The sequence below is a fragment of the Pseudophryne corroboree genome, chromosome 3 (genome assembly GCF_028390025.1).
Source record: "Pseudophryne corroboree isolate aPseCor3 chromosome 3, aPseCor3.hap2, whole genome shotgun sequence".
NCBI classification, from domain to species: domain Eukaryota; kingdom Metazoa; phylum Chordata; class Amphibia; order Anura; family Myobatrachidae; genus Pseudophryne; species Pseudophryne corroboree.
In genome coordinates, this window is record NC_086446.1 from 599,742,346 (window position 1) to 599,814,434 (window position 72,089).

Here is a 72,089-nt window from a genome sequence, read left to right on the forward strand (position 1 = left end):
TTCAAGTATTTAGGAATTAATTTAGAAGTAAGAAATTGAACTTGTTTGCTCATAAATTTGAATTCTTGACTGAGGCCTAGGCAAGCCTCACATCCAAATGGCCCCACAGCTTTTAAATTTGCCTTAAATAGAGGTAGGGAATTCAATGGCAACAAGAAGTAGACTCAATATGAGACTCAACAGAGCAGTTGTCAGGTGTCTTTATCATGCTCAGTCATGCTCGCACACACAAGCCCGCGTCCCACCAGTTTCTCTCTTGATGGCTGGCTGAATGATGCACAATCATTTGCATGTGCTATACCTCCAACACACATCCAAAAGAATACTGCCTGCCTTCCTGGCACCGTGCTTTTCTTTGCACAAAGCAATCAATCAGAGAGTGTGACATTATTTAATGGAAAGTGCTCTGGCTGTGTGGAACCTTCCGCAATGGAAAGCTGTAGAATCTCGATGCCTTAATCCAGCAGCTAGCTGTTCCTGACACTGTTGGTGGCAGGAAGGGCTGTCGGGTGTCTGTTCTGTATGCTTGTTCTGTGATGTCAGGATTTGCTGGTCGTATTCTATGTTATATATGATGTCTGGATTTTCTGGTGGTGCTCCGTTTTCCGAATAATTTTAGTATCTGCTGGTGGTATACTGTGTTTCGTATGTTGTCAAGATTTGGTGGTGGTGTTCCGTGTTTCATAAGATGTCAGGAATTGCTGGTGGTGTTCAGTGCTCCATATAATGTCAGAATTTGCTGGTGTTTTTCAGTGTTCCGTATGATGTCAGAATTTGCTGGTTGTGTTCCATGTTCTGTGTTCCGCATGATGTCAGGATTTGCTGGCGGTCTTCTGTGTTCTGTATGATGTCAGGATTTGCTGGTGGTGTTCCGTGTTCTGTGTTCCGTATGATGTCAGGAATTGCTGGTGGTGTTCCGTGTGGTGTCACAATCTGCTGAGGCTTTGCTTGGGGTTAGAGCCTGCATTTTCTTACTGACAGCCACTTGACGGAGACACACACCAGGAATTTCAGTGTATCAGAGATTCTTCCTACATTTCCAGCAGACGCTATACAACCTCTTGCAGCCGTTATGGACACACAAAAAAACCTACAGAAATGGGACTACAGTAGAGATGAGCGGGTTCGGTTTCTCGGAAACCGAACCCCCCCGAACTTCACCATTTTTACACGAGTCCGAGGCAGGTTCGAACCTTCCCGCCTTGCTCGGCTAACCCGAGCGCCCCCGAACGTCATCATCCCGCTGTTGGATTCTCGCGAGATTCGGATTCTATATAAGCAGACGCGTGTCGCCGCCATTTTCACTCGTGCATTGGAGATGATAGGGAGAGGACGTGGCTGGCGTTGAAGTTGATTGCTTTATTGCTTAATTGTGGGGAGGACTGGGGAGCAGCTGTTAGGAGGAGTACAGTGCAGAGTTTTGCTGATAAGTGACCACCAGTTTTTATCCGTTCTCTGCCTGAAAAAAACGCTCCATACCATATCTGTGCTCAGTGTGCTGCATAATATATCTGTGCTCACACTGCTTAATTGTGGAGACTGGGGAGCAGCTGTATTATATAGCAGGAGTACAGTGCAGAGTTTTGCTGACAGTGACCACCAGTATACGTTGTCTGCCTGAAAAACACTCCATATCTGTGCTCAGTGTGCTGCTTTATTGTGGGGACTGGGGACCACCAGTATAATTAATATTATATAGGAGGAGTACAGTGCAGAGTTTTGCTGACCAGTGACCACCAGTATACTATATATAGCAGTACGGTAACGGAAGGCCACTGCTGTACCTACCTCTGTGTCGTCATTCATTAAGTATACTATCCATCTACATTCTATACCTGTGGTGCGCCTCTTTTTTTCTTTGCATCATGTGCTGTTTGGGGACAATTTTTTTGAAGTGCCATCCTGTCTTGATTGACACTGCAGTGCCACTCCTAGATGGGCCAGGTGTTTGTGTCGGCCACTTGTGTAATTAGCTTAGTCACACAGCGATCTTGGTGCGCCTCTTTTTTTCTTTGCATCATGTGCTGTTTGGGGACAATTTTTTTGAAGTGCCATCCTGTCTTGATTGACACTGCAGTGCCACTCCTAGATGGGCCAGGTGTTTGTGTCGGCCAATTGTGTCGCTTAGCTTAGTCACACAGCGACCTTGGTGCGCCTCTTTTTTTCTTTGCATCATGTGCTGTTTTGGGACAATTTTTTTGAAGTGCCATCCTGTCTTGACACTGCAGTGCCACTCCTAGATGGGCCAGGTGTTTGTGTCGGCCACTTGTGTCGCTTAGCTTAGCCATCCAGCGACCTCGGTGCAAATTGTAGGACTAAAAATAATATTGTGAGGTGTGAGGTGTTCAGAATAGACTGGAAATGAGTGGAAATTATGGTAATTGAGGTTAATAATACTATGGGATCAAAATGACCCCCAAATTCTTTGATTTAAGCTGTTTTTTAGGGTTTTTTGAAAAAAACACCAGAATCCAAAACACACCCGAATCCGCCAAAAATTTTTCGGTGAGGTTTTGCCAAAACGCGTCCGAATCCAAAACACGGCCGCGGAACCGAATCCAAAACCAAAACACAAAACCCGAAAAATGTCTGGTGCACATCACTAGACTACAGTCAGTCAAGTATTTAGGAATTGATTTAGAAGTAAGAAAATTAGTTTGCTCATAAATTTGAATTCTTGATTGAGGCCTATGTAAGCCTCACATCCTGCACAGCGTCTGTTCACCGCGGGTTGGCATTCTACAGTTCTACGAATTTACCTGATAAAAATGTATTCTCATAAGAGATGGAGTCTTTACGTTGGACTGGCTGGCTGGCTGAATGATGCACAATCATTTGCATGTGTTATACCTCCAACACACATCCAAAAGAATACTGCCTGCCTTCCTGGCACCGTGTTTTTCTTTGCACAAATCTTTATATGATACTATCTATTTCATTTTTTTTATATGTTTCATGCTTTAAGACTCATTGTTGAATGTGTATATTTGCCTGTCTCTAAACTGGAATCCAACTTACAATTCATGACACCGAATCTGTTTCTATTTACCTATTCGATTACTCACTATATAGTATGCTATTTTTTGCCTTGTTGAACTGTAACCTACCGTTCTTTATTTTCCTCTTTAAAAAACGTCATTAAATATATGTTTTAAAAAAAAGTTAAAGCAATTAGGGAATACAATGTTGTGACAATGTAACCCTATTTTCAAAACCGCACACAATCAGTTTGGCATTGAAAGAGATTTGCAAATGCACAGGTAAAACACATGGGAAAAATGGATTCAGGAGCCAGTCAATTTTTGAGGACAGAAAAGAAAAGGTGCACCGGTCTTGGAGGTACTGGAGGTATGCACCTGCATACCTGACTGCCTGCCAGACCCTCCTCCTGCTGTAACTAGATTTTACACACCTACTGTAGGTCATCCTCCTGCTGCTCTATCTACATTTATCCGCAGCGGCGAAAAGCAGGCAGTCATGCTCGCACACACAAGCCCGCGTCCCACCAGTTTCTCTCTTGATGGCTGGCTGGCTGAATGATGCACAATCATTTGCATGTGTTATACCTCCAACACACATCCAAAAGATGGCTGCCTGCCTTCCTGGCACCGTGTTTTTCTTTGCACAAAGCAATCAATCAAAGAATGTGACATTCTTTAATGGAAAGTGCTCTGGCTGTGTGGAACCTTCCGCAATGGAAAGCTGTAGAATCTCGATTCCTTAATCCAGCAGCTAACTGTTCCTGTCACTGTTGGTGGCAGGAAGGGCTCTGGGGTGTCTGTTCTGTGATGCTTGTTCTGTGATGTCTGGATTTGCTGGTGGTGTTCCGTGTGATGTCTGGATTTGCTGGTGGTGCTCCATATGATGTCAGGATTTGCTAATGGTGTTCCGTATAATGTCAGTATTTGCTGGTGGTATTCCGTGTTTTGTATGATGTCAAGATTTGCTGGTAGTGTTCCTTGTTCCATATGATGTCAGGATTTGCTGGTGGTGTTCTGTGTTCCGTATGATGTCAGGATATGCTGGTGGTGTTCTGTGTTCCGTATGATGTAAGGATTTGCTGGTGGTGTTCCGTATGATGTCAGGAATTGCTGGTGGTGTTCCGTGTGATATCACAATCTGCTGGGGCTTTGCTTGGGGTTAGAGCCTACATTTTCTTATTGACAGCCACATGACATAGACACACACGAGGAATTGCAGTGTATCAGAGATCCTTCCTACCTCTCCAGCAGATGCTTTACAACCTCCTGCAGCCTTTATAGAGACACAAAACATGTCCAAAACCAGTACTACAGTAAGTCAAGTGTTTAGGAATTCATTTAGAAGTAAGAAAATGAGTTTGTTTGCTCGTAAATTTGAATTGATGATTGAGGCCTAGGTAAGCCTCATATCCGAATGGCCCCACAGCTTTGAAATTTGCCTTAAATAGAGGTAGGGAATTCAATGGAGATAAGAAGTAGACTCAATATGAGACTCAACAGAGCAGTTCTCAGATGTCTTTATCAATTGTAGCATTTAAAAGTTAAAGCAATTAGGGAATACAATGTTGTGACAATGTAACCCTATTTGCAAAACAGCACACAATCAGTTAGGAAGTACAAGACATTTGCAAATGCACATGTAAAAGACATGGGAAAAATGGATTCAGGAGTCAGTCAATCAATGTTTGAGGACAGAAAAGAAAAGGTGCACCGGTCTTGGAGGTACTGGAGGTATGCACCTGCATACCTGACTGCCTGCCAGACCCTCCTGCTGCTGTAACTAGATTTCGCACACCTAGGTCATCCTACTGTTGCTCTATATACATTTAGCAGCAGCGGCAACAAGCAGGCAGGCACACTCGCACACACACCTGCGTCGCACCAGTTTCTCTCTTGATGGTTGGCTGGATGATGCACAATCATTTGCATGTGCTATGCCTTCAAAACACATACAAAAGATGGCTGCCTGCCTTCTTGATATTGTGTATTTCTTTGCACAATGCAATCAATCAGGCAGTGTGACATTCTTAAATGGAAGGTTCTCTGGCTGCGTGGAACCTTCCGCAATGGAATGCTGTAGAATACGGATTCCTTAATCCAGCAGCTAACTGTTCCTGTCACTGTTGGTGGCAGGAAGGGCTCTGGGGTGTCTGTTCTGTGATGCTTGTTCTGTGATGTCTGGATTTGCTGGTGGTGTTCCATTAGAGATGAGCGGGTTCGGTTTCTCTGAATCCGAACCCGCCAGAACTTCATGTTTTTTTTCACGGGTCCGAGCGACTCGGATCTTCCCGCCTTGCTCGGTTAACCCGAGCGCGCCCGAACGTCATCATGACGCTGTCGGATTCTCGCGAGGCTCGGATTCTATCGCGAGACTCGGATTCTATATAAGGAGCCGCGCGTCGCCGCCATTTTCACACGTGCATTGAGATTGATAGGGAGAGGACGTGGCTGGCGTCCTCTCCATTTAGATTATAAGAGACTGAGAGAGATTTACTGGAGCTGACTAGGAGGAGTACTGTTACTGTAGAAGTGTAGAGACTGAGTGGAGAGAGTTTACTAGTGAGGACAGTGCAGTTTACTTTATAATCCGTTCTCTGCCTGAAAAAAGCGATACACAGCACACAGTGACTCAGTCACATACCATATCTGTGTGCACTGCTCAGGCTCAGGCCAGTGTGCTGCATCATCTATTATCTATATATAATATTATATATATCTGTCTGACTGCTCAGCTCACACAGCTTATAATTGTGGGGGAGACTGGGGAGCACTACTGCAGTGCCAGTTATAGGTTATAGCAGGAGCCAGGAGTACATAATATATTATATAGTGAGTGACCACCAGACACACAGTGCAGTTTATTTAATATATCCGTTCTCTGCCTGAAAAAAGCGATACACACAGTGACTCAGTCAGTCACATACCATATCTGTGTGCACTGCTCAGGCTCAGGCCAGTGTGCTGCATCATCTATTATCTATATATAATATTATATATATCTGTCTGACTGCTCAGCTCACACAGCTTATAATTGTGGGGGAGACTGGGGAGCACTACTGCAGTGCCAGTTATAGGTTATAGCAGGAGCCAGGAGTACATAATATATTATATAGTGAGTGACCACCAGACACACAGTGCAGTTTATTTAATATATCCGTTCTCTGCCTGAAAAAAGCGATACACACAGTGACTCAGTCAGTCACATACCATATCTGTGTGCACTGCTCAGGCTCAGGCCAGTGTGCTGCATCATCTATTATCTATATATAATATTATATATATCTGTCTGACTGCTCAGCTCACACAGCTTATAATTGTGGGGGAGACTGGGGAGCACTACTGCAGTGCCAGTTATAGGTTATAGCAGGAGCCAGGAGTACATAATATATTATATAGTGAGTGACCACCAGACACACAGTGCAGTTTATTTAATATATCCGTTCTCTGCCTGAAAAAAGCGATACACACAGTGACTCAGTCAGTCACATACCATATCTGTGTGCACTGCTCAGGCTCAGGCCAGTGTGCTGCATCATCTATATATATTATATATCTGTCTGACTGCTCAGCTCACACAGCTTATAATTGTGGGGGAGACTGGGGAGCACTACTGCAGTGCCAGTTATAGGTTATAGCAGGAGCCAGGAGTACATATTATATTAAAATTAAACAGTGCACACTTTTGCTGCAGGAGTGCCACTGCCAGTGTGACTGACCAGTGACCTGACCACACTGACCACCAGTATAGTTAGTAGTATACTTATATTGTGATTGCCTGAAAAAGTTAAACACTCGTCGTGTGACTTCACTTGTGTGTTTTTTTTTTTTTTATTCTATAAAAATAAAACTCATTCTGCTGACAGACAGTGTCCAGCAGGTCCGTCATTATATAATATATAATATATACCTGTCCGGCTGCAGTAGTGATATATATATATTTTTTATATCATTTATCATCCAGTCGCAGCAGACACAGTACGGTAGTTCACGGCTGTGGCTACCTCTGTGTCTCTGCACTCGGCAGGCAGTCCGTCCATAATTGTAATACCACCTAACCGTGGATTTTTTTCATTCTTCTTTATACATACATAGTTACATAGACATCTTCTCTTTATCAACCAGTCTATATTAGCTGCAGACACAGTACAGTACGGTAGTTCACGGCTGTGGCTACCTCTGTGTCTGCACTCGGCAGGCAGTCCGTCCATAATTGTATACCACCTAACCGTGGATTTTTTTCAGTCTTCTTTATACATACATAGTTACATAGACATCTTCTCTTTATCAACCAGTCTATATTAGCTGCAGACACAGTACAGTACGGTAGTTCACGGCTGTGGCTACCTCTGTGTCTGCAGTCGGCAGGCAGTCCATAATTGTATACTAGTATCCATCTCCATTGTTTACCTGAGGTGCCTTTTAGTTGTGCCTATTAAAATATGGAGAACAAAAATGTTGAGGTTCCAAAATTAGGGAAAGATCAATATCCACTTCCACCTCGTGCTGAAGCTGCTGCCACTAGTCATGGCCAAGACGATGAAATGCCAGCAACGTCGTCTGCCAAGGCCGATGCCCAATGTCATAGTACAGAGCATGTCAAATCCAAAACACCAAATATCAGAAAAAAAAAGGACTCCAAAACCTAAAATAAAATTGTCGGAGGAGAAGCGTAAACTTGCCAATATGCCATTTACCACACGGAGTGGCAAGGAACGGCTGAGGCCCTGGCCTATGTTCATGGCTAGTGGTTCAGCTTCACATGAGGATGGAAGCACTCAGCCTCTCGCTAGAAAAATGAAAAGACTCAAGCTGGCAAAAGCAGCACAGCAAAGAACTGTGCATTCTTCGAAATCCCAAATCCACAAGGAGAGTCCAATTGTGTCGGTTGCGATGCCTGACCTTCCCAACACTGGACGTGAAGAGCATGCGCCTTCCACCATTTGCACGCCCCCTGCAAGTGCTGGAAGGAGCACCCGCAGTCCAGTTCCTGATAGTCAGATTGAAGATGTCAGTGTTGAAGTACACCAGGATGAGGAGGATATGGGTGTTGCTGGCGCTGGGGAGGAAATTGACCAGGAGGATTCTGATGGTGAGGTGGTTTGTTTAAGTCAGGCACCCGGGGAGACACCTGTTGTCCGTGGGAGGAATATGGCCGTTGACATGCCAGGTGAAAATACCAAAAAAATCAGCTCTTCGGTGTGGAGGTATTTCACCAGAAATGCGGACAACAGGTGTCAAGCCGTGTGTTCCCTTTGTCAAGCTGTAATAAGTAGGGGTAAGGACGTTAACCACCTCGGAACATCCTCCCTTATACGTCACCTGCAGCGCATTCATAATAAGTCAGTGACAAGTTCAAAAACTTTGGGTGACAGGGGAAGCAGTCCACTGACCAGTTTATCCCTTCCTCTTGTAACCAAGCTCATGCAAACCACCCCACCAACTCCCTCAGTGTCAATTTCCTCCTTCCCCAGGAATGCCAATAGTCCTGCAGGCCATGTCACTGGCAATTCTGACGAGTCCTCTCCTGCCTGGGATTCCTCCGATGCATCCTTGCGTGTAACGCCTACTGCTGCTGGCGCTGCTGTTGTTGCCGCTGGGAGTCGATGGTCATCCCAGAGGGGAAGTCGTAAGCCCACTTGTACTACTTCCAGTAAGCAATTGACTGTTCAACAGTCCTTTGCGAGGAAGATGAAATATCACAGCAGTCATCCTACTGCAAAGCGGATAACTGAGGCCTTGACAACTATGTTGGTGTTAGACGTGCGTCCGGTATCCGCCGTTAGTTCACAGGGAACTAGACAATTTATTGAGGCAGTGTGCCCCCGTTACCAAATACCATCTAGGTTCCACTTCTCTAGGCAGGCGATACCGAGAATGTACACGGACGTCAGAAAAAGACTCACCAGTGTCCTAAAAAATGCAGTTGTACCCAATGTCCACTTAACCACGGACATGTGGACAAGTGGAGCAGGGCAGGGTCAGGACTATATGACTGTGACAGCCCACTGGGTAGATGTATGGACTCCCGCCGCAAGAAAAGCAGCGGCGGCACCAGTAGCAGCATCTCGCAAACGCCAACTCTTTCCTAGGCAGGCTACGCTTTGTATCACCGCTTTCCAGAATACGCACACAGCTGAAAACCTCTTACGGCAACTGAGGAAGATCATCGCGGAATGGCTTACCCCAATTGGACTCTCCTGTGGATTTGTGGCATCGGACAACGCCAGCAATATTGTGTGTGCATTAAATATGGGCAAATTCCAGCACGTCCCATGTTTTGCACATACCTTGAATTTGGTGGTGCAGAATTTTTTCAAAAACGACAGGGGCGTGCAAGAGATGCTGTCGGTGGCCAGAAAAATTGCGGGACACTTTCGGCGTACAGGCACCACGTACAGAAGACTGGAGCACCACCAAAAACTACTGAACCTGCCATCATCTGAAGCAAGAAGTGGTAACGAGGTGGAATTCAACCCTCTATATGCTTCAGAGGTTGGAGGAGCAGCAAAAGGCCATTCAAGCCTATACAATTGAGCACGATATAGGAGGTGGAATGCACCTGTCTCAAGTGCAGTGGAGAATGATTTCAACGTTGTGCAAGGTTCTGATGCCCTTTGAACTTGCCACACGTGAAGTCAGTTCAGACACTGCCAGCCTGAGTCAGGTCATTCCCCTCATCAGGCTTTTGCAGAAGAAGCTGGAGGCATTGAAGAAGGAGCTAAAAGGGAGCGATTCCGCTAGGCATGTGGGACTTGTGGATGCAGCCCTTAATTCGCTTAACAAGGATTCACGGGTGGTCAATCTGTTGAAATCAGAGCACTACATTTTGGCCACCGTGCTCGATCCTAGATTTAAAGCCTACCTTGGATCTCTCTTTCCGGCAGACACAGGTCTGCTGGGGTTGAAAGACCTGCTGGTGACAAAATTGTCAAGTCAAGCGGAACGCGACCTGTCAACATCTCCTCCTTCACATTCTCCCGCAACTGGGGGTGCGAGGAAAAGGCTCAGAATTCCGAGCCCACCCGCTGGCGGTGATGCAGGGCAGTCTGGAGCGACTGCTGATGCTGACATCTGGTCCGGACTGAAGGACCTGACAACGATTACGGACATGTCGTCTACTGTCACTGCATATGATTCTCTCAACATTGATAGAATGGTGGAGGATTATATGAGTGACCGCATCCAAGTAGGCACGTCACACAGTCCGTACTTATACTGGCAGGAAAAAGAGGCAATTTGGAGGCCCTTGCACAAACTGGCTTTATTCTACCTAAGTTGCCCTCCCACAAGTGTGTACTCCGAAAGAGTGTTTAGTGCCGCCGCTCACCTTGTCAGCAATCGGCGTACGAGGTTACATCCAGAAAATGTGGAGAAGATGATGTTCATTAAAATGAATTATAATCAATTCCTCCGCGGAGACATTGACCAGCAGCAATTGCCTCCACAAAGTACACAGGGAGCTGAGATGGTGGATTCCAGTGGGGACGAATTGATAATCTGTGAGGAGGGGGATGTACACGGTGATATATCGGAGGGTGAAGATGAGGTGGACATCTTGCCTCTGTAGAGCCAGTTTGTGCAAGGAGAGATTAATTGCTTCTTTTTTTGGGGGGGTCCAAACCAACCCGTCATATCAGTCACAGTCGTGTGGCAGACCCTGTCACTGAAATGATGGGTTGGTTAAAGTGTGCATGTCCTGTTTTGTTTATACAACATAAGGGTGGGTGGGAGGGCCCAAGGACAATTCCATCTTGCACCTCTTTTTTCTTTTCTTTTTCTTTGCATCATGTGCTGATTGGGGAGGGTTTTTTGGAAGGGACATCCTGCGTGACACTGCAGTGCCACTCCTAGATGGGCCCGGTGTTTGTGTCGGCCACTAGGGTCGCTAATCTTACTCACACAGTCAGCTACCTCATTGCGCCTCTTTTTTTCTTTGCGTCATGTGCTGTTTGGGGAGGGTTTTTTGGAAGGGACATCCTGCGTGACACTGCAGTGCCACTCCTAGATGGGCCCGGTGTTTGTGTCGGCCACTAGGGTCGCTAATCTTACTCACACAGCTACCTCATTGCGCCTCTTTTTTTCTTTGCGTCATGTGCTGTTTGGGGAGGGTTTTTTGGAAGGGACATCCTGCGTGACACTGCAGTGCCACTCCTAGATGGGCCCGGTGTTTGTGTCGGCCACTAGGGTCGCTAATCTTACTCACACAGCTACCTCATTGCGCCTCTTTTTTTCTTTGCGTCATGTGCTGTTTGGGGAGGGTTTTTTGGAAGGGCCATCCTGCGTGACACTGCAGTGCCACTCCTAGATGGGCCCGGTGTTTGTGTCGGCCACTAGGGTCGCTAATCTTACTCACACAGCTACCTCATTGCGCCTCTTTTTTTCTTTGCGTCATGTGCTGTTTGGGGAGGGTTTTTTGGAAGGGACATCCTGCGTGACACTGCAGTGCCACTCCCAGATGGGCCCGGTGTTTGTGTCGGCCACTAGGGTCGCTAATCTTACTCACACAGCTACCTCATTGCGCCTCTTTTTTTCTTTGCGTCATGTGCTGTTTGGGGAGGGTTTTTTGGAAGGGCCATCCTGCGTGACACTGCAGTGACACTCCTAGATGGGCCCGGTGTTTGTGTCGGCCACTAGGGTCGCTAATCTTACTCACACAGCTACCTCATTGCGCCTCTTTTTTTCTTTGCGTCATGTGCTGTTTGGGGAGGGTTTTTTGGAAGGGACATCCTGCGTGACACTGCAGTGCCACTCCTAGATGGGCCCGGTGTTTGTGTCGGCCACTAGGGTCGCTTATCTTACTTACACAGCGACCTCGGTGCAAATTTTAGGACTAAAAATAATATTGTGAGGTGTGAGGTATTCAGAATAGACTGAAAATGAGTGTAAATTATGGTTTTTGAGGTTAATAATACTTTGGGATCAAAATGACCCCCAAATTCTATGATTTAAGCTGTTTTTTAGTGTTTTTTGAAAAAAACACCCGAATCCAAAACACACCCGAATCCGACAAAAAAAATTCGGTGAGGTTTTGCCAAAACGCGTTCGAACCCAAAACACGGCCGCGGAACCGAACCCAAAACCAAAACACAAAACCCGAAAAATTTCAGGCGCTCATCTCTAGTTATGGAGACACAAAACAACCTACAGAAATGGGACTACAGTCAGTCAAGTATTTAGGAATTCATTTAGAAGTAAGAAAATTAGTTTGCTCGTAAATTTGAATTCATGATTGAGGCCTATGTAAGCCTCACATCCTGCACAGCGTCTATTCACCGCGGGTAGGCATTCTACAGTTCTACGAATTTACCTGATAAAAATGTATTCTCATAAGAGATGGAGGGCAATATGCAATTGCGATCAAATTCATGAAAATGTCGAAAAACGGGGCATTTTCGACAAAATAAACATGTCGAATTGGATTCGTCAATGCAATACAGTACTTTTCGTCAAAATACCTGCCGTTTCAGATTCGACTTTTTGCAAATCGACATTTTCAAAATTCGACATGTCTGCAATGGTCAAAATGCGGCTTTTCGACAAAGTATATTCAATTGAAGAATGTCGATTCGACAACAGTGCTTTTCGACAGCAGTTACGTCAATTTTATTCCGCCTCACATTGCTGGCAGGATCTAATAAAAAAAACAATTAAAATGTATTTTTTTTTTGCTTTTTGGATTGCTAATAGTGATGTGCACCGGAAATTTTTTGGGTTTTGTGTTTTGGGTTCGGTCCGCGGCCGTGTTTTGGGTTCGGACGCGTTTTGGCAAAACCTCACCGAAATTTTTTTGGCGGATTCGGGTGTGTTTTGGATTCGGGTGTTTTTTTCAAAAAACCCTAAAAAACAGCTTAAATCATAGAATTTGGGGGTCATTTTGATCCCATAGTATTATTAACCTCAATAACCATAATTTCCACTCATTTTCAGTCTATTCTGAACACCTCACATCTCACAATATTATTTTTAGTCCTAAAATTTGCACCGAGGTCGCTGGATGGCTAAGCTAAGCGACCCAAGTGGCCGACACAAACACCTGGCCCATCTAGGAGTGGCACTGCAGTGTCAGACAGGATGGCCCTTCAAAAAAATTGTCCCCAAACAGCACATGATGCAAAGAAAAAAAGAGGCGCAATGAGGTAGCTGTGTGACTAAGCTAAGCGACCCAAGTGGCCGACACAAACACCTGGCCCATCTAGGAGTGGTACTGCAGTGTCAGACAGGTTGGCCCTTCAAAAAAATTGTCCCCAAACAGCACATGATGCAAAGAAAAAAAGAGGCGCAATGAGGTAGCTGTGTGACTAAGATAAGCGACCCAAGTGGCCGACACAAACATCTGGCCCATCTAGGAGTGGCACTGCAGTGTCACGCAGGATGGCCCTTCAAAAAAATACTCCCCAAACAGCACATGATGCAAAGAAAAATGAAAGAAAAAAGAGGTGCAAGATGGAATTGTCCTTGGGCCCTCCCACCCACCCTTATGTTGTATAAACAGGACATGCACACTTTAACGAACCCATCATTTCAGTGACAGGGTCTGCCACACGACTGTGACTGAAATGACTGGTTGGTTTGGGCCCCCACCAAAAAAGAAGCAATCCATCTCTCCTTGCACAAACTGGCTCTACAGAGGCTAGATGTCCACCTCCTCCTCATCGTCCGATTCCTCACCCCTTTCACTGTGTACATCCCCCTCCTCACAGATTATTAATTCGTCCCCACTGGAATCCACCATCTCAGGTCCCCGTGTACTTTCTGGAGGCAATTGCTGCTGGTGAATGTCTCCACGGAGGAATTGATTATAATTCATTTTAATGAACATCATCTTCTCCACATTTTCTGGAAGTAAACTCGTACGCCGATTGCTGACAAGGTGAGCGGCTGCACTAAACACTCTTTCGGAGTACACACTGGAGGGAGGGCAACTTAGGTAGAATAAAGCCAGTTTCTGCAAGGGCCTCCAAATTGCCTCTTTTTCCTGCCAGTATACGTACGGACTGTCTGACGTGCCTACTTGGATGCGGTCACTCATATAATCCTCCACCATTCTTTCAATGGCGAGAGAATCATATGCAGTGACAGTAGACGACATGTCAGTAATCGTTGGCAGGTCCTTCAGTCCGGACCAGATGTCAGCACTCGCTCCAGACTGCCCTGCATCACCGCCAGCGGGTGGGCTCGGAATTTTTAGCCTTTTCCTCGAACCCCCAATTGCAGGAGAATGTGAAGGAGGAGCTGTTGACGGGTCACGTTCCACTTGACTTGACAATTTTCTCACCAGCAGGTCTTTGAACCCCTGCAGACTTGTGTCTGCCGGAAAGAGAGATACAACGTAGGTTTTAAATCTAGGATCGAGCACGGTGGCCAAAATGTAGTGCTCTGATTTCAACAGATTGACTACCCGTGAATCCTGGTTAAGCGAATGAAGGGCTCCATCCACAAGTCCCACATGCCTAGCGGAATCGCTCTGTTTTAGCTCCTCCTTCAATGTCTCCAGCTTCTTCTGCAAAAGCCTGATGAGGGGAATGACCTGACTCAGGCTGGCAGTGTCTGAACTGACTTCACATGTGGCAAGTTCAAAGGGTTGCAGAACCTTGCACAACGTTGAAATCATTCTCCACTGCGCTTGAGACAGGTGCATTCCACCTCCTTTGCCTATATCGTGGCCAGATGTATAGGCTTGAATGGCCTTTTGCTGCTCCTCCATCCTCTGAAGCATATAGAGGGTTGAATTCCACCTCGTTACCACCTCCTGCTTCAGATGATGGCAGGGCAGGTTCAGGTATTTTTGGTGGTGCTCCAGTCTTCTGTACGCGGTGCCTGAACGCCGAAAGTGGCCCGCAATTCTTCGGGCCACCGACAGCATCTCTTGCATGCCCCTGTCGTTTTTTAAATAATTCTGCACCACCAAATTCAAGGTATGTGCAAAACATGGGACGTGCAGGAATTTGCCCAGATGTAATGCACGCACAATATTGCTGGCGTTGTCCGATGTCACAAATCCCCAGGAGAGTCCAATTGGGGTAAGCCATTCTGCGATGATCTTCCTCAATTGCCATAAGAGGTTTTCAGCTGTGTGCGTATTCTGGAAAGCGGTGATACAAAGCGTAGCCTGCCTAGGAACGATTTGGCGTTTGCGAGATGCTGCTACTGGTGCCGCCGCTGCTGTTCTTGCAGCGGGAGGCAATACATCTACCCAGTGGGCTGTCACAGTCATATAGTCCTGAGTCTGCCCTGCTCCACTTGTCCACATGTCCGTGGTTAAGTGGACATTGGGTACAACTGCATTTTTTAGGACACTGGTGAGTCTTTTTCTGAGGTCTGTGTACATTTTCGGTATCGCCTGTCTAGAGAAATGGAACCTAGATGGTATTTGGCACCGGGGACACAATACCTCAATCAAGTCTATAGTTGGCTCTGAATTAACGATGGATACCGGAACCACGTTTCTCACCGCCCAGGCTGCCAAGGCCTCAGTTATCTGCTTTGCAGCAGGATGACTGCTGTGATATTTCATCTTCCTCGCAAAGGACTGTTGGACAGTCAATTGCTTACTGGAAGTAGTACAAGTGGTCTTCCGACTTCCCCTCTGGGATGACGATCGACTCCCAGCAGCAACAACAGCAGCGCCAGCAGCAGTAGGTGTTACACTCAAGGATGCATCGGAGGAATCCCAGGCAGGAGAGGACTCGTCAGACTTGCCAGTGACATGGCCTGCAGGACTATTGGCTTTCCTGGGTAAGGAGGAAAATGACACTGAGGGAGTTGGTGGTGTGGTTTGCAGGAGCTTGGTTACAAGAGGAAGGGATTTACTGGTCAGTGGACTGCTTCCGCTGTCGCCCAAAGTTTTTGAACTTGTCACTGACTTATGATGAATGCGCTGCAGGTGACGTATAAGGGAGGATGTTCCGAGGTGGTTAACGTCCTTACCCCTACTTATTACAGCTTGACAAAGGCAACACACGGCTTGACACCTGTTGTCCGCATTTGTGTTGAAATAATTCCACACCGAAGAGCTGATTTTTTTTGTATTTTGACCAGGCATGTCAATGGCCATATTCCTCCCACGGACAACAGGCGTCTCCCCGGGTGCCTGACTTAAACAAACCACCTCACCATCAGAATCCTCCTTGTCAATTTCCTCCCCAGCGCCAGCAACACCCATATCCTCATCCTGGTGTACTTCAACAGTGACATCTTCAATTTGACTATCAGGAACTGGACTGCGGGTGCTCCTTCCAGCACTTGCAGGGGGCGTGCAAATGGTGGAAGGCGCAAGCTCTTCCCGTCCAGTGTTGGGAAGGTCAGGCAACCGACACAATTGGACTCTCCTTGGGGATTTGTGATTTCGAAGAACGCACAGTTCTTTGCTGTGCTTTTGCCAGCTTAAGTCTTTTCTTTTTTCTAGCGAGAGGATGAGTGCTTCCATCCTCATGTGAAGCTGAACCACTAGCCATGAACATAGGCCAGGGCCTCAGCCGTTCCTTGCCACTCCGTGTCGTAAATGGCATATTGGCAAGTTTACGCTTCTCCTCAGACGCTTTTAATTTTGATTTTTGGGTCATTTTACTGATCTTTTGTGTTTTGGATTTTACATGCTCTGTACTATTATATTGGGCATCGGCCTTGGCAGACGACGTTGATGGCATTTCATCGTCTCGGCCATGACTAGTGGCAGCAGCTTCAGCACGAGGTGGAAGTGGATCTTGATCTTTCCCTATTTTTTTAACCTCCACATTTTTGTTCTCCATATTTTAATGTGCACAACTAAAAGGCACCGCAGGTATACAATGTAGATGGATGGATAGTATACTTTATGGATGACGAGTGACGACACAGAGGTAGGTACAGCAGTGGCCTACCGTACTGCTATATACAGTATAATGGACCTGGTGGACACTGTCAGCAGACTGCGTTTATAGTATAAAGAAAAAAAGACACCACAGGTATACAATGTAGATGGATGGATAGTATACTTATGGACGACGAGTGACGACACAGGGGTAGGTACAGCAGTGGCCTATCGTACTGCTATATACAGTATAATGGACCTGGTGGACACTGTCAGCAGACTGCGTTTATAGTATAAAAAGAAAAGACACCACAGGTATACAATGTAGATGGATGGATAGTATACTTATGGACGACGAGTGACGACACAGAGGTAGGTACAGCAGTGGCCTACCGTACTGCTATATACAGTATAATGGACCTGGTGGACACTGTCAGCAGACTGCGTTTATAGTATAAAGAAAAAAAGACACCACAGGTATACAATGTAGATGGATGGATAGTATACTTATGGACGACGAGTGATGACACAGAGGTAGGTACAGCAGTGGCCTACCGTACTGCTATATACAGAATAATGGACCTGGTGGACACTGTCAGCAGACTGCGTTTATAGTATAAAAAAAAAAAAGACACCACATGTATACAATGTAGATGGATGGATATTATACTTATGGATGACGAGTGACGACACAGAGGTAGGTACAGCAGTGGCCTACCGTACTGCTATATACAGTATAATGGACCTGGTGGACACTGTCAGCAGACTGCGTTTATAGTATAAAGAAAAAAAGACACCACAGGTATACAATGTAGATGGATGGATAGTATACTTATGGACGACGAGTGACGACACAGAGGTAGGTACAGCAGTGGCCTACCGTACTGCTATATACAGTATAATGTACCTGGTGGACACTGTCAGCAGACTGCGTTTATAGTATAAAAAAAAAGACACCACAGGTATACAATGTAGATGGATGGATAGTATACTTATGGACGACGAGTGACGACACAGAGGTAGGTACAGCAGTGGCCTACCGTACTGCTATATACAGTATAATGTACCTGGTGGACACTGTCAGCAGACTGCGTTTATAGTATAAAAAAAAAGACACCACAGGTATACAATGTAGATGGATGGATAGTATACTTATGGACGACGAGTGACGACACAGAGGTAGGTACAGCAGTGGCCTACCGTACTGCTATATACAGTATAATGGACCTGGTGGACACTGTCAGCAGACTGCGTTTATAGTATAAAAATAAAAAAAAGACACCACAGGAGTATTTTTCAGGCAGACAAACGTATACTGGTGGTCACTGTCAGCAAAACTGTGCACTGTACTCCTGCTATAGCTGTTCCCCAGTCCCCACAATTAAGCAGTGTGAGCACTCAGCACAGATATATCATGCAGCACACTGAGCACAGATATGGTATGGAGCGTTTTTTTCAGGCAGAGAATGGATAAAAAACTGGTGGTCACTATTAGCAAAACTCTGCACTGTACTCCTCCTAACAGCTGCTCCCCAATCCTCCCCACAATAAGCTAAGCAATCAGATCAACTGTGTAGTATATAACTATATAAACGGAGAGGACGCCAGCCACGTCCTCTCCCTATCAATCTCAATGCACGTGTGAAAATGGCGGCGACGCGCGGCTGCTTATATAGAATCCGAATCTCGCGAGAATCCGACAGCGGGATGATGACGTTCGGGCGCGCTCGGGTTAACCGAGCCATACGGGAGAATCCGAGTATGGCTCGGACCCGTCTAAAAAGGGTGAAGTTCGGGGGGGTTCGGTTTCTCGGAAACCGAACCTGCTCATCACTAATTGCTAATAGCATATCTATTTATATTTGAAGGGATTATCTACTTGATTTGTCTTTTTTTGACTCACAAGTATTATTTAATTGATTTTTTAAAAGAATATTTTTTTCTTCACTCTGCTGAGGGAAATGTACCCATGATTTCAGTTTTACCCAGAATACACTTCTGCAAAGCCACTCCAGTATTGGACCAGTTTACCCCACTCTACCATGGACGTCCTACTTGTGATGTGGACCTGAACCACCGCCATGTTAGTCACTCTTTCAGGTGAGATGTATTGGCCAAAACTCCATCTTGTCTGAGTAACCTTTGTATATGCACAGTGTTGCTGGGACCTTTTGTTCTTTCCCAGGGTGGAGGAAACGCTCTCAAATTAGCTCCTCATTCTCTTCCACAGGTCTTGCGGAGTATCCTTCCCAAGGTGCAGGAACCAGCGTGGATGAAGTGACAGGACAGTACCCCTGCTGTACCTTGTGTTTGGATGACACAAATACCTGGAACCTCATACTATTCTCTTCCACAGGTCTTGCGGAGTATCCTTTCCAAGTTGCGTGGATGTGAAGGGACACGACTGTTCCCCTGATGTACCATGGGCGACCTACTTGTGATGTGGTCCTAGACCTCTGCCATGTAGCAGACACCCCCCCTCAGGTGAGATGTATTGCCCAAAACTCCCTCCTGTCGAAGTCACCCCAGCGTGTCCCAAGTGCAGCCCTCCGGCATTTGCAAAACTGCACATCCAATAATGCCCTGACAGCAATGCTTACGCTGTGTCAGGGCATGCCTGGATGTATAGTTTCTCAAGTGCCAGAGGGTTGCATTTGGGGCCGCTGTAACCTGCTTGTGTCAAAGTGTTGCTTGTACCTTTTCTTTTCCATAGAAGGGTGACACTATTACCAATACCTGGAACCTCATACTATTCTCTTCCACAGGTCTTGCGGAGTATCCTTCCCAAGTTGCTTAAATTATCATGGATGAAAAGGGACACGACAGTTCTCCTGCTGTACCATGGGAGACCTAACACAATACCACTGCATCTCATATATTACATTTTATTTACTAATAATTTAAAGAAAAACACGAAACTTCTCATTTTAAAAATTTATTTTAGAAATATAATTGTATGTTATTTTGGAATAAAAAATAAAATGTAATAAAACAAAAAAAGTAGTGTTTGTTCTTCTTTAAATTCTTTTCTTGTGTAGATATCTGAAAAAAAAAACATATTAAGTAAAGACACTAATGATGTCATGTTCATTCCTTTCCAAAGAACATTTGTGGAAACACACAATCCAGCATGACCCATTGCTGGGCTGTGTGGTTCCACAAGGGCAGGCGGTCCAAAGTGGAATAGTGGTGTCAGTGGTCAGCACTTTGACACGCTTGCACTTGTGGAACCACACAGCCCAGCATGACCCATTGCTGGGCTGTGTGGTTCCACAAGGGCAGGCGGTCCAAAGTGGAATAGTGGTGTCAGTGGTCAGCACTTTGACACGCCTGCACTTGTGGAACCACAGAGCCCAGCATGACCCATTGCTGGGCCGTGTGGTTCCACAAGGGCAGGTGGTCCAAAGTGGAATAGTGGTGTCAGTGGTCAGCACTTTGACATGCCTGCACTTGTGGAACCACACAGCCCAGCATGACCCATTGCTGGGCTGTGGGGTTCCACAAGGGCAGGCGGTCCAAAGTGGAATAGTGGTGTCAGTGGTCAGCACTTTGACACGCCTGCACTTGTGGAACCACACAGCCCAGCATGACCCATTGCTGGGCTGTGTGGTTCCACAAGGGCAGGCGGTCCAAAGTTTCTTGAATATATACATTGAAACATGGCTTTACTCACCTTGGTACGCACAACACGAACTACGCCGTCCACTTCAATTTTCCACCCAATCCTATGAATAAGCCAAAAATAAACACTAGTGAATAGTAAATTCACACAACAGTGAAAGACTATTGTACACCAATACAAAAAGGAGTTTTTTGGTTAAAAAAAAAAAAAAGTGATACAAGTTGAGTATCCCATATCCAAATATTCTGAAATACGGAATATTCCGAAATACGGACTTTTTTGAGAGAGATAGTGAAACCTTTGTTTTCTGATGGCTCAATGTACACAAACTTTGTTTAATACACATAGTTATAAAAAATATTGGCTAAAATTACCTTCAGGCTGTGTGTATAAGGGCCCTCATTCCGAGTTGTTCGCTCGGTATTTTTCATCGCATCGCAATGAAAATCCGCTTAGTACGCATGCGCAATGTTCGCACTGCGACTGCGCCAAGTAACTTTGCTATGTAGAAAGTATTTTTACTCACGGCTTTTTCTTTGCTCCGGCGATCGTAATGTGATTGACAGGAAATGGGTGTTACTGGGCGGAAACACGGCGTTTCAGGGGCGTGTGGCTGAAAACGCTACCGTTTCCGGAAAAAACGCAGGAGTGGCCGGGGAAACGGTGGGAGTGCCTGGGCGAACGCTGGGTGTGTTTGTGACGTCAACCAGGAACGACAAGCACTGAACTGATCGCACAGGCAGAGTAAGTCTGGAGCTACTCTGAAACTGCTAAGTAGTTAGTAATCGCAATATTGCGAATACATCGGTCGCAATTTTAAGAAGCTAAGATTCACTCCCAGTAGGCGGCGGCTTAGCGTGAGCAACTCTGCTAAATTCGCCTTGCGACCGACCAACTCGGAATGAGGGCCAAGGTGTATATGAAACGTAAATGCATTCTGTGCTTAGATTTAGGTCCCATCACCATGATATCTCATTATGGTATGCAATTATTCCAAAATACGGAAAAATCCCATATCCAAAATACCCCTGGTCCCGAGCATTTTGGATAAGGGAGACTCAACCTGTATCAGAATAGCTCTTTGGCCCATCATATATGTAGCCACAAGGAGCTTTCATCCGTTACCACACACGCCCGCATACATGCCCGCGCATGTATGCCTAGACATAAAGCTCCTTGGTAGTACCCGGTCACGGGTGGGGGAGCCCAACACAAATATAAAACAATAGTAAGAAAAAACAAACTAATGGGAGGGGGAGAAAGGGATACATGAAAAACATAAGAGTAAATAAAACAATACGACCGGGCTTATGGTGGTTGTCCGTCCGGATCCTCTTCTTCACCCTGATGGGGTGTCGATGCCCTGGGCGGCTGGGGAGTGTGTTGACTTGGCCTCGGTGGCCGTGCGGGTGTAGATGATGCGGCCGGTGTTGGTGGTGGAGGCATCTGGTGGGTGGGGTACATCCCTGTATATCCTTGGTACAGCTGTGACCGTCTATACCAGGATGGTGGTGGAGGAAGGGAAGGAGGCGTCCATGTGGTTTGTGATGGCGGAAGTGGTGGTTCACCAGCGTGTTGATGAGCTGGCTCTGGGAGCTTATCATACATCATCTGCAGTGTGGTTGCGATGATCTGTTGGCTGGATGCTTAATGTCGTTGGCTCTCCGACATGTTGTCAACGCTGTGTGCCAGGCATGATGTGTTATCCACCAGCCGGTTGATGGATGTGGCCAGAAAATGAAGGATGTCCATAGTCTACCTGTGATCTTCTCGTCTGGTCTTTTGCATTTCTGCCGTGCTGTCGGCATGAGCCTTTTGCATTTCAACCAGACCGTTTGCCATCTGCTCCATTATCTTCTCAATGGCGTCCAGTCTGGTTCCAACGACATTCGTGTAAGTATCCTGGTGGGAAGTAATCTCGGATGCCAGAGTGTGTACCCTCTGAACATTTGAGGGATCCTGCCCTTCCTGTACGTCTGCCACCAATTGCATTTGTGCAGCTGAAAAGAAAATTAGAAATTAGTATACACATTTATACATTTGTTTGAAGGCTCACAATTCGATATTTACTCACACAGGGATGTAGAAACAGCAGGCTGCTGCACTTCCACCTCGTCGTCCGACGAATCCTGTAGGAGATCTGGCCTGAAGAAGGAACCGATCCCCGACGCAAGTCCGCTGCTGGTCCGTGGCACCTCTGTTTGCAACAGAAAAAAAAATTAAAGTTAATAAACTATACAAAAATGGTGCCCCCCCCCTCCCCTCCCCCCCCAAAAAAAAGACAAACCTTCTCCATCCGGAGGTTCCGCTGCTCCAGGAGCTTCGCTTGTCCTCAATTCTGGAGACTTTTCAAGGGTCCGGCTGGATACTTCTGCATGGCTGTCTTCAAACCCAAGAAAAGTCTCATCCGTTAACCCTGTAGACTCAAACAGTTCGGGTGATGGGTCCACAAGGGTAGTGTCTTGTTGAGGCTCTTCGGTCACAGTCCCAGAGCTCCTGGAGAGATGACGAGCTGGTGATGGCCTGCGCACAGGAGATGTAGTTTGGCGCCCAGCTGGTGGTGTGGTCGCCGACGGTGTCTGGCGCGCAGGTGATGGTCTGCGTGCTGACGATGTGTGGCGTGCAGGTGATGATCTGCGCGCTGCCGATGCTTGCTGCGCAGGTGATGGTCCGCGTGCTGCTGCCGATGCCTGCTGCGCAGGTGATGGTCCGCGCGCTGGCGATGTCCTGCGCGCAGGTGATGTCCTCTGGGCAGGCGTGTCTGTGGAAGAAAAACACATTAGCAAATACAAAAAAAAAAGATTTAGTACAGCTCATCTGAATGTATTCTTACCATCAGGCCTCCTTTTGGACTGCTTATCTCCCGCCGTCTTCAGTCTTCTGGGCGGTTCTTCCTCCTCGGGAAAGCCAGCAGGACGGCTGGAGTCCACACTTCTGCGAACTCCTTGGACCATGACAGGGTTCATGCGCCTTTTAATAACGGCCTCCCAGGGTAGCCACTTCAGATTGAGAGCCGGACCACCTCCTGTAGCTGTCTCATGTCGGCGCTGAATCCCCATCTTCTTTTTGGTCTGTCTGCGGCAATCACTGTACTGCTTCATGCAGTTTCTGGTGCTCCGGCGGTTTCCAGATACTGCAGTGACTTGTCTCGCGATGGCATCCCAGATGTTTCGCTTGGACTTAGCTGCTGTGGTCTGTGCCCTTTGTCCATACAGAACGTCGTAGGACCTGTCGACGCCATCCACTAGGGCACAGTTTTCCGCCTCAGTGTATCTGGGTCCACGCGGCTTTTTCTGTCCTGCGTCTTCACCAGAGGCTTCCTCCTCCGACTGATCCTCTGGCTGGCTTCATGCAATTAATATGATCGGTATGTACCTTTGAGTGTGTCAGTATCCCTGGCAGTGCGCAAAGATACCTGTAGGTGTGCATGGCAGTGCGCAAACAAGGGTGTGTCAAGTTGGATGCTATTGTGTCTGCAGGTGTTGTCAGTATTTACCTTTCTATGCCTTTTCTTTTTCTCTCTCTTTTCCGTTTGGTCCCTTGACGACCGCGGCTGGTCACTGCATGCCTGGTCAGTCGTATCCTCCTCCTGGGTCGGCTCCGACTCCTCATTGCTGTGCAGGGGAAATTCTTCTGAGGGGTGGGGGGAAGGGGGGGGGGATCGGGCCGCTTGTCCCTGGACATCTCTGTTGTAAAAAAAAATATATATATATTTTTACAAATTGAAACACACATTACATAATTACATGCAACCACACGTCATGCTGCTGGGACCCCAGTTCTCAAGCAGGACCAAACACACATTAAAAAAAAAATAGAAAAAAAAAACAGCCAAACAAGCCAAAACCCCCGTACAAGCATCCCTGCACATGCTGGAGTTCAACCAGTGCTAACACAAACTGGCTGACACAAACAAACTGGCTGACACAAACAAAATGGCTGACAAACACACTCAAAGTCACCCCAAACAAGCCATAAAGCATCCCTGCACATGCTGGAGGTCAACCAGTGCTAAAATAAAAGCAACAAAAACATGTTTGGCAAACAAACGACATGACATGTCGACCACATGGCTGACACAAACACGCTCAAAGTCACCCCAAACAAGCCAAAAAGCATCCCTGCACATGCTGGAGGTCAACAGTGCCAAAATAGTAGCAAAAAAACATGTTTGGCAAACAAATGACATCACATGTCGACCGCATGGATACCGACACACTCTAAAATCACCCCAAACAAGCCAAAAAGCATCCCTGCACATGCTGGAGGTACACCAATGCAAAAGCATGACCCAAAAATCATTTTATGGAGAAAAAAAAAAAGTGAAAAACTACCCCCAAACACAAAACTCCAAATAAAACATGCAGCAATACAAGCAGGAGCTATATACACATACCTGCACACATATACATACCCCAAACACCCCAAAGCAACGCCACATGTACACCTCATGGCAACCCCCACTACACAAACGCATACATGCAACGCCAGACCACATGTGGTACTTACCTAAAAATGTAGAAATCGCTCCAAAAACGACTCTCCTCCGGGGTAACAGGTATCCTCCTGTCCGTCCTGGATTAAAGCCTGCTGGGTGTCCAAACAATACCACAGCAAACAACAACCAATTTGCTAGCTCTGCACCTCCACACACTTCTCTGCAGGTTCACAAAATGGCTGCTGAGCACTCAGCAAACAAGCCCTAATAAAGGGCTCAAAACGGCGGGAAGTCGAATTCAGGACGCCCACTACTCGACGATTGGTCCATTACTCGACAAGGGGAGTGTCGAATGCATTTTGTATTGCATATGTCGAATTCATGGTCCCGGGTGAAGGGTTCCGGCTGTCGAGTACAGTCGAATCTTAAAACAGACGGAAAAAAGGTGCCATTCGTCCGGAATTGCATATACCCCATAATGTTGTTATGTTGTACATTCACTACACTAAGCCAAAATGTTTGCATAGTTTTCTGCGGAAACTGACATAGTTAACTAAATTTTTCAGTGACAAACAAAAAATGTGTTTTGTTATTCTTTAACATAGATACAACAGTAGTCAATTTTTGGGTGTGGAATGTGTGATAAACATGCAATTTTTTTTAAAGTGTAGATGGTGTATATAGGATTAAACCAAGTATTATTTGGTGGTTTCTCATAAACACACAACATATATTTTTATAACATTAGTGTATATTATGTACATAACAAACACTTACCAAATCAACAGATAACAAAATATGAATGCCAGACAACTTATGCCAGTATTAGCCATTACAACATTTCTGTAAGAAAAAAAAAAGTAAAACAAACCTAAGTAAAAAAATTTGTAAAACGTTTGTATGAAAACATTCAAAGTAATCATCGTTACCTCAAAAATACTGGTGTTTAATTCTCTGATGAACCTCATTCCCCCCTGTGTAATCTCCACATATCCTGGTGTTATTGGATCTGGCTCCTCCCAGAGCCGGATTAAGAGAGGGGCCCCGGGGGTAAGTACCCCGGGCCCCCCTTTTTAAAAGGGCCCCCCGCTGCTGCCACAGATCGGATCTCTAGTCCGATCTGCGGTGCTGCGCTCCCGGCTCCCGGGAGCTGGCACGGCGGCTCCACATGCAGGGCACTGTCCCCACTCCCGCGGCGGCTCAATGCTGCACATGCAGTGGCTGTCCCCACTCCCGCGGCGGCTCAATGCTGCATTAAAATGCTGGTGGCGGCGGCGCCGCCGCACGCAGAGAGTGTGCACAGGAAGGACAGCTGAGCGACAGCTCAGCTGTCCAATTATCTGTGGAGCAGTAGCCTGTGGCTCAGCTATTGGCTGAGCACGCAGGCTGCAGGGAGCGGGGAGGACAGCGTGTGGAGTCAGCCTGCGCCCAGCCAGCACCCCTATACATTAGATGGGGACCTACCAGCACCAGAGCAATAGTAAGAGCTGTATTAGGTTCTGGGTTATTATATATATATATATATATATATATATATATATACACACACACACACACATACACACACACAGTGGTCGAAGTGGGGCGGTATACGGCGGTATGGTATACCGCCACTTCTTCCACTGACTCGGAAATGAGCCCATGAAAGTGCAGCAGGAGGCGAGGGAAGTGACCATCCTGCTGCACATGGTGTTCCCCGTCCCTGCGCCGTGGCCGGCGGCTGTGTAGAGCACTGTAGTAGCTCACAGCCGCTCACCGCTGCCTGCCGCCCGCGCACACCGCTCACCAGCCTCCCGCCGCCCGCCACCAGCCGCCCGACACCAGCCGCCTGGTGCCAGCCACTAGCCGCCCGATGCCGCCAGCAGCCCACAGCTCACTGTTGCCAGCAACAAATGAGGTAATGTTGCCCTGCTGTCACTGTCGTCACTCTCCCTGTCGTCACTCTCCCTGTCGTCACTGTCGACACTCTCCGTCGTCACTGTCTCTCCCTGTCGTCACTGTCTCTCCCCCTGTCGTCACTGTCTCTCTCCCTGTCGTCTCTCTCCCTGTCGTCCCTGTCGTCACTCTCCCTGTCGTCACTCTCTCTTTCCCTGCCGTCACTGTCTCTCTCTCCCTGTCGTCATTGGCTGCCCCTGCTGTCACAATTTCAGCTCATTCAGTGTGCTACAATGTGAATTTTGGCTCATTCAGTGTGCTACAATGTGAATTTCGGCTCATTCAGTGTGCTATAATGTGAATTTCGGCTCGTTCAGTGTGCTACAAGGTGAATTTCGGCTCATTCAGTGTGCTATAATGTGAATTTTGTCTCATTACCGTTTGCTATAATGTGAATTTCGACTCATACCAGGTGCTATATTGTTAATTTTGTCTTATTCTGTGTGCTATAATGTGAATTTCGGCTCATACCGTGTGCTATAAAGTGAATTTTGGCTCATTCTGTGTGCTATAATGTGAATTTCGGCTCATTCTGTGTGCTATAATGTGAATTTTGGCTCATTCTGTGTGCTATAATGTGAATTTCGGCTCATTCTTTGTGCTATATTGTGAATTTTGACTCATACCGTGTGCTATAATGTGAATTTCGGCTCATTCTGTGTGCTATAATGTGAATTTCAGCTCATACTGTGTGGTATAATGTGAATTTCCACTCATTCTGTGTGCTATAATGTGAAAGGGGCACTAGTACTAGGTAGCATAAGGGGTCCTACTATTGTGGTGCATAATGTGTATAAGGGGTATATGGTGTGGTAAACTACACTGAAGGAAACGCTTCCTTTTGAGTGGCCACGTCCCCTTCCCTGGAGGCGCTTGCATAATTGCAACCTTCACTTTTCCATAGCCCCACTTCAAAATTTCCGCTTCGACCACTGTACATAGGTAAAATATATATATATATATATATATATATATATTACACATATATACATACACACACACGTATATATTATATATACATGCATGTGCTCCCTATATGAAAGATTCTTTCATATTTACCACCAAATTGTAATTTTCTTTGTAGTAATTAAAGATGTTATGATTTTAATTTTAGATTTTAGGGCCCCACTGTCTTAAGTTCCCCCGGGCCCCCCAAAGCCTTAATCCAGCTCTAGCTCCTCCTCAACAGCTGCAATGTCCCCAAGGTCAGCATATCCCTGACCCAGGGCAATGTTATGGAGCATGCAGCATGTCTGGATGATGGCCCTCATTCCGAGTTGTTCGCTCGCAAGCTGCTTTTAGCAGCATTGCACACGCTAAGCCACCGCCTACTGGGAGTGAATCTTAGCTTCTCAAAATTGCGAACGAAAGATTCGCAATATTGCGAAAAGACTTCTCTCTGCAGTTTCTGAGTAGCTCGAGACTTACTCTGCCAGTGAGATCAGTTCAGTGCTTGTCGTTCCTGGTTTGACGTCACAAACACACCCAGCGTTCGGCCAGACACTCCTCTGTTTCTCCAGCCACTCCCGCGTTTTTCCCAGAAACTGTAGCGTTTTTTCAAACACTCCCATAAAACGGCCAGTTTCTGCCCAGAAACACCCACTTCCCGTCAATCACATTACGATCACCAGAACGAAGAAAAAACCTCGTAATGCCGTGAGTACAATACCTAACTGCATAGCAAATTTACTTGGCGCAGTCGCACTGCGGACATTGCGCATGCGCATTAGCGACTAATCGCTCCGTTGCGAGAAAAAAATAACAAGCGAACAACTCGGAATGACCCCCGATGTCAGCTACTTTCCTTGCATGGTAGAGTAGGGTTCCAGATGTCCAGCACAAACAACAGAACCTGCTCTTCAGCACCCCAAATGTCTGCTCAATCACATTTTGGGTGGCAGTGTGAGCACTGTTGTACCGGTGTTGAGAAGAGCCTTATGGTTTTGACAGAGGTGTCATGAGCCAAGTCTGACACCCATATACTGAATCACCTGTATTTGTTGAGTGGGAAAATTGTGTAAATTTATACATAAGAATAGTTAATGAAAATACTATTACAGAACACAATAAAGGTTACAAACACATTTAAAGGTTCAGTAGCATATATACCGCATAGCATTTAAAACTAAAGCATGTTTCCAGTTTATGATTTAAAATGGCAACATGTACACCCGCTCTGACATGTAAAAGTGACATCATAACAGCATTCAGTGTGTGTGCTAGCTATTAGAGAAGAAAATTCAAACAAATGTGCACTCAGTTAATGACAGCTGTTTAAAGGGAGGAAAAACACATACCAAGTAGCCAGCCCTCCGGCATGTTTCCATCCTCAAACTTCTCCAACAGGGCTGACTGGCGTAGGATATAGGAATCATTGCAAGACCCAGGGTAACCTGCAACCACACTGAGAATATGCAGGTTAGCATCGCAAACCACCTGCACATTGGGGGTCATTCCGAGTTGATCGTAGCTGTGCTAAATTTAGCACAGCTACGATCAGGCACTCAGACATGCGGGGGGACGCCAAGAACAGGGCTAGTCTGCCCCACAGAAATGCAAAAGCATTGCACAACGGCGATGCTTTTGCATCTCAGGAGTTACTCCCGGCCATCGCAGCTCCTGTGGCTGGCCGGGAGAACCTCTTCGCTGACCGGGTCGCAGCGGCTGCGTGTGACGTCACAACCTGCCCCCCCCAATGGCCCGCCCACCCCTGCGTTGGCCGGACCGCGCCCCCTAAATGGCGGCTCAACGCCGCCATCCAGCCCCCTCCCGCCCAATGACCGCCTCTGCCTGTCAATCAGGCAGAGGCGATCGCTACTGTACAACGGCCTTCGGCCGTCCAGCATGCGCCGGCGCATGACCATATCCGACCCGATCCCTGCGCTGCGATAAACTGCAGCGAGCGATCGGGTCGGAATGAGCCCCATTGAGGGAGTGGTAGCCATGTCTATTTACATAGACATAGCTCCTCAAGTGTGGTGATTTTAACTCAATATGGGTGTAATCTATAGCTCCCAGCATATTAGGGAATGATGAGAGCCTACAGAATGCTACCTTCAGGTCCTACCACTCGGACTCATGACTGGGGAATGAGATATATGTATGCCACAACTTCTTCAAGACAGATAACACTTGAGTTAAATGCCTGGAGAAAGTGGCCTGTGTAATACCCAACACCCATGAGCTCACAGACTGATAAAAGCCTGTGGCAAAAAAGTGCAGGGCACACATTCATTTATGCAGTCCAGGCACTGCATTGCTGCTGTCAGCCAAAGGATCTAAATAATCTCTCACCTGCTTATATAAGTTCAGGAGGTCAAGGTCCACCCTCTCTCTATAGGTTCATCTGACACGCATCCATAGGCATGCACAGCTAATTTTATTAGGGGGTGCACCGCCTTTTGGGCGTGTCTAGCACTATTTTACATTCTCTTAGTAAAATCACATGGCTAAATCTAATTTCTCCCTAGTTCTTGATAATACAAGTAGATATAATACACCCCAGAGAAATAAAATGAAACATAATAGTGCGACCACTGTCACCTGTACTGACCATCCACTACGGCATAACCCTGAGTCCTGGCTGCCACTGCACCCTATCTCTGATTATACTTCCCCAACCTATCCCTGACCCAGTTGCGGAACTAAAGAGTGGTGGGCATAAGTGCATATGCATCCCCCCTCAACCAACACATCCCATCCCTTGCACCCCCCAGCACCTACAACCGGATTTTGAGTGGGTCACTCTGAAAAGTACAGGAGATTTAGGGGGCCAAACATTTGAGTTATAACATGAGATTCTCTTTATATGCAGGACACCAGCATTTGTCACACAGGTCCCCATGCTCACAGCTACTGACAGTAGTGGCCCTTATTCACATGACGCCACACAGTATGAGCCGAAATTCACATGACACCATACAGTATGAGCCAAATTCACATCATGCCCCTGTTACCATGGAAATGGTTGGTGGGGGCGGGGCACGCCCCCATTTTCATGGAGACTATGGAACCAGAGAGCCGGAGGCTGCATTGTGCGCTGCCTTCCCGGCTTTCTGAGTGACCAATTCAGCTCACCTGCCTATCGGCCCTTCTGGCATGTGCCAGAAGTGCCAGATGGCCAGTCCGGCCATGCCCATCACAATGCAAAAATAAAAAAACTACAGTAAAGTCATAATTTATGTTTGCCTTCAGATAATGGGGGTAATTCCAAGTTGATCGCAGCAGGAAATTTTTTAGCAGTTGGGCAAAACCATGTGCACTGCAGGGGAGGCAGATATAACATTTGCAGAGAGAGTTAGATTTGGGTGGGTTATTTTGTTTCTGTGCAGGTTAAATACTGGCTGCTTTATTTTTACACTGCAAATTAGATTTCAGATTGAACACACCACACCCAAATCTAACTCTCTCTGCACATGTTATATCTGCCTCCCCTGCAGTGCACACGGTTTAGCCCAACTGCTAAAAAATATCCTGCTGCGATCAACTTGGAATTACCCCCAATATCCAAACCAGTTGCACATGCGGTGCTGTTTAAATATGATATAAGGGTGTCTTCCCAACATCCACAGATCACCCACTACTGATGTTGCACATTGATCCAGTTTGCAATTGTTGTCTCTACCAAATGTTGTTTTATACGTGCAGTGTACATCCAACTCTTTACCACCCACTGTTAGTAATACAGGGAATGACTGCCAATAATGTTTTTAGAATGTGTCTACCATTGTGGGGGGTTTTTTGTTTGTTTTTTTAAGCACAGATTAACGTGTAACATATTGTCATGTCATTTTCTTTTAAAACTTAGATTACTTACCTATAATGTTTGTGTTGTAGGATCTTCATGCCCACGACCACCCAAAACACTCATTGTTGAGGGTGAGGAAGCAGCTGATGACCAAGTGGTGGTGCTGATTCCCATAAATACACTTTACAACCCAGATGTGGGTAATGTTGGAACCCAACAGCAACCCCAACCATCAGGACCAGCCACACCTACACCACAGTGCACATGCACAGCTGCAATTCATGCATAGGCAAATAGAACAAATTAACTGCATGATGCGACACATGAGGAAGCAAATTATTATTGCTAGAGCAGCCCAGGGTACTAGAATGAGGGTGGGCCATAATCTAGAAATGCTTTGGCAAAAAAGTGCAGGGCACACATTAATCTCTGATTATACTTCACCAACCTATCCCTGACACAGTTGCGGAACTAAAGAGTGGTGGGCATAAGTGCATATGCATCCCCCCTCAACCAACACATCCCATCCCTTGCACCCCCCAGCACCTACACCCGGATTTTGAGTGGGTCACTCTGAAAATTACAGGAGATTTAGGGGGCCAAACATTTGAGTTATAACATGAGATTCTCTTTATATGCAGGACACCAGCATTTGTCACACAGGTCCCCATGCTCACAGCTACTGACAGTAGTGGCCCTTATTCACATGACGCCACACAGTATGAGCCGAAAATTCACATTACACCATACAGTATGAGCCAAATTCACATTACTCCACACAGTATGAGCCGAAATTCACATTATGCCACAGTATGTGCAAAAAAAATTACTTTACGCCACACAGTATGAGCTGAAATTCACATTATGCCACACAGTATGAGACAAATTCACATTACGCCACACAGTATGAGCCAAATTCACATTACGCCACACAGTTTGAGCTGAAATTCACATTACGCCACACAGTATGAGCCAAATTCACATTACGCCACACAGTATGAGCTGAAATTCACATTATGCCACACAGTATGAGACAAATTCACATTACGCCACACAGTATGAGCTGAAATTCACATTACGCCACACAGTATGAGCCAAATTCACATTACGCCACACAGTTTGAGCTGAAATTCACATTACGCCACACAGTATGAGCCAAATTCACATTACGCCACACAGTATGAGCCGAAATTCACATGACGCCACACAGTATGAGCCAAAATTCACATGACGCCACACAGTATGATCCAAATTCACATTACACCACACACCATGTGCCTCAGGTAACTTATGGCAAATGCACCACTGGTGGCATAAGTATAACAGCAACGGAAAAAAAATTATACTTCCAATGCTGATGTCACATCCACATTGTATTATTATCTTTGCAGTTTTTGTTTCATGGGATTTCTAATACTGTATGTATGATGTTTGGGAAGGATATTGATGGATTTGGCCATATAACTGTGGCTATTTCTAATGGAACCCAAGATATCATGAGTAGTTACTTACACTCTGTCTCAGTGACAGAGTCTCTGATTAACTGCATTTGCAGAATGTGTCATCCAGTGGTGGCTCCGAGTCCCCATGAGTAGAACGCAGTCTGTGGCCGCACACAATGATTGACAGTGCAGGCGGGAGGAGATCGCAGCAGCTGGGAGAAGAGTGCGGCGGCCAGAAAGAGAGCACAGGAGGACGCGCGGTATGACATCATCAGGTGATGTCAGTCCCCCCTGTGAGGCCGCCGGCACATAATGCACACTCAGCAAAATCAGCATACGGTATATAAGCGGGCACCGGGCGCAGTGGTGGGGGGAGGCACAGGAATGAGCTGAAAGCTCGGCGATCACTGTGCTGCAGCAGGCAGTGTGGGGTTGTCGGACATTAGGGGGTGCCTGTGCGCACCAGGCTAGGGATGGACATCGATGGTCGATGTTTCCAAACCATCGATGTTTTCGTTTCGATGGTAGTGTTTTTAGCATTTAATGGTGGCCTCCCGATGTTTTTCACCATCGAATGATAGTCATTCGATGGTCTTCCGATGGTGGCTTGTTTTTTTCTAATTCCAAATAGCTATGCCTCCCCTTGCTGCTGTGTCTATCAGGGAAACTTCCTAAGTCCGTTGGAGGCTGTCTATTTCAGACATGAGCCTGCTCAGCCAGTCCCCTCACCCCCTCCCCTCTCTAGGCTGCTGCTAGGCAACAGGGCCCACTGCAAGCTCTGATTGGCTCTCACTGACTCAGAGAGCCAATCAGATCCCAGACCTTACCCTGCTGCAGCAGAAGCCACAGACACTCGGAGCTCAGGAGGATTCAGAGGAGACAGAGTGACGTCACTGATCTTTATATCACTCCAGCTATACACCACCACTGATCGGGGGGAATAATTTAGGAGGGCTATGGACAAAGTCTTTGCTTGAGTATGTTTTGGACTGTGGGAAAAACCCAAGAGAAAACACAAAAACCATGGAAAGAACATACAAACTCCACACTATAATCATCGGAATTGGTCCCATGTGAGACAGCAAAGCAAACTGTGCACTGAGCAAGTTGCCATCCACATTATTGTAAGAACCGCCGGGCCATTCACAATACTGCATTCCGCTGGCTTCGTTCTGTGTGAGGAGAGTAGAGCGCAGCGCAGTGCCTCTCCTGTCCCTCAATTCTCTTGGATGCCCAGTCTCACTCTCCATCGGCGGCGGCGCGGTCAATCTTAATAAGGCACCTTTTTACTAGCCAATCAGAGCTCATGGACCAGCAGCCGCGGCTCCTGATTGGCTGCCGGTCCGCGAGCTCTGATTGGCTAACGAACCGGCGCATCATTTCAGATTGACCCCGCCGCCGTTGGAGAGTGAGACCGGGCATCAAAGAGAATTGAGGGGCAAGAGAGACGCTATGCTGTGCTCTCCGCCCCTCACATAGAAGAAACAGAGCCAGCGGTAAGGGGTGGGGGGCAATGAGCGCACAGTGGGACAATGTATATCTGCCACAGGGGGGCATTGTATATCTGCCACAGGGGGGCATTGTATATCTGACACAGTGGGGGAATTGTATATCTGGCACTGTGGGGGAATTGTATATCTGGCACTGTGGGGGAATTGTATATCTGGCACTGTGGGGGCATTGTATATCTGGCACTGTGGGGGCAATGTATATCTGGCACTGGGGGCATTGCATATCTGGCACTGTGGGGGCATTGTATATCTGGCACTGTGGGGGCATTGTATATCTGGCACTGTGGGGGCATTGTATATCTGGCACAGTGGGGACAATGTATCTCTGGCACTGTGGGGGCATTGTATATCTGACACAGTGGGGGCATTGCATATCTGGCACTGTGGGGGCATTGCATATCTGACACAGTGGGGGCATTGTATATCTGGCACAGTGGGGACAATGTATCTCTGGCACTGTGGGGGCATTGTATATCTGACACAGTGGGGGCATTGCATATCTGGCACAGTGGGGGCAATGTATCTCTGGCACTGTGGGGGCATTGTATATCTGACATAGTGGGGGCATTGCATATCTGGCACAGTGGGGGCAATGTATCTCTGGCACTGTGGGGGCATTGTATATCTGACACAGTGGGGGCATTGTATATCTGGCACTGTGGGGGCAATGTATATCTGGCACTGTGGGGGCAATGTGTATCTGACACTGTGGGGGCAATGTGTATCTGACACTGTGGGGGCAATGTGTATCTGACACTGTGGGGGAATTGCATATCTGGCACAGTGGGGGCAATGTATCTGGCGCTGTGGGGGCAATGTATCTGGCGCTGTGGGGGCATTGTATATCTGGCACTGTGGGGGCATTGTATATCTGGCACTGTGGGGGCATTGCATATCTGGCACTGTGGGGGCATTGCATATCTGGCACTGTGGGGGCATTGCATATCTGGCACTGTGGGGGCAATGTATCTCTGGCACTGTGGGGGCATTGCATATCTGGCACTGTGGGGGCATTGCATATCTGGCACAGTGGGGGCAATGTATCTCTGGCACTGTTGGGGCATTGCATATCTGGCACTGTGGGGGCATTGCATATCTGACACAGTGGGGGCATTGTTTATCTGGCACTGTGGGGGCAATGTATATCTGGCACTGTGGGGGCAATGCATATCTGGCACTGTGGGGGCAATGCATATCTGGCACTGTGGGGGCATTGCATATCTGGCACAGTGGGGGCAATGTATCTGGCGCTGTGGGGGCATTGTATATCTGGCACTGTGGGGGCATTGTATATCTGGCACTGTGGGGGCATTGCATATCTGGCACTGTGGGGGCATTGCATATCTGGCACAGTGGGGGCAATGTATCTCTGGCACTGTGGGGGCATTGCATATCTGGCACAGTGGGGGCAATGTATCTCTGGCACTGTGGGGGCATTGCATATCTGGCACAGTGGGGGCATTGTATATTTGGCACTGAGGGGGCAATGTTACTTCATCATTGGGCATTGTGTATGTATATTATATATGTATATTATACACACAATGTCCAGTGATAAAGTAATATGTTGCTCAGAGTCTGGCCCTGCCCCCGATCCTAATTCCCACATTGTAAACGAAAATGCAGGCTTTTGCGCATGAACTAGTCATATAAATAGTTTTCACCATCGAATACTTTTGATGTGATGGTTAGTAACCATTGCATCGAAAGTTTCAATGGTGGAGCATTGCCATCATATGATGTTTTGCTTTCGATGTCCATCCCTACACCAGGCACCCACCGTGCGCACGCCTATGCACACATCCTAATAGAGACCTCGATCTGGTGATGCTCCTGAGCTCTCCTGCACAACTCCTCCAAAGTAATCAGACCACAGACATACATCTCCAAAGAACAATACATCCACGCCACTGCTACACCCACACAGGTGTCAATGTTGAATAGTTGGTTCAGCTGTGCTAAACTGGGTGATTTTGTAAATGATTACTTTTTCTACATGAACACAGGTGCAATGGATGTGGTTGTGTCAGATATGGTGATGACAATGCTAATTATGGGGTTCTGCTATGTTTTTATTTTTAAAGGAATTATAACATCAAACTCGCCTACCTGAACCTGGTATGGTTTTTTAGTAAGGTTTGGTGTGCGAGTTACAAAGTCGCATTGCATTACATTGCCCAAGATCTATCTGTTGTGTTGTAAAACATCTGGATGCGAGTTGTCATGTGCGAGTTTTTAGTAAAGACAGAGACGTTTACTCACATTCGCACCCCATTACATTGGTCAAGATTGCAAAATGTGCGAGTTTAGTGCTAAACTCACACATTTGTGCAAACTTGCACTGCATTACATTTTCCCCATAGTCTTTAAAATGACAAAAAATCTAAAAACATATAGAGATAATAGGGGTTATTCCGAGTTGTTCGCTCGCTAGCTACTTTTAGCAGCCATGCAAATGCATAGTCGCCGCCCACGGGGGATTGTATTTTCGCTTTGCAAGTGTGCGAACGCGTGTGCAGCCGAGCGGGATGAAAACTTTTTTTGCAGTTTCTGAGTAGCTCTGGACTTACTCAGGCCTTGCGATCACTTCAGTCTTTTTGTTCCCGGAATTGACGTCAGACACCCGCGATCAGCTGTGCGAATGGATTTTTCGTTAAATTCAACGACCAGCAACAATCCGCTTTGTACCCATACGACTCGCATGCGCATTGCAGTGCATATGCATGTGCAGTAGTAACCTGTTCGCTGCGTTGCGAAAAAAGGCAGCGAGCGATCAACTCGGAATGACCCCCCATGTGCCTGCTGCAGAGTTCATAAAAATGTGCATTCAATATTGTGTAAAGTAATCGTCTTATTTTATTGAAATTATTTCAGCATAAAGTGAGATTAAATTACCTGGTTGCACAATGGTTTATCATATTTCAAGATCTAATTTATATATAAACTGTATACCTCTGTAACTGTAAGTCAGTTGTCCTATGCCTTTCTTTATATTTCTGGAAGTCAATTGTCCTATGCCTTTCTTTATATTTCCAGGAGTATTGTGTTCATTGTGTAACATATTTATTGACAGTTATGGTGGAGTTCATATTATATTTCCATATTTATTGTTTTACTTGACACATATCAGCTTTTTATCACAATAAGTAATAATATTACAGATATAGATAGTAAACCACACAATAATTAAGATTTTAGTCTTGAGTCTTCATGTTCTTCATTTCACTTCCTCCTGTGGATTTATACTTGAAAACATCTACATCTGTTTCAGCTTCAGAGATAACACTTACTTATAATGTGATGACTTGGGCTAATTAGCTCGGTAGAGGGGTGTATTGGTGCAGTGTTTAAGTGCTTAATTAGGATCCAAACACATTTTTTTTTTTTTTAAATAAATGGAATTATGCTTTACTGTCAGTATAAATGGGATGAAATAACAAACACCTAGCCCCCATTCAGGCCACTGACTCAGGGGGTCATTCTGAGTTGATCGTTCGCTAGCTATTTTTGGCAGCGCTGCAATCAGATAGTCGCCGCCTATAGGGGAGTGTATTTTTGCTTTGCAAGTGTGAGATCGCATGTGCAGCCGAGCAATACAAAAAAGTTTTGTGTAGTTTCTGAGTAGCTCAGAACTTACTCAGCCACTGCGATTACTTCAGCCTGTTCTTGCCCGGAATTGACGTCAGACACCCGCCATGCAAACGCTTCGACACCCCTGCGGTTTTCCAACCACTCCCAGAAAACGGTCAGTTGACACTGTAACACTGTAAGGGTGCAAGGTGCCGTTTCCTGGGGTAAATGGCAGCACGCAGCAGCTGAGGAACCACACAAGTCCAGTTTCTGGTACAACTGGCCCCAGCCAGTTTTATTATACAGAAAATAAAACAAACACCAAAAGAAAATACCTTGCCTGTCCGGCACTAACTACACACAAGATGTTCCTAACTATCACTAAACAAAAACACAGAGTTCTCCAGTAAACACTGTATAGCTCACTTGTATCTGGAAGCTTGTTTCTCTCACAGAGATCCTGTAGTCTTCCCAGGCAGTCTGCACACATTAATCAGGCTAGAAGCCCTATAAGACTCTTGCACAGCTGAAAGCCCTGATTAGCCCTCTGTGAGGCCAAAGATCCGAACTGGGCCCAATGTCTGGAACTCGCCCTATCTCTCTCTCAGGGCCCTTATCCAGCTTTTCCAGCAAACTGAAAAGGTTCTAACAAAACAAAAGCATTTTCCTAGAAGTTTTCATTTTCTAAAACATGTAAGACAAGAACCTGGGACAAACATACCTGCCCTCAAACACTATCCCAGTGTTCTTGTCACAACACCAACAAACGCCCTCTTCCTGTCAATCTCCTTGTGATCGGCTGTGCGAATGGATTCTTCGTAAAATCCATCGCTCAGCAACGATCCGCTTTGTACCTGTATGATGCGCATGCGCAGTTCTGACCTAATCGCAGCGCAGTGAAAAATCCTAGCATGCGATCAGGTTGGAATGACCCCATCAGTTCTTTGCTCCTGACTATCCTAGGGCAACTATTCTGTAAATAAAGTCTCAAAAGTCTTTCCTTCTACCTGCAGGCATAACAAAAACTCAAATTAAAGATGTGTGCAGACCATTGTGTTTTGGTTTCGCCAGAATCACCCTTGGTGGCTTTTTCTTTTTCTTTTTGCAAAACCATCCTCAAATGTTTTGGGGGGGTAATTCAGAGTTGATCGCTAGCTGCCGTTGTACGCTGCGTAGCGATCAGTGAAAAAAACGGCTAATCTGCGCACGCATATGCACCACAATGCGCACGTGCGTCGTACATGTTCGAAGTACGTTGTGGTTTTGCACTGGTTCTAGCGACGATTCCAATCACACAGCCGTTCGCAAGGAGATTGACAAAAAGAGGGCGTTTATGGGTGTCAACTGACCATTTTCTGGGAGTGTTTTGAAAAACGCAGGTGTGGCTGGGAGTTTGCTGGGTGGGTATCTTGTCACTCGTCGCAGAAATCATCGCACAGGATAAGTAACTACAGGGCTGGTCTTGTTTTGCACAAAATGTGTTTGCAGGCGCTCTGCTGCACAGGCGCTCGCACTCCTGCAAAGCAAAAATACACTCCCCCGTGGGCGGCGACTATGCGTTTGCACTGCTGCTAAAAACTGCTAGCGAGAGATCAACTCGGAATGACCCCCTGGGTTAGATGCAGATTTGGTTTTGGATTTCTTGAAGAAGATTAATGAAAACAGCTAAAATGATGTAATGTGGGCCTATTTTTGTTCCTGTTATTATTAATATCAATAAGCCCAGAATTCCTAGGTTCTACTTCTAACCTATTCTAGTACTTTCCCATTACTTAATTTCTACAAGATTTAAAATGACCTAATCTAGTTGTTAGTACCTAAAATTACCTATTTTGACTGTTAAAACCTAAAAAGACCTAGGCCCTCATTCCGAGTTGTTCGCTCGGTATTTTTCATCGCATCGCAGTGAAAATCCGCTTAGTACGCATGCGCAATGTTCGCACTGCGACTGCGCCAAGTAACTTTACTATGAAGAAAGTATTTTTACTCACGGCTTTTTCTTCGCTCCGGCGATCGTAATGTGATTGACAGGAAATGGGTGTTACTGGGCGGAAACACGGCGTTTCAGGGGCGTGTGGCTGAAAACGCTACCGTTTCCGGAAAAAACGCAGGAGTGGCCGGAGAAACGGTGGGAGTGCCTGGTCGAACGCTGGGTGTGTTTGTGACGTCAACCAGGAACGACAAGCACTGAACTGATCGCACAGGCAGAGTAAGTCTGGAGCTACTCTGAAACTGCTAAGTAGTTAGTAATCGCAATATTGCGAATACATCGGTCGCAATTTTAAGAAGCTAAGATTCACTCCCAGTAGGCGGCGGCTTAGCGTGTGTAACTCTGCTAAATTCGCCTTGCGACCGATCAACTCGGAATGAGGGCCCTAATTCTGTTACTAAAGTTGAAACTATATACATTTTCTGCTGAAACTTATGAAATTAGTAGTTTTCATATGTAATTGATACATATAGATGTGTCTTGTTACAGCCTTGCTGCGTAGCGTAAGCAGCGCTAATAGAGGCTCCCGAGGTTCGCTAGTGCACAGGTTCTCAAACTCGGTCCTCAGGACCCCACACGGTTCATGTTTTGCAGGTCACCTGTAGATTTTTAAAATGTGACAGTTGGTGATACACAGAGCACCTGCTGGGTGAGATGGAAAACGTGAACTGTGCTAGTGGGATTGTTATCATGCACCCATGATCTGTTACAGCCTTGCTGCATAGTGTACGCAGCGCTTCTGGAGGCTACCGAGATTCGCTGGTGCCAGCATACGCATGCATCTGTGATCTATTCCCTTCTATGGGAAAACCGTGGCTGTGAATGGATCAGCCTCCCATGGCATGGTGCATCACGGGATCAAACGCTGCAAGCAAGTAGCAGGACAAAGCTGTAAAAAAGGCACAGTGTTTCAAACATAATGACATGTTGCTTGGCTTTGTTTTATTTTCACGTATAAATTCCTAAACTGAAGTTTTGAAAACCTATAAAATCCTAAAACATGGACTGAAAAAAACTAATTTTACTGTAGTTTTTAGATCCTAAAAATCCAGGGCCTAGCAATAACATTAAGTTTCAGTCATTTCTAGTCAATTTTGACCACTTCACAATGGGGGTCATTCCGAGTTGTTCGTAGTTGTGCAAAATTTTGCACAGCTACAATCAACTTTCCTGACATGCGGGGGGATGCCCAGCATGGGGCTAGTCTGCCCCGCATGTCAGTTCGGCCCCCCTCGCAGAAGTGCAAAGGCATCGCACAGTGGCGATGCCTTTGCACTTCAGGAGTAACTCCCGGCCAGTGCAGCTTTAGCGTCTGGCCGGGAGCTACTCCTCGATCCCTGGCCCGCAGCGGCTGTGTACGACGTCAATCAGCCGCTGCGGCCCGCCCCCGTTCGGTCCGGACACGCCTGCATTGGCCGGACTGCGCCTACGAAACTACGGCCAAACGCCGCCGTTTCGCCCCCTCCCGCCCATCGATCGCCTCTGCCTGTCAATCAGGCAGAGGCGATCGCTGTCCTGCTACGGCCGTCGGCCATCCCGCATGCGCAGGCGCACAAAGGCGCAGCAGGGACCCGTTCGCTCTGCTGCGTGAAAACGCATCATGCGAACGGGTCGGAATGACCACCAATATTGTTCACCTGGCTAAACTAAGCGACAAAGCAGCAGCACAAACACACAGCAGTTTAAAAGATATAGCAAATCTATGAAACATTGTAGCACACCAGTGGTTTCTCCATTTGATTTTCTCCTTTCACTTATATACTTGAAAAAAGTTTTCCCTCATTTATCGAATGACTGGGACACTTTCTGCACCTCAGTTCCTATGTTTTTGTGCATATTTGAGTTGAAACAAGGCCAAGCAACTCAACTATGCACAAAAACTTAAAAACTGGGGGGTTGCAAAATGGCAGCAGGTGCTCTGGACTAATGAGTCAAAATTTTAAAAATTTGGCTGTAACAGAAGGCAGTTTGTTCCTTGCACGTTTGGGGCTGCATTTCAGCAAATGGAGTTGGGGATTTGGTCAGGATTAATGATGTCATTAATCCTGAGAATTGCAGGCAGGCAATAATCCATCATGCAATACCATCAGGGTGGTGTCTGATTGGTTCCAAATTTATTCTGCAGCAGGACAACGACCCCAAAAATACAGCCAATGTCTTTAAGAACTACTGTATATTTAGCATAAAGAAGAACCCAGGAGTCCTAGAAGTGGTGACATGGCCCCCACAGAGTACTGATCTCAACATTATCGAGTGTGTCTAGGAATGCATGAAGAGACAGAAGTATTTAAACAAACCTACATCCACAGAAGATCTGTAGTTCGTTCTCCAAGATGTTTGGAACAACCTCCCTGCCGAGTTCCTTCAAAAACTGTGTGCAAGTGCACCTAAAATAATTGATGCTGTTTTGAAGGCAAAGGGTGGTCACACCAAATATTGATTTGATTTAGATTTATCTTCTGTTCCTTCACTTTGCATTTTGTTAATTGATAAGAAAAACTATTAACATTTCTATTTTCAAAGCATTCTTACTTTGCAGCGTTTTTTCCACACCTGCCTAAAACTTTTGCACAGTGCTATATATGTCCGATATCCTGTCACCATAAGTGAGTATTAAATGTAATATTGCATCTTTGGGAGTGAGGTTTCTCACCAATTGCTTGAGGGATACTCCCTGTAAGGAATTTAGAAATTAGCCACTTCTAGTTGAATTTGAAAAAGTCCCCTTCCAGTTTACATCCGGTAGATACAATTTTCCCATGATTATGACCTCTCCATTTAATGCCATTTTAGTGATGTCCTGTAATAGGTTCCTGTCCAGTTCCTGCCCCTGGCCTGATGGTCTGTAGATCCCCCCAGTGTGAATAGTGTCCTTCTCCCCATTTCTATGGCCAACCAAATATCCTCAGTTTATTCTTCAATATTTTGTATTAAAGTAGCATTTATTTTCACATACATTGCTACCCCTTCTCTGATTATTCCCATTCTGTCCTTCCTAAATAAATTTTATCCTGGTATAGCTATATCCCAGTCATGATTCTTATTGCACCATGACTCTGTAATAGCCACAATATCCAGATCATCCCTTGTCAGTATCGCAATTAGCTCTGGAATTTTAGCCCCTAACCAGGAGGTAGTTACTGGATTGTGCTGGAGGGACATTAAATACTTTAAAAACAAAAATGTACCTGGATTAACTATTCAGTGGTAAAATGACCTGGCACCAATTATATTCTATCATTAATATAATAGCTGTCCCAACCTTTGTAGGATGATTGCTATTGTATTATACCTTGAGGTGCATATCAACTGCATCATGCCTTACCTGAGCTCTTCGTAGAGGACTTTTCCAGTTGGAATTTATATTGAACTATAATTGGTATCCCCCTAGGGCATAGATTCTCAAACTCGGTTCTCAGGACCCCACACAGTGCATGTTTTGCAGGTAACCCAGCAGGAGCACAGGTGTATTAATTACTTATAGACATATTTTAAAAGGTTCACAGGTGGCGCTAATTATTTGACTTGTTATTCTATGAGGAGACCTGCAAAACATGCACTGTGTGGAGTCCTGAGGACCGAGTTTGAGAACCTGTGCCCTAGAGTATAGTCTTTACCACTATAATATTTCCTTTTTTGAAAGACTATTGCTTCGAAGACTTACAGGAATATAAATTTCTAGACTTGCCAGGTGAGTCATTGGTGTATGACATTATTGTCCTCCTCCATGGGTTCTTTACTGTTGGACACAAGTTTACTTAACCCTACTCCATGCAGAACAGCACCAAAACATATGGAATGTAAATGATTCCCGTGCTATAATATTTACTATATTTCATGTTTCTGTATCTTTTTGATAATCAATAAAATGTTTATCAAAAAAAAAAAACAACCCAAAACAAATAAATATAAATTCTCCCCTTCTGTCATTGAAACATTGACCCCCAATCACACATGGGCAGTATTTGTATTTGTTTTTATTTTTTATACATTTTAGTGGCACTGTGGTTTCCTATTTTATGTTGTGTGCACTGAATAAGTGATGTGACGTCACCTACCCTATTTATTTTTGTCCTACCAGTTTCGGACTGGGGCATGTAGGGCCCACCGGAGGAATGTAGTGGTAGGAGCCCATGTTTAGGGGTGTGACCAGTCTGCACAGGGGGTGTGGCCTGCCACCACATTGGTTTGACTAACCATTAGAGAGCAGAAGGTCTAGGCCCCTTCATAAATACAGTATATACAGTCAATTCAGCTGCTGCACACATGATAATGTAGTAGATTAATAACAGCAATGCACTGTAGAAAATACACCATAGTCCAGTATAAGGTGACATATGTATAATGTATAATTCAAGGAACCTGATTCTTAGGGGAGGAGGTGGGCCCCCAGACAGTGGGGCCCACCGGTGGTTTCCCCTGTACCCCTGTGGGCCAGTTCAAGCCTGCCGCCTACTGACAAGGAGTTTCTTATCTGTAAAGTTGCCATCTGATATTTATCAATGTGAGTGTTGGGAGACAAATGTGGTGCTGGGCTATGATGTCACAGTCAAGAGTCACTCTTTCAGACATTCCCATCTGCTGAAGTAAAAGCAGCAGTAAAGAGGATGACATCTCTGACAACTTTGATGAGGGACACTGATTAGGATTTCCACAGTGAATCTGCAAGGCCTGGGGGTATATTTACTAAAATTCGTATTTTTCTGAATTAGGTTAAAGTTCAAACACGAATGACATTGAATGTGTGAATTTCCAACTTTTTGAATTTTACACGCCTTATTTACTATGCTGTCGTATTCTGCATTTTCGAGTTATCCGATGTCGATGTCATTGTATTTTCGGCCAGTGTTTTTCGGGAGTGAATAGTAAAACACTGCCGACATTAACACAATGAATCTCGGCCGGATCTGTGAGATACGTGAAGGGCTTCATTGTGCGCCTTTACAAAAAAAAAAAAAGTGTTAAAAATCAAGAAAAAAAAATTGCGTGGGGTCCCCCTCCTAAGCAAAACCAGCCCCGGGCTCTTTGAGCTGGTCCTGGTTGAAAAAAATATGGGGAAAAAAAATTGACAGGAGTTCCCCCATATTTAAACAACCAGCACCAGGCTCTGCGCCTGGTCCTGGTGCAAAAAATACGGGGGACAAAAAGCGTAGGGGTCCCCCGTATTTTTTGAACCAGCACTGGGCTCCACTAGTCAGAGAGATAATGCCACAGCCGGGGCACACTTTTATCTTGGACCCTGCGGTCCTGGCATTAAAGCACTAACTAGTCACCCCTGGCCGGGGTACCCTGGAGGAGTGGGATAATAACTGGTACAACTGATAATGAACGGTAATTGAGTCCAAAGGACATGTAAATTCAAGAGTCACTGGTAAAAGAAATAGGTAATAATAATAACTTGAATAGCTGGATGCAAAACGGTACTGTAGTAATAATTGAAGAAAAGCAGAACTCTGGTATTTTGTAAAAGCACACAGTCTCTATAACATAGAAATACTTTGGCCTTGCATGGCCCATGCAGTAGACAGTCCTACTCAGGAAGAGTGTTAAATGCTGGATACAATGCTCAGGATGAAATGCTGTTAATTAGGTGCACAGGTTTAGCAGAGAGTAACACCTGAGGAAAGTCTCTTACTGCAGATGGAAGTAGTGATCTGTGACTGGAATCTGAAGCAGGCTGAAGGAATGAAGACTGAAGACTTGAACGATGAAAGGAACAACAGGGGATCCACTTGGAGACAGGAACATGGGACCTAGGCGCACTAGTACACCAAGTGTGACTCATTGTCCAAGGCATTGAGACTGAGCCAGGAACTGGAGTTTATACCCCTTGGTCTGTGATGATTGGATGTTGCATCTCTGTGAGAACACACCCCGCTGGATTGGGTGTTCAGATCAGCTGTGAGTTAGCTGGAGCTAATGATTAATCAGGAGAGTAATTCTGCAATGCACTGCTGATTGCTGGCTGGGCTCAGTAGTGCACCGGGAGTAAATGCTGTTAACTAGAAACACTGTGTACTCCAGGCTGCTGGCTGAAACCAGTAGTTTACCAAATGATAGTACTGGTTGGATGGAGAATGCAGATTCCTGACACTGTGTTTACTGTACTCTGATATTCGGCGGGAACCCAGTGGAGACCAACTGCAAGCACACCTGGATCAGACATCACCCACCTATTCAAACCAACCTATGACCCCTCCTGTACTGTAAATAACCAGCCCTTTGTCCTATAGATGAAGAGGTTACAGTTTCTATTGTATTGTGTTTTGACTAACTGTATAAAAGCCAAGCTGCCTAGCCAGTCATTCATCTCTCTCTCTGAAGGTCATCTTGCTAGATTGACTGAGCACCGGACCGTGTGGCGCTGGTGAAACCAAATGTTTGTACCATTGATTGTAGCCTCTTTTCTGTTATTGTGATTGTATATCTGTTGTAACCCCCTTTCAGCAAATATATGTTGGTGTGTCGGATCCCAACATCTTAAATACAATTGGTGTCGTGTCTCCTTCCTGCTAAGGTTTAAAGAGTATTTCAGCCACACGTGCAGCTGCATTGTGCTCTCAGTGTGTCAGTGTGTGTGTGTGTATGCACTGCGTGTACTTTGTACGTCCGTCGCGGCGTGTGTATGCAAAGTGCGTACACGGTACGGGCCTTTGTACGCTGAGTAAAAGGTACGTAGGTTTAGGATTACATACAGCGGCCACAGCGGCTTGAATTTAAGTGTAATAAGGTATTGCTTTTAGTCCTGTAAGTAAATCAGAATTTACAATTGGGAGCTCGATCCGGTTTTTCACACGCTCGTAGGCTTGCAGATCATAGCAGACTTTAATCTATCAGCAAAGGGTGGAGATACATCTTTAAGTAAAACCTTTTCCTGGTTGCTTGGATGTTTTAAAACTCTATTTTGTCCTGTTAGATTGCATCTGCTCTGTCTTGTCTGCATAGGTGCTGATAGAACCCGGAGGTAAGCAGGAAAAAAGCTATTTAATAAATCTGTGTAATTTTTTTTGCCGCCAAAAGCGTATACAAAGCGTACCGATACTTTGCATACCCTCTCACATACTGCTGCCATAGGTTCATAGGTTATTACAGTCATTATAGACCTGTGTGTAACATCTGTTTGCTATATAGATAAATTTGAAATAAGTATATTAAGGCTGTAATTATAAAAGACAAAACGCAGTTCTGGCCTGGTCATAAAGGTTTATACAGAACAAGTGTGGGTTGTGTTTGTGAGCGATTATAGTTTGTATTGCTCACATTTATAGAGATTGTGTGGTTTGTTGAATTGCGGATGTACGTTTGTACACGTGGGACGGACAAAGTACAGGGTCGCACACATGGCGTAAAAGGCACGCACGGTCACGTGTTTACACAAGGTTGCGTAGGATTACGGATGCTAAGTACAAATCACATGATAGTTGTTCAATTAAAGGCGGGATAGTATACATTTAATACAATAGCACATAACTATCCGATTTCAAAAGCAGGTTACCTTAAATATTTTGTTTAAACTGCAAGTACCTCAGGGGTAAAGTAACCTACCTAGAAGAGTGGTATTTTCTGTACAGAAAAGAATAACAAGGTGTATCTGAGTGAGTGAAAGCAGGAGTGAGTGGAGCTGAACCCCCGGAAATTTGGGTCCCGTGGGAACACTGGGTTAGTAGAGGCCCAGTGGCGTAAGGTTCGCTACCTTACGTGAACATAAAGAGAGAAATACGCAACTCGTGAGGAGACTTGCACAGGAGCGTAATAAGGAATTGTGCATTGAGAAGTATAGAAATTGTGAATTGAAGTAAAGGTGAATCCCAAACGGATAGATTTTTTTTTTTGCATTCCAGCTGAGGAGCGCAGCTTGTGAATTCGACTCCCGCAATCGTAGAGCATATAGATAACTAGTATCTATTAGAGATGAGCGCCTGAAATTTTTCGGGTTTTGTGTTTTGGTTTTGGGTTCGGTTCCGCGGCCGTGTTTTGGGTTCGACCGCGTTTTGGCAAAACCTCACCGAATTTTTTTTGTCGGATTCGGGTGTGTTTTGGATTCGGGTGTTTTTTTCAAAAAACCCTAAAAAACAGCTTAAATCATAGAATTTGGGGGTCATTTTGATCCCATATTATTATTAACCTCAAAAACCATAATTTCCACTCATTTTCAGTCTATTCTGAATACCTCACACCTCACAATATTATTTTTAGTCCTAAAATTTGCACCGAGGTCGCTGGATGACTAAGCTAAGCGACCCTAGTGGCCGACACAAACACCTGGCCCATCTAGGAGTGGCACTGCAGTGTCACGCAGGATGTCCCTTCCAAAAAACCCTCCCCAAACAGCACATGACGCAAAGAAAAAAAGAGGCGCAATGAGGTAGCTGACTGTGTGAGTAAGATAAGCGACCCTAGTGGCCGACACAAACACCGGGCCCATTTAGGAGTGGCACTGCAGTGTCACGCAGGATGTCCCTTCCAAAAAACCCTCCCCAATCAGCACATGACGCAAAGAAAAAAAGAGGCGCAATGAGGTAGCTGTGTGAGTAAGATTAGCGACCCTAGTGGCCGACACAGACACCGGGCCCATTTAGGAGTGGCACTGCAGTGTCACGCAGGATGTCCCTTCCAAAAAACCCTCCCCAAACAGCACATGACGCAAAGAAAAAAAGAGGCGCAATGAGGTAGCTGACTGTGTGAGTAAGATAAGCGACCCTAGTGGCCGACACAAACACCGGGCCCATTTAGGAGTGGCACTGCAGTGTCACGCAGGATGTCCCTTCCAAAAAACCCTCCCCAATCAGCACATGACGCAAAGAAAAAAAGAGGCGCAATGAGGTAGCTGTGTGAGTAAGATTAGCGACCCTAGTGGCCGACACAAACACCGGGCCCATTTAGGAGTGGCACTGCAGTGTCACGCAGGATGTCCCTTCCAAAAAACCCTCCCCAATCAGCACATGACGCAAAGAAAAAAAGAGGCGCAATGAGGTAGCTGTGTGAGTAAGATTAGCGACCCTAGTGGCCGACACAAACACCGGGCCCATTTAGGAGTGGCACTGCAGTGTCACGCAGGATGTCCCTTCCAAAAAACCCTCCCCAATCAGCACATGACGCAAAGAAAAAAAGAGGCGCAATGAGGTAGCTGTGTGAGTAAGATTAGCGACCCTAGTGGCCGACACAAACACCGGGCCCATTTAGGAGTGGCACTGCAGTGTCACGCAGGATGTCCCTTCCAAAAAACCCTCCCCAATCAGCACATGACGCAAAGAAAAAAAGAGGCGCAATGAGGTAGCTGTGTGAGTAAGATTAGCGACCCTAGTGGCCGACACAAACACCGGGCCCATTTAGGAGTGGCACTGCAGTGTCACGCAGGATGTCCCTTCCAAAAAACCCTCCCCAAACAGCACATGACGCAAAGAAAAAAAGAGGCGCAATGAGGTAGCTGACTGTGTGAGTAAGATAAGCGACCCTAGTGGCCGACACAAACACCGGGCCCATTTAGGAGTGGCACTGCAGTGTCACGCAGGATGTCCCTTCCAAAAAACCCTCCCCAATCAGCACATGACGCAAAGAAAAAAAGAGGCGCAATGAGGTAGCTGTGTGAGTAAGATTAGCGACCCTAGTGGCCGACACAAACACCGGGCCCATTTAGGAGTGGCACTGCAGTGTCACGCAGGATGTCCCTTCCAAAAAACCCTCCCCAATCAGCACATGACGCAAAGAAAAAAAGAGGCGCAATGAGGTAGCTGTGTGAGTAAGATTAGCGACCCTAGTGGCCGACACAAACACCTGGCCCATCTAGGAGTGGCACTGCAGTGTCACGCAGGATGGCCCTTCCAAAAAATACTCCCCAAACAGCACATGACGCAAAGAAAAAAAGAGGCGCAAGCTCTTCCCGTCCAGTGTTGGGAAGGTCAGGCATCGCAACCGACACAATTGGACTCTCCTTTGGGATTTGTGATTTCGAAGAACACACAGTTCTTTGCTGTGCTTTTGCCGCAAGTCTTGTCTTTTTTCTAGCGAGAGGATGAGTGCTTCCATCCTCATGTGAAGCTGAACCACTAGCCATGAACATAGGCCAGGGCCTCAGCCGTTCCTTGCCACTCCGTGTGGTAAATGGCATATTGGCAAGTTTACGCTTCTCCTCCGACAATTTTATTTTAGGTTTTGGAGTCCTTTTTTTACTGATATTTGGTGTTTTGGATTTGACATGCTCTGTACTATGACATTGGGCATCGGCCTTGGCAGACGACGTTGCTGGCATTTCATCGTCTCGGCCATGACTAGTGGCAGCAGCTTCAGCACGAGGTGGAAGTGGATCTTGATCTTTCCCTAATTTTGGAACCTCAACATTTTTGTTCTCCATATTTTAATAGGCACAACTAAAAGGCACCTCAGGTAAACAATGGAGATGGATGGATACTAGTATACAATTATGGACGGACTGCCGAGTGCCGACACAGAGGTAGCCACAGCCGTGAACTACCGTACTGTACTGTGTCTGCTGCTAATATAGACTGGTTGATAAAGAGATGTCGTAGTATGTATGTATAAAGAAGAAAGAAAAAAAAACCACGGGTAGGTGGTATACAATTATGGACGGACTGCCGAGTGCCGACACAGAGGTAGCCACAGCCGTGAACTACCGTACTGTACTGTGTCTGCTGCTAATATAGACTGGTTGATAAAGAGATGTCGTAGTATGTATGTATAAAGAAGAAAGAAAAAAAAACCACGGTTAGGTGGTATACAATTATGGACGGACTGCCGAGTGCCGACACAGAGGTAGCCACAGCCGTGAACTACCGTACTGTACTGTGTCTGCTGCTAATATAGACTGGTTGATAAAGAGATGTCGTAGTATGTACGTATAAAGAAGAAAGAAAAAAAAACCACGGTTAGGTGGTATACAATTATGGACGGACTGCCGAGTGCCGACACAGAGGTAGCCACTGCCGTGAACTACCGTACTGTACTGTGTCTGCTGCTAATATAGACTGGTTGATAAAGAGATGTCGTAGTATGTATGTATAAAGAAGAAAGAAAAAAAAACCACGGTTAGGTGGTATACAATTATGGACGGACTGCCAAGTGCCGACACAGAGGTAGCCACAGCCGTGAACTACCGTACTGTACTGTGTCTGCTGCTAATATAGACTGGTTGATAAAGAGATGTCGTAGTATGTACGTATAAAGAAGAAAGAAAAAAAAACCACGGTTAGGTGGTATACAATTATGGACGGACTGCCGAGTGCCGACACAGAGGTAGCCACAGCCGTGAACTACCGTACTGTACTGTGTCTGCTGCTAATATAGACTGGTTGATAAAGAGATGTCGTAGTATGTATGTATGTATAAAGAAGAAAGAAAAAAAAACCACGGTTAGGTGGTATACAATTATGGACGGACTGCCGAGTGCCGACACAGAGGTAGCCACAGCCGTGAACTACCGTACTGTACTGTGTCTGCTGCTAATATAGACTGGTTGATAAAGAGATGTCGTAGTATGTACGTATAAAGAAGAAAGAAAAAAAAACCACGGTTAGGTGGTATACAATTATGGACGGACTGCCGAGTGCCGACACAGAGGTAGCCACAGCCGTGAACTACCGTACTGTACTGTGTCTGCTGCTAATATAGACTGGTTGATAAAGAGATGTCGTAGTATGTATGTAAAAAGAAGAAAGAAAAAAAAACCACGGTTAGGTGGTATACAATTATGGACGGACTGCAGAGTGCCGACACAGAGGTAGCCACAGCCGTGAACTACCGTACTGTACTGTGTCTGCTGCTAATATAGACTGGTTGATAAAGAGATGTCGTAGTATGTATGTATAAAGAAGAAAGAAAAAAAAACCACGGTTAGGTGGTATACAATTATGGACGGACTGCCGAGTGCCGACACAGAGGTAGCTACAGCCGTGAACTACCGTACTGTGTCTGCTGCGACTGGATGATAAATAATGATATAAAAAATATATATATATATCACTACTGCAGCCGGACAGGTATATATATTATATAATGACGGACCTGCTGGACACTGTCTGTCAGCAGAATGAGTTTTTTATAGAATAAAAAAAAAAAACACCACACAAGTGAAGTCACACGACGAGTGTTTAACTTTTTCAGGCAATCACAATATAGTATACTACTAACTATACTGGTGGTCAGTGTGGTCAGGTCACTGGTCAGTCACACTGGCAGTGGCACTCCTGCAGCAAAAGTGTGCACTGTTTAATTTTAATATAATATGTACTCCTGGCTCCTGCTATAACCTATAACTGGCACTGCAGTGCTCCCCAGTCTCCCCCACAATTATAAGCTGTGTGAGCTGAGCACAGTCAGATATATAATATATACATAGATGATGCAGCACACTGGGCTGAGCAGTGCACACAGATATGGTATGTGACTGTCTTGTACTCCTGGCTCCTGGTATAACCTATAACTGGCACTGCAGTGCTCCCCAGTCTCCCCCACAATTATAAGCTGTGTGAGCTGAGCACAGTCAGATATATAATATATACATAGATGATGCAGCACACTGGGCTGAGCAGTGCACACAGATATGGTAATGGTATGTGACTGAGTCACTGTGTGTATCGTTTTTTTCAGGCAGAGAACGGATATATTAAATAAAACTGCACTGTCTGGTGGTCACTGTGGTCAGTCACTAGTAAACTCTGCACTCTCTTCTACAGTACTCCTAAGCTCCAGTAAATCAGGTCAATCTCTCTCTCTCTCTCTCTCCTAATCTAAATCACTGTACTCCCTAACAGCTGCTCCCCGTCCCCAATCCTCCCCACAATTATAACTAAGTCACTCAGTCTTTACTCTTTTCTACTATAACGGAGAGGACGCCAGCCACGTCCTCTCCCTATCAATCTCAATGCACGTGTGAAAATGGCGGCGACGCGCGGCTCCTTATATAGAATCCGAGTCTCGCGATAGAATCCGAGCCTCGCGAGAATCCGACAGCGTCATGATGACGTTCGGGCGTGCTCGGGTTAACCGAGCAAGGCGGGAAGATCCGAGTCGCTCGGACCCGTGAAAAAAAACATGAAGTTCGTGCGGGTTCGGATTCAGAGAAACCGAACCCGCTCATCTCTAGTATCTATAGGCTTTGCGATTGAACCGCACATCCATGTGTTTTACACAGCACAAAGTGATATTATTGTGTCATATGCGCTGTGGAGAGCATACGCAGACGGGAGTGTTTAAAAGGAAAGAGAAAGGGGTTTTTCTTTGATAACATTGGGAAATCTCCCTGGTGGGCTTCCACTGGAAAGGGTGAGCAATAGTTATTAGGCAACTGTTTTTTTCACCCTACAAAAATTCCAGTGGAAAGATACCAAAAAGGAATTTTTTCGCTGCCTCTCTCAGGAAAAGATTCTAACAGAACCTCCGCCGAAAGAAATTACGGTGCTGTAAGGTCTGATAGGGCCCTAGGTTGGGTACATTGCGATCCACTATCGACAGTGTATCGTTGTACTGGCCAACGTGGGCGTGAGCGGGTGAAGAGCGCTCAGTGAACTTTCACCGTCTGCTTGCATTGAGTATTTTGGTGTTTGTGGGAAAAGGCCCACAAATATGGGAGCCAGTTGCTCAAGTGAGAGACGTTCAGTATGCAGGGTTCAGGCTGGAGAATTGCGGCCAAGAGGGTCAACAAGATTTATTATGTGTGGGAAATATGGTCCACATGCAGAGGCTTATTGCAATGAATGGGTATGTATGACTGCTGATGATAGGGCATGATTCCCCAGACTGGGCAGCTTTGAATCAGAGGTACGGCAGAACGTAAAGATTAGAATATGACTTATCAAATCTAGAAAACAAAGGATCAGACATAACGACTGTTTAAATCTGTGGCAGCAGGAGGGGGAGGTACAAAGGGAACTGACTCGCACAGCAGGTTCCATACCTGGCAGGAATGTGAGTACGAACACACCATTACCGACACAGGTCTAAGGGGAGAAAATGGCTGCAATCAATGGTGCATGGGAAAACGATAGAGACATTCATGAAAAGTGTGTTAACCCTAACCTTGCAAGTTGTATCCTGTTTTGAATTCTCTCCAAGGTTATAGGTCACAGGAAGATGAAGGATCCAGCCTAATCTCAGCTCTCATTCAGGCAGTCGCCTTACAGGAAACACAGGTGGGCCCTGCCCAACCAGTAAGAGCAGTGACGGTGTCCCCTACTGAAAGGACTGGTGAGATCACAGACATCGGTAAGTGTGAGACTGTTCATTACACAGAGATAATAACACCTCACAGTGAGCAGGTTAGGAATGGAATGGTTGGGTTACATCCTGTATTGGAAATAGTGACTCCCAATAGGAGGACCGATAGTTAGGGAATAACCCTCACCAGGAATAATGCAATGTATTGCCCGTGGTCCAGATCAGAGCTGCGGTCAATCATTTCAGAATTCCCCGATCCCCAGAAGCATTTAGCCAGATGTCAGAAGTTTATCAGAAATCTGGGTAATACCCATGAACCGGCAAACAAAGATTGGCGGACATTCTTGAAAGCGTGCCTATCCCCTAATATTGACACCCAAAAATTTATTACGGATTGTAAATTAGAGTCGGATGGTCCTATGACTGACAAACACAATCAGGAGAACATGGAACAAATTAACATACAACTAGGATTGTACTTCCCCACTGCTGTTAAGTGGAGCAAAATTTTCTCCATAAGACAGAAGGACAGTGAAATGACATCTGAATATTTCTATAGGGCTTTGCAAATAATGGCTAGATACACTGGGGTATCGGATATAGGGAACAATGTGAATTACAGGGAGGTAGCTGCCTCTGTGCTAATGGACGGGCTCAATAAGGCATTGAGGTACAGGGTGCAAACATCTTTGCCTAATTGGAGAGGGGTCACAGTAGATAATCTCAGAGAGTGCGTTATTAAACAGCACAAGAATATCGCTATACGCAGAGAACAACAGGAGGAGAGGTTGAGGACTGTAAGTATACAGGCTCTTAGAGCAAAGTCCCATCTGCCTAAACCCCAGACCCTGGATGTTTGGAGAAGGCCAAGACTATGTTACATTTGTAGGAAGAAAGGGCATTTTGCCAGAGATTGTAGGAGTAGTAGGACACATAGTCAATATAGATGCCCTAGACAGAAAACACAAGCTACATTATTAAAGACATAGATGGGACCAAGGGACATATAGTAAGGAATCACAAGCCATATAGAAAACACAGATTCGGCTAATGGGAAGAATGAAATAAATGCAACATCACCCTTTGACAAAACCTGCTGGGGTTAAGATGGGGCCTCTAAACTTTTGCTTCCTTTTCTAGCAGAAATGGCCCCTGATTAACTTAACAGGAGCTATACATATAATGTGCTCCCGCTCAAGAAGTACGAAGTATGTTAGACACCCACAAAGACTAATGTTACATTTCACTGTTCTAGATTCATGTCCATCACAGGTAGAGGAAATTATCTCACAGATACCGTGTTCCCTATGAATTTAGGATGGACAGGACACTGGATTGATGGCTGGGATAGTCCCAGTAGAGATACAACACACATATAATTTTTTTTAAGGGGAGTAGACTAAGTAGAGAATCACTTCCCCGTAGTGCCCAATCCAGTTGTCAAATTTTATAAAATCTTCTTTACCTCTACAAACTTATCTGTCACCAACTTCTATTCTGTTTCTCCACAGTTGCCTCTTCATCTTTTTCGTTCACACAGGGTGGTCCAATACATGGACCCGATTACAGTTCAAACACCACATGCCTACTCGGTCCTTCAGAGTTCTGCCCAAACCCAGTATATCTCACCAGCAGGATGACACCAGTATTACTGCAGCGTGCCTTGTCATGCACAAATGGTGGAGAATGGGAATACTGGTGAAGGGAGATTGTGTACAGACACTGATATGCATGATGGTGTGACGGCCTGTTGGTGAATGGCAAACCTGACATTTTCTTTTTCATTTTCCCTCTCTTCTCTCATCCAGAGATGTTTTTACTTCACACAACTGATAAAATGAAATAATTACATTGAAATTCAAAATTTGTGTTCCCTACAGGAAAAGGCAGTCTGGAAGGCAAAGGGATATGGTAAGGAGTCCTCAGGACTTTGGACAGATGGACACAGTAAGCCAGTGGCCCCCAGAGCATATCTCCCAAGCCTAGCTGAGGCGGCACACAGTCTGACTCATCTGGGCAAGGAGGGTATGTGCAAGCTGGTAAGAGCCTACTGGAGTGCACCAGAATTCTCTTCTCATGCAGGTAAGAAAGCAATGACATGTCTTACTTGCTTGAGGAAGAATATTGGTAAGGCAATACCAACGGAACCATCCCATATCCCTCCTACAGACGGACCTTTTCAGGTAATACAAATCGACGTAATACAGTTACCACCCTGTAGGAATTTAAAATATGTGTTAGTATGTACTGATGTGTTTTCCAACTGGGTAGAAGCATTCCCCGCTGCCACAAATACTGCTGTGTTCACTGCAAAGAAATTGTGCAGGAATTTGTGTGCAGATATGGTATCCCTAGAATGATTAAAAGTGATAGGGGTACCCATTTTACAGGTGAAGTCTTTCAGGTCATGTGCAAACTGATGGGAATTAATAGCAAGCTGCATACTCCGTACCGGCCACAGGCGAGTGCGAAGGTGGAGAGAATGAACGGCACTATTAAGAATAAGCTGAGCAAAGTGATGGTTGAATCTGGATTGCTGTGGCCAGAAGCTTTGCCACTAGTGTTGTACAGCATCAGAACCACTCCTAGGTCACCGCTTAACTTATCACCCTTTGAAATTCTTTTTGGTCGACAACCCCATGTAATGATAGACCCCCAGGATGATTTGAAATGCAAAAATAACTGTGAAATATTTGGTTAGGATGAGCCAGCAGCTGAGAAATCAACAAAGAAATCTAAAGCTGGTGATTCCTGACCTACCGAACAGTAATTGTCATGACATTGAGCTTGGGAATTATGTGATGATTCAAAAAATGTTATGCTCAGGTTGCCTCATAGACAGGTGGGAAGGTCCGTATCAAGTCTTGTTAACCAACACGACAGAACTAAAGGTCGCCGAAAGAGAGACTTGGGTCCACTCGTCCCACTGCAAGAAGGTCGCTGACCCGGAGAAAATTAGTGACAAAGAGCAAGGTGAAGAGAACCTCGTATCACTAGAGTGTTTGTTCCGGGAAAGCTGAGAGGCAGGACTGTTTCGGCACCTGAGCACGGAGAACAACAAGATCAAAGATGGTTGTCGTACCAGTTTTCTTTTTTCCCCCTCCCACTGCCCTTTTCTCTCTCTCCTCCTTCTTATTTCCCTTCTTTTTCCCTAACGAAATGGATCTACCTCAAGAGACTGTGTTTCGGGTTTTTCTGATAATTCTGTTTTTGCCCAGGACAATCTGTTTTGGTGAGGGTCCCAGAGAAGTCGAGCTAGGATCTGGAATGGGTTCTGATGGCGAGTACGGATTTGTAGGATCTCAGGAGCAGCACATCACTCTAGTAAAGGCTGGTATTAGTAAGCACTCTTGTAGTCACGGAGCTCGGAGGCAATGTGAGGGGTTATTGTCTGATGAATATTGTATTTGTAGGAATTGTGAGAACATAGTCGAAGATGGGTGCATCCAGAGATGTCAGTCCAACATTAATGCCGACATGGACCGACATCCATTGAGGAATTACCACTCATTAGTGGGTAAAGTCTTAAACCAGACAGAATGTTGGGTGTGCTCACAGGTACCTCAAGGACAAAGTAAGTCAGGATTAGTACCATACCCTTTAGCAATAGATGAGGTACTCGAATTACGGGGTGGGAGACCGGTGGACAAGATATTCAATATATCTAGGCCCCCTAGCTTGAAGCTCCACCAGTATCATGTAGATAGGTCACTATTGTGTTTTAATATTTCCAATTCCCGAAAACCAGGAAATTGGGAAGTGACGTGGAATAACCAGACAATGATCTTTTCGCACAGAACTGATAGGATACCTATCGACTCTGAACTTGTACGCAAGATAGCCAACAGTGGGAAGTATTTTCGGTACCGGTATACACGTGGAAGTAAAACCATGTGGGTTGGAAAGGTATCGCAGGGATATTATGCCCACATCATCCAGCCCGATACTTGTACTGAGCAGATGGGAGAACTAGGGACTGGATTCTTTACATGGAAGATTTGCAATATGGTGTTGTTACATTTTGTCCCCTATGTTCTCCCAGATGATGCCTATTTCATATGTGGGAGGAAAGCGTACAAGTGGCATACTCCGAGCTCTGAGGGATTGTGTTATATTGGGAGAGTACTACCAGAGGTCATGACCATAACCCACGACAAAATGAAAGACGTTCACCCCAGCGCTCAGACTCCTTATACTCATACCCGTTATGAACACATCATCAAGAGACACCTCATAAATAGGGCAGAGCACGCAGCCTCTGATTTGATCCACGAATCCACCGGGATTAAGTTCCTTCTCGCATTAGATATCACCCGTACTGCCAGAGGAACTATAAATTATAGGTACATAGCGAACTTGATAGATAATATCACAGAGCTGTATGATGACACCTTCAGGTATACAGGAAGGGAGTTACAAGCCTACAAGAAGGTGCTGATTCAGCACAGGTTGGTCCTCAATTACGTTACAGCTGTGACAGGTGGGTACTGTGTTACCCTGGCCACTCAATATGGTATGAAGTGCTGTACATATATTACGAATAGCACTGACGACCCCACGGAGATCATCGATCAAAAGATGGATGAGATCTTGCAGTTGAAGTGGGAGTTCAGGAGGAAGCACAACCTTACCTTGACGGCTGTGGGTAATGAACTGACCGGTTGGGTCTCATGGTTGAACCCACGCAAATGGTTCTCAGGGTTAGGAGAGTGGGCACAGAATGTTATCATGAGTGTGGGAAAGGTTCTCCTTTGTATCCTGGGAGTCATCATAATTATTGGTCTGATATGCAGGTGTGTTCAAATTCTAACGCCGTGCAAGCACGGCACACATTTGATGAGTCTAAGGAGCGAGGGTGTTGTCACAGCACCAGATTTGGTTTATGACCCATCAATAGAAACAGTGTTATAATAAGGATTGCAAATGAATTTCATGGCCTGTTTTCTTTCACCATTTATCTCTGTCTCCCCTTTACCCAGAAACATCCAACCAGTAAAGACGTCACCCTACCCAATGTTTATGTGAATGTATTTTTATATATGTGTCTTATCTTCATCTCTGCAACCCTCAGTTAATGGCACACATAGTCGACAGGTGTTATACACATATAGTAGCATTCACATATGTTCCCCCTCCATGGGGTATATTTACTAAGCTCCCGATTTCGACCGAGATGCCGTTTTTTCATCAAAGTGTCATCTCGGTAATTTACTAAGCACTAATCACGGCAGTGATGAGGGCATTCGTAATTTTTTGCAAGTTCAGGTAAAAAATTACGAATGAATACACCATCGGTCAAAACGCGGCTGTTTAAGTATGAATCTCGGTCATTTACTAAGAAGTGCAAAGCAAAAAAAGAACAAACACTGCCGTGAAAAATTACAACTCGTAAAAAAGTGCTAAAAAAAAACAGACCTGCTTTTTTTATTCGTGATTGGATAGGCATGCACGGATCCATGAGATCCGTGCATGTATATCAGTGGGAAGGGGTGGGAAAGTGCTTATTTTTTCAAAAAAAATTGCGTGGGGTCCCCCCTCCTAAGCATAACCAGCCTCGGGCTCTTTGAGCCGATCCTGGTTGCAGAAATATGGGGAAAAAAATGACAGGGGTTCCCCCATATTTAAGCAACCAGCATCGGGCTCTGCGCCTGGTCCTGGTCCCAAAAATACGGGGGACAAAAAGAGTAGGGGTCCCCCGTATTTTTAAAACCAGCACCGGGCTCCACTAGCTGGACAGATAATGCCACAGCCGGGGGTCACTTTTATATAGTGCCCTGCGGCCGTGGCATCAAAAATCCAACTAGTCACCCCTGGCCGGGGTACCCTGGGGGAGTGGGGACCCCTTCAATCAAGGGGCCCCCCCCCCAGCCACCCAAGGGCCAGGGGTGAAGCCCGAGGCTGTCCCCCCCCCCATCCAATGGGCTGCGGATGGGGAGGCTGATAGCCTTTGTTGTAAAAGAAAAGATATTGTTTTTAGTAGCAGTACTACAAGGCCCAGCAAGCCTCCCCCGCATGCTGGTACTTGGAGAACCACAAGTACCAGCATGCGACGGAAAAACGGGCCCGCTGGTACCTGTAGTACTACTACAAAAAAAATACCCAAAAAAACACAAGACACACACACCGTGAAAGTATAATTTTATTACATACATACACACATACATACATACTTACCTTAAGTTCCCACGCAGGTCGGTCCTCTTCTCCAGTAGAATCCAAGCGGTACCTGTTGAAGAAATTATACTCACGAGATCCAGGGGTCCAGGCTCCTCGGGAAATCCAGGGGTAATCCACGTACTTGAAAAAAATAACAAAACGGTGTCCCGACCACGAACTGAAAGGGGACCCATGTTTGCACATGGGTCACCTTTCCACGAATGCCAGAAAGCCACTCTGACTTCTGTCTAAGTGGGTTTCATCAGCCAATCAGGGAGCGCCACGTTGTAGCACTCTCCTGATCAGCTGTGTGGTCCTGTCCTCACTGACAGGCGGCACACGGCAGTGTTACAATGTAGCGCCTATGCGCTACATTGTAACCAATGATGGGAACTTTCTGCTCAGCGGTGACGTCACTTTAGGTCAACCGCAGGGCAGAAAGTTCCCATCATTGGTTACAATGTAGCGCATAGGCGCTACATTGTAACACTGCCGTGTGCTGCCTGTCACTCAGTACAGGAGCACACAGCCGATCAGGAGAGTGCTACAACGTGGCACTCCCTGATTGGCTGAAGAAACCCACTTAGACATCAGTCAGAGTGGGTTTCTGGCATTCGTGGAAAGGAGTCCCATGTGAAAACATGGGGCCCCTTTCAGTTCGTGGCTCGGCTTTCCGTTTTCTTATTTTATGCAAGTACGTGGATTACCCCTGGATTTCCCGAGGAGCCTGGACCCCTGGATCTCGTGAGTATAATTTCTTCAACAGGTACCCCTTGGATTCTACTGGAGAAGAGGACCGACCTGCGTGGGAACATAAGGTAAGTATGTATGTATGTGTGTATGTATGTAATAAAATTATACTTTCACGGTGTGTGTGTCTTGTGTTTTTTTGGGTATTTTTTTAGTAGTAGTACTACAGGTACCAGCGGGCCCGTTTTTCCGTCGCATGCTGGTACTTGTGGTTCTCCAAGTACCAGCATGCGGGGGAGGCTTGCTGGGCCTTGTAGTACTGCTACTAAAAACAATATCTTTTCTTTTACAACAAAGGCTATCAGCCTCCCCATCCGCAGCCCATTGGATGGGGGGGGACAGCCTCGGGCTTCACTCCTGGCCCTTGGGTGGCTGGGGGGGGGACCCCTTGATTGAAGGGGTCCCCACTCCCCCAGGGTACCCCGGCCAGGAGTGACTAGTTGGATTTTTGATGCCACGGCCGCAGGGCACTATATAAAAGTGACCCCCGGCTGTGGCATTATCTGTCCAGCTAGTGGAGCCCGGTGCTGGTTTTAAAAATACGGGGGACCCCTACTCTTTTTGTCCCCTGTATTTTTGGGACCAGGACCAGGCGCAGAGCCCGATGCTGGTTGCTTAAATATGGGGGAACCCCTGTCAATTTTTTCCCCATATTTCTGCAACCAGGATCGGCTCAAAGAGCCCGAGGCTGGTTATGCTTAGGAGGGGGGACCCCACGCATTTTTTTGGGGGATTTTACATTGTTTAATTAAAAAAAAAAAAAAAGAACCCCAGCACGGATCACACAGATCCGGCCGAGATTGATTGTAAAAAAAAATGGCAGTGTTTTGCTAATCACTGCCGTAAAAATAGGTAAAAAAAAACGAATGACATCGACATCGGAAGAAAAGAAAAACCTGAATACGACAGCTTAGTAAATCCATCGTAATCAATTCAAAAAGTTGCAGTTTTACACTGTCGATGTCATTCGTGATTGAACTTTGACCTTTTTTAGGAAATTACGAATCTTAGTAAATTTACCCCTATGTATCATCAACTAAATGTGCTCTCCAATTGTTGGTATTTGAAGCCAAAGAGGCGAGGGTTAAAAGCCCTTGCCCGAAATGAGCTTGGCAGTGTTTGTTTGCCCAAGTACAGACCCTTAATACGGGATAAGAAGGATTTAATGTATACTTTGCAATACCTTGAAGCTTACTTAGAACATATACGGCACGATGATACATGCCCCTCAGACATTGATTCATACATACATGCTTTTACTATCCCACTAGGCTATACATTTCCCACCTACAACTCTCCCACGATCATCCAAGCTTTGTATATATTGTATAGGTAATATTTTTAGCTTATTAGTTAAGAGTGGCAGTTGTTGATGACTGCCAAAGGGTGGACTGTCGAAGTTGGAAAATATTACAGTACACACATCACGTACAAACTCCACACAGATGGCCTCTGTGCGCATACTTGTTCTGCCGTGCGTGCGCATATTCGCAAGTTGCGTATGACCGCTCACGCGGTCCTGCATATTAGCACGTGTTATGAGTAATTGTGGTAGCATTTGTATTCACATGGAAAAGCCACAAAGACATATCTTATATTTAATCCACATAGTGCACAATGTACACATAGCCCACACAAACCACACCAACAAGTTATACTTGTTTAAAAGGTACAACAACAACAAAGGGATTCACCTTTACAGGATATGAGGGGACAGCATTAGGTTATGAGGTGGTGTTTGGTATCCAACTGTAGGGTATTTTAAGGGCAACATTCCGGTAGCAGTTTGCAGAAGATAGCACGCTCCTGCGCAACAGGATATTAATATTATACTGTGTTTACTGTACTCTGATATTCGGTGGGAACCCAGTGGAGACCAACTGCAAGCACACCTGGATCACACCTATTCAAACCAACCTATGACCCCCCCTGTACTGTAAATGACCAGCCCTTTGTCCTATAGATGAAGAGGTTACAGTTTCTATTGTATTGTGTTTTGACTAACTGTATAAAAGCCAAGCTGCCTAGCCGGTCATTCATCTCTCTCTGAAGGTCATCTTGGTAGACTGACTGAGCACCGGACCGTGTGGCACTGGCGAAACCAAACATATGTACTTTTGATTGTAGCCTCTTTTCTGTTATTGTGATTGTATATCTGTTGTAATCCCCTTTCAGCAATTATATGTTGATGGGTCGGATCCCAACATCTTAAATACAATTGGTGTTGTGTCTCCATTCTAAGGTTTAAAGTGTATTGCAGCCAAACGTGCAGCTGCATTGTGCTCTCAGTGTGTCGGTGTGTGTATGCACTGCGTGTACTTTGTACGTCCGTCGCGGTGTGTGTACGCAAAGTGCGTACACGGTACGGGCCTTTTGTACGCTAACTGAGTAAAAGGTACGTAGGTTTAGGATTACATAGAGCGGCTACAGCGGCTTGAATTTAAGTGTAATAAGGTATTGCTTTTAGTCCTGTAAGTAAATCAACATTTACACCGGCACCAGGGCCGGATTAAGCCTAGTGGGTGCCCGGGGCACTTTAGACAGGGGGGCCCCGATGGTAGGGGGCATGTATATAAGATTGTGCATACCTCCCAACATGACCTATTCCAGGAGAGACAAAATGCTCTTTACATGGACTTCCCTCTTAATATATGATTGTAGTCATCTGTGTTGAACTATCTAATTGATAAGAAAGGTATTTCAACACAGGTGACTGCAATCATAACTTAAGAAGGAAATCCAGGTACAGCATTTTGTCCCTTCTGGAATGGGTCATGTTTGGGAGGTAAGGATTGTGTAAATTACATTTAGCCCAATGGTGTTTATTATATTTAAACTACTGTAATAGTGTAATGCCTGAGTACTGTTTATAGCTCCATCTAATTAATAGACAACAATTTTATAAAATGTTCTTGTAGTGGAATAAAGACAACTTAAACAACGTTAAAATACACATAGAAAAATTAAATATATACATTTATCTTGTAACATGCAAGAATAGAAGCAGTCTCTGTACTACTTACACACTGGGACAGGACTTAGGAGGACTCTGCGTGTGTGTCTAGACCCTCATTAGATAACAAGTTACACAGGACTCAGACACCCAGGTGTGGAGAGAGCTGTAAATGACACAGGGATCCCACCCTGTGTCACTTCCAAATCTCTCCACCCTCCTATCTCTCCACTGGTTGGGAAGCTCCATTGATAGTTCATGAAATTTGATACTGCTGTGTCTCTGCCTGCACTGCATTTTGTCCTGCTCGCATTCTGGCTGTCTGGTTCTGCTGCTGCATAAGAGAGATAGCTAGTGATGTCAGTGTGCTCTGGCCAGGGGGACCCCTGAGAGAGGGGGGCCCGGGGTACAGTATGCCCTGCATCCCCCTCTTAATCTGGCTATGGCCGGCACATGCACAGTTCTGGCCTGAACACTTCACTGCAAAGAATTGCAGCACGCGTTCAGGTCAGAATGACCCCCAGAGTGTGCACACACTGTGCAACCTTGCAAAAGACCTAAAGATATATCATCACATCCAGGAGTATGCTGTGGTTGACAATATTCTCATATTGAGCAGCATGTAGGGTCGACCTGAAGTGCGACGGATGACACTGCGGGAGTGTGGATCGTACACACTGGACGATTTGAATGATTTTCCTTGCCAATCCATTGAAACACTGACTGCAGATGTGCCTGCAGCAGCAGCACACTGCTGATAGAGTTTAAATTTTAATTAAATCTGTTATTCTTTAAATTTGTCATTCTTTATTGCAATTGTTTCCTGAGACTCTCCCCTCTGATGTTGTCTTTGTTGTCACCTAAAGGTTCTACTGTTACTTTACCACTCTAATACCCCTTTCACACCGCACAAATAACCCGGTATCGACCCGGCATATTGCCACGTCGACACGGGTCAGCGTGCGGTGTGAAAGGGGCATAGCCGAAATCCCAGGTCGCCAGACCCAGCAATTCAACCCGGGAATAAAACAACGTTATACCCGGGTTGAATACCGGATCCGTGGCTGCGTAAATAGGCTCACCTGTTTACTACAGCAGGGAGAGGCAGCGCAGAGATGATCTCCCAGCGCCGCCTTCGCCTCCATCCCTGCTGTTGGCTCCGCCCCCCCGCCACTATATCATATTGCCGGGTCAGGGAAGCCAGCAGCAGCTGCCAATGCCGGATCTCACCCGGGAAGGACCCGCTTCCAATTCCCGGATGAGATCTGGCATTTGCAGCGTGAAAGGGGTATTATACACGGGTTGGACCTGGGTCATTGTGCACTCTAAAGTGTCCAACCTGGGTTATTCAACCCTGCATTCATGTAAAAGTGCTGATTGGCTGTTCTTTGTGTGTCTTCATGATGTCAGCTGCCTGAGCCCTGCTTCACAGGGGAGAACAGAGAGCATTACGAATTAGGGGTGAGGCGGAGATTGCTAGGCAGCTTACTGCATATCTCCCAACTTACTAAAAGTACAAAGAGGGACCTTGGGTCGCGCCACGCGCATGCGTGCCTGAAAAGGGGGTGTGACCTATGTGAAAGGGGTGTGGTCTAGTGGCAGAGCAGCGATCGTGAGTCACGCCCCCTTGTACCGTCACTGAGGAGGCATGCCCAGCACTCTCTGAGCTGCTGGCATGCCCCCTCTGTTATCTGTGAATAGACGCTGTGCGTAACATTTATAATTTGCATACTTTAAAATTATACAGAGCAGCTGATTGGTTGCCGTGGGCAACTTCTCCACTGGATCACTTCTCCACTCTTTTCACTGGTTCATGAATAGACTCCTTAATCTGGTTTATATACCCCTCACATGACCTACAACATTTACTTCCTCCTTCTGAAGAAACGACCAGCTTTTGAGGGCGAGAAACACGTTAAGGATACCGAATTCAGAGACTCAATCAGCTGCTTGCTACTGTGACCATACCGGCTCTATAGCCTAAATCCTGGTCTGAACTTTGACTAGGCACCTCCTTTTCAAACTCCGCTACAGTACATTCACACTACCCACTCCACTTAGCATGGTCCATCTGATCCTCACCCGCTGCAGAGAGGAGATCCTGTTAGCGATACCGCCAGCTATACACTCACCGCATTTGAGCCGCTGCACACCCGGCTCAGGACAGCCGCCACTCACCTGACAGCGTGGTCCATTCGATCCTCACCCACCGTGGAGAGAGGTTTCTGTCAGCAGTCACCACCAGCTGTACTTCCACCGTACCCGAACCACTACTGCACACCTTGCTCAGTATAGCCGCAATTCACCTGACAACGTGGTTTATCTGATCCTCACCCGTTGTGGAGAGAGGATCATGCCAGCGGTCTCCACAGGCTGCACATCCACCTTTTAAGAGACGCTGTATACTCGATTCAGCACAACTGCAAACTACCTGTTCCCCAGTCTGTGGACGCACGGCTGGAGTAAGTTCCATTATCTGTGAATGATTCTTATTTTACAATTTGAACTAACAAATATACCACAGAGTGTGAGATAAATAACAAGAGGACTCTAAGCTACAGTGGGTAAGATACTCACTCTCTTTGCATATTTCTATGTTATTTTATATGGATGCCTGATATTACATTTTTCATTCCATCGGTCTCAATATAAAGACTAAGAAGACACAATTTGTTTCCAATTCTACAGCTTATTGTGTCACTCACAATATGTATTTCATTGTTGCCATCAGAATAATTCATTGTGTTCCCAAATTCTAGGTTATTAACTATCACCTGTTCTTATTTTTTAATATCTGTGCTATGGTATTATATAGCACACTGCTTTAATAAAAAATAATATTTTAATACACTCTTCCAGCGCTCCCAACTTTTTTCTTTTAACTATGTACTGTTTTTTGTGGGTCACCCTGTCCCTTTGTGGTGAGCAGCTCTTAGAGTTTATTCTAGAGATGAGCGCCTGAAATTTTTCGGGTTTTGTGTTTTGGTTTTGGGTTCGGTTCCGCGGCCGTGTTTTGGGTTCGACCGCGTTTTGGCAAAACCTCACCGAATTTTTTTTGTCGGATTCGGGTGTGTTTTGGATTCGGGTGTTTTTTTCAAAAAACACTAAAAAACAGCTTAAATCATAGAATTTGGGGGTCATTTTGATCCCAAAGTATTATTAACCTCAAAAACCATAATTTACACTCATTTTCAGTCTATTCTGAATACCTCACACCTCACAATATTATTTTTAGTCCTAAAATTTGCACCGAGGTCGCTGTGTGAGTAAGATAAGCGACCCTAGTGGCCGACACAAACACCGGGCCCATCTAGGAGTGGCACTGCAGTGTCACGCAGGATGTCCCTTCCAAAAAACCCTCCCCAAACAGCACATGACGCAAAGAAAAAAAGAGGCGCAATGAGGTAGCTGTGTGAGTAAGATTAGCGACCCTAGTGGCCGACACAAACACCGGGCCCATCTAGGAGTGGCACTGCAGTGTCACGCAGGATGTCCCTTCCAAAAAACCCTCCCCAAACAGCACATGACGCAAAGAAAAAAAGAGGCGCAATGAGGTAGCTGTGTGAGTAAGATTAGCGACCCTAGTGGCCGACACAAACACCGGGCCCATCTAGGAGTGGCACTGCAGTGTCACGCAGGATGGCCCTTCCAAAAAACCCTCCCCAAACAGCACATGACGCAAAGAAAAAAAGAGGCGCAATGAGGTAGCTGTGTGAGTAAGATTAGCGACCCTAGTGGCCGACACAAACACCGGGCCCATCTAGGAGTGGCACTGCAGTGTCACGCAGGATGTCCCTTCCAAAAAACCCTCCCCAAACAGCACATGACGCAAAGAAAAAAAGAGGCGCAATGAGGTAGCTGTGTGAGTAAGATTAGCGACCCTAGTGGCCGACACAAACACCGGGCCCATCTAGGAGTGGCACTGCAGTGTCACGCAGGATGTCCCTTCCAAAAAACCCTCCCCAAACAGCACATGACGCAAAGAAAAAAAGAGGCGCAATGAGGTAGCTGTGTGAGTAAGATTAGCGACCCTAGTGGCCGACACAAACACCGGGCCCATCTAGGAGTGGCACTGCAGTGTCACGCAGGATGTCCCTTCCAAAAAACCCTCCCCAAACAGCACATGACGCAAAGAAAAAAAGAGGCGCAATGAGGTAGCTGACTGAGTGAGTAAGATTAGCGACCCTAGTGGCCGACACAAACACCGGGCCCATCTAGGAGTGGCACTGCAGTGTCACGCAGGATGGCCCTTCCAAAAAAACCCTCCCCAATCAGCACATGATGCAAAGAAAAAGAAAAGAAAAAAGAGGTGCAAGATGGAATTGTCCTTGGGCCCTCCCACCCACCCTTATGTTGTATAAACAAAACAGGACATGCACACTTTAACCAACCCATCATTTCAGTGACAGGGTCTGCCACACGACTGTGACTGATATGACGGGTTGGTTTGGACCCCCCCCAAAAAAGAAGCAATTAATCTCTCCTTGCACAAACTGGCTCTACAGAGGCAAGATGTCCACCTCATCTTCACCCTCCGATATATCACCGTGTACATCCCCCTCCTCACAGATTATCAATTCGTCCCCACTGGAATCCACCATCTCAGCTCCCTGTGTACTTTGTGGAGGCAATTGCTGCTGGTCAATGTCTCCGCGGAGGAATTGATTATAATTCATTTTAATGAACATCATCTTCACCACATTTTCTGGATGTAACCTCGTACGCCGATTGCTGACAAGGTGAGCGGCGGCACTAAACACTCTTTCGGAGTACACACTTGTGGGAGGCCAACTTAGGTAGAATAAAGCCAGTTTGTGCAAGGGCCTCCAAATTGCCTCTTTTTCCTGCCAGTATAAGTACGGACTGTGTGACGTGCCTACTTGGATGCGGTCACTCATATAATCCTCCACCATTCTATCAATGTTGAGAGAATCATATGCAGTGACAGTAGACGACATGTCCGTAATCGTTGTCAGGTCCTTCAGTCCGGACCAGATGTCAGCATCAGCAGTCGCTCCAGACTGCCCTGCATCACCGCCAGCGGGTGGGCTCGGAATTCTGAGCCTTTTCCTCGCACCCCCAGTTGCGGGAGAATGTGAAGGAGGAGATGTTGACAGGTCGCGTTCCGCTTGACTTGACAATTTTGTCACCAGCAGGTCTTTCAACCCCAGCAGACCTGTGTCTGCCGGAAAGAGAGATCCAAGGTAGGCTTTAAATCTAGGATCGAGCACGGTGGCCAAAATGTAGTGCTCTGATTTCAACAGATTGACCACCCGTGAATCCTTGTTAAGCGAATTAAGGGCTGCATCCACAAGTCCCACATGCCTAGCGGAATCGCTCCCTTTTAGCTCCTTCTTCAATGCCTCCAGCTTCTTCTGCAAAAGCCTGATGAGGGGAATGACCTGACTCAGGCTGGCAGTGTCTGAACTGACTTCACGTGTGGCAAGTTCAAAGGGCATCAGAACCTTGCACAACGTTGAAATCATTCTCCACTGCACTTGAGACAGGTGCATTCCATCTCCTATATCGTGCTCAATTGTATAGGCTTGAATGGCCTTTTGCTGCTCCTCCAACCTCTGAAGCATATAGAGGGTTGAATTCCACCTCGTTACCACTTCTTGCTTCAGATGATGGCAGGGCAGGTTCAGTAGTTTTTGGTGGTGCTCCAGTCTTCTGTACGTGGTGCCTGTACGCCGAAAGTGTCCCGCAATTTTTCTGGCCACCGACAGCACGCCCCTGTCGTTTTTTAAAAAATTCTGCACCACCAAATTCAAGGTATGTGCAAAACATGGGACGTGCTGGAATTTGCCCATATTTAATGCACACACAATATTGCTGGCGTTGTCCGATGCCACAAATCCACAGGAGAGTCCAATTGGGGTAAGCCATTCCGCGATGATCTTCCTCAGTTGCCGTAAGAGGTTTTCAGCTGTGTGCGTATTCTGGAAAGCGGTGATACAAAGCGTAGCCTGCCTAGGAAAGAGTTGGCGTTTGCGAGATGCTGCTACTGGTGCCGCCGCTGCTGTTCTTGCGGCGGGAGTCCATACATCTACCCAGTGGGCTGTCACAGTCATATAGTCCTGACCCTGCCCTGCTCCACTTGTCCACATGTCCGTGGTTAAGTGGACATTGGGTACAACTGCATTTTTTAGGACACTGGTGAGTCTTTTTCTGACGTCCGTGTACATTCTCGGTATCGCCTGCCTAGAGAAGTGGAACCTAGATGGTATTTGGTAACGGGGGCACACTGCCTCAATAAATTGTCTAGTTCCCTGTGAACTAACGGCGGATACCGGACGCACGTCTGACACCAACATAGTTGTCAAGGACTCAGTTATCCGCTTTGCAGTAGGATGACTGCTGTGATATTTCATCTTCCTCGCAAAGGACTGTTGAACAGTCAATTGCTTACTGGAAGTAGTACAAGTGGGCTTACGACTTCCCCTCTGGGATGACCATCGACTCCCAGCGGCAACAACAGCAGCGCCAGCAGCAGAAGGCGTTACACGCAAGGATGCATCGGAGGAATCCCAGGCAGGAGAGGACTCGTCAGAATTGCCAGTGACATGGCCTGCAGGACTATTGGCATTCCTGGGGAAGGAGGAAATTGACACTGAGGGAGTTGGTGGGGTGGTTTGCGTGAGCTTGGTTACAAGAGGAAGGGATTTACTGGTCAGTGGACTGCTTCCGCTGTCACCCAAAGTTTTTGAACTTGTCACTGACTTATTATGAATGCGCTGCAGGTGACGTATAAGGGAGGATGTTCCGAGGTGGTTAACGTCCTTACCCCTACTTATTACAGCTTGACAAAGGGAACACACGGCTTGACACCTGTTGTCCGCATTTCTGGTGAAATACCTCCACACCGAAGAGCTGATTTTTTTGGTATTTTCACCTGGCATGTCAACGGCCATATTCCTCCCACGGACAACAGGTGTCTCCCCGGGTGCCTGACTTAAACAAACCACCTCACCATCAGAATCCTCCTGGTCAATTTCCTCCCCAGCGCCAGCAACACCCATATCCTCCTCATCCTGGTGTACTTCAACACTGACATCTTCAATCTGACTATCAGGAACTGGACTGCGGGTGCTCCTTCCAGCACTTGCAGGGGGCGTGCAAATGGTGGAAGGCGCATGCTCTTCACGTCCAGTGTTGGGAAGGTCAGGCATCGCAACCGACACAATTGGACTCTCCTTGTGGATTTGGGATTTCAAAGAACGCACAGTTCTTTGCGGTGCTTTTGCCAGCTTGAGTCTTTTCAGTTTTCTAGCGAGAGGCTGAGTGCTTCCATCCTCATGTGAAGCTGAACCACTAGCCATGAACATAGGACAGGGCCTCAGCCGTTCCTTGCCACTCCGTGTGGTAAATGGCATATTGGCAAGTTTACGCTTCTCCTCCGACAATTTTATTTTAGGTTTTGGAGTCCTTTTTTTACTGATATTTGGTGTTTTGGTTTTGACATGCTCTGTACTATGCCATTGGGCATCGGCCTTGGCAGACGACGTTGCTGGCATTTCATCGTCTCGGCCATGACTAGTGGCAGCAGCTTCAGCACGAGGTGGAAGTGGATCTTGATCTTTCCCTAATTTTGGAACCTCAACATTTTTGTTCTCCATATTTTAATAGGCACAACTAAAAGGCACCTCAGGTAAACAATGGAGATGGATGGATTGGATACTAGTATACAATTATGGACGGGCTGCCGAGTGCCGACACAGAGGTAGCCACAGCCGTGAACTACCGCACTGTACTGTGTCTGCTGCTAATATATAGACTGGTTGATAAAGAGATAGTATACTCGTAACTAGTATGTATGTATAAAGAAAGAAAAAAAAACCACGGTTAGGTGGTATATACAATTATGGACGGGCTGCCGAGTGCCGACACAGAGGTAGCCACAGCCGTGAACTACCGCACTGTACTGTGTCTGCTGCTAATATATAGACTGGTTGATAAAGAGATAGTATACTCGTAACTAGTATGTATGTATAAAGAAAGAAAAAAAAACCACGGTTAGGTGGTATATACAATTA